The sequence below is a fragment of the Gossypium arboreum genome, chromosome 5 (genome assembly GCF_025698485.1).
Source record: "Gossypium arboreum isolate Shixiya-1 chromosome 5, ASM2569848v2, whole genome shotgun sequence".
NCBI lineage: Eukaryota > Viridiplantae > Streptophyta > Magnoliopsida > Malvales > Malvaceae > Gossypium > Gossypium arboreum.
The window spans coordinates 8881533-8953621 of NC_069074.1; the positions used below are offsets into that span (position 1 = coordinate 8881533).

At 32.8% G+C, this 72089-nt stretch overlaps 5 protein-coding genes and 1 pseudogene across 6 annotated transcripts in view; 3 read left to right on the forward strand and 3 right to left on the reverse strand.

The window, feature by feature from the left end:
- The first annotated feature begins 14284 nt into the window (after window positions 1-14284).
- LOC108451506 (berberine bridge enzyme-like 4) lies at window positions 14285-15812 on the forward strand (annotated as a pseudogene).
- A 196-nt stretch (window positions 15813-16008) lies between these two features.
- On the reverse strand, window positions 16009-20948 carry LOC108453333 (probable pre-mRNA-splicing factor ATP-dependent RNA helicase DEAH5). The gene is made up of 2 exons (XM_017751370.2): window positions 17259-20948; window positions 16009-16652 (listed from the first exon to the last, which is right to left on the reverse strand). Exons 1-2 carry the CDS (start codon window positions 20432-20434, stop codon window positions 16259-16261), a joined length of 3570 nt encoding a protein of 1189 aa, XP_017606859.1. The 5' UTR covers window positions 20435-20948; the 3' UTR covers window positions 16009-16258.
- Window positions 20949-21517: 569 nt separating this feature from the next.
- Window positions 21518-29512, reverse strand: LOC108453440 (uncharacterized). Of its 2 annotated transcripts, none has more exons than XM_017751540.2 (9): window positions 29264-29512; window positions 29084-29172; window positions 28862-28976; window positions 26725-28562; window positions 24449-25977; window positions 24191-24315; window positions 23259-24079; window positions 22856-22968; window positions 21518-21991 (listed from the first exon to the last, which is right to left on the reverse strand). In XM_017751540.2, exons 2-9 carry the CDS (start codon window positions 29168-29170, stop codon window positions 21691-21693), a joined length of 4929 nt encoding a protein of 1642 aa, XP_017607029.1. In that variant the 5' UTR covers window positions 29171-29172; window positions 29264-29512; the 3' UTR covers window positions 21518-21690. The 2 variants fall into 2 exon arrangements, with proteins under 2 accessions (XP_017607029.1, XP_017607030.1); XM_017751541.2 differs by having other exon boundaries at window positions 29328-29506.
- Window positions 29513-30822: 1310 nt separating this feature from the next.
- LOC108452209 (uncharacterized) lies at window positions 30823-42832 on the forward strand. Its single transcript, XM_017749976.2, has 13 exons — window positions 30823-31185; window positions 31942-32557; window positions 33045-33229; window positions 33625-33705; window positions 33776-33817; window positions 33909-33953; window positions 35298-35384; window positions 36956-37082; window positions 37232-37312; window positions 41686-41811; window positions 41888-41952; window positions 42290-42395; window positions 42533-42832. The coding sequence occupies exons 1-13, from the start codon at window positions 31159-31161 to the stop codon at window positions 42640-42642; spliced, it is 1698 nt and encodes a 565-aa protein (XP_017605465.1). The 5' UTR covers window positions 30823-31158; the 3' UTR covers window positions 42643-42832.
- Window positions 42833-43976: 1144 nt separating this feature from the next.
- LOC108450751 (patatin-like protein 7) lies at window positions 43977-46009 on the reverse strand. Its single transcript, XM_017748508.2, has 2 exons — window positions 44841-46009; window positions 43977-44730 (listed from the first exon to the last, which is right to left on the reverse strand). The coding sequence occupies exons 1-2, from the start codon at window positions 45768-45770 to the stop codon at window positions 44356-44358; spliced, it is 1305 nt and encodes a 434-aa protein (XP_017603997.1). The 5' UTR covers window positions 45771-46009; the 3' UTR covers window positions 43977-44355.
- An 18190-nt stretch (window positions 46010-64199) lies between these two features.
- Window positions 64200-72089, forward strand: part of LOC108452809 (protein MOR1) — a 23579-nt gene continuing 15689 nt past the window's right edge. The window contains exons 1-13 of the mRNA XM_017750599.2: window positions 64200-64758; window positions 64880-64985; window positions 65066-65189; window positions 66803-66882; window positions 66970-67147; window positions 67235-67299; window positions 68137-68219; window positions 68316-68401; window positions 68526-68639; window positions 69262-69381; window positions 71163-71265; window positions 71494-71630; window positions 71972-72037. Coding sequence (XP_017606088.1) covers window positions 64599-64758; window positions 64880-64985; window positions 65066-65189; window positions 66803-66882; window positions 66970-67147; window positions 67235-67299; window positions 68137-68219; window positions 68316-68401; window positions 68526-68639; window positions 69262-69381; window positions 71163-71265; window positions 71494-71630; window positions 71972-72037 — 1422 coding nt within the window. The 5' untranslated portion in view covers window positions 64200-64598. The remainder of the gene's footprint in view (window positions 64759-64879; window positions 64986-65065; window positions 65190-66802; window positions 66883-66969; window positions 67148-67234; window positions 67300-68136; window positions 68220-68315; window positions 68402-68525; window positions 68640-69261; window positions 69382-71162; window positions 71266-71493; window positions 71631-71971; window positions 72038-72089) is intronic.

The window sequence follows — 72089 nt, forward strand, 5'->3', positions numbered from 1 at the left end:
AATTTTCATCGCCAAATGATACATTTGTAGCTTCAACATTTACTACTGGTCGAGAGGAATACACAACCCCTACCCGACACTCCGTTAGTGGGTAGAAAAACACAGAAGCACTAGTGTTTAGTAGCAGTATGGAATACCCAACCCCTGCACGACACTCCGTTAGTGGATTGGACATGCACCTCAGTGGGTCGATGTTTGATGCTGGAAATACATACTAGGGAATGACATCAACTTCTAGTGGTTGACAATCCACATCTGATTGGAGACATTGTGAAACGTCTATAAGGAGGGATGATGTACTCCCTACAAAGTCCACCAGCGAGGGGACCTTGTACGTGTAACACCCCCTACTCGTATCCATTGCCGGAATAGGGTACGAGGCATTACCGGAGTTTACAGAACATTTTCAGATAATTCTGAGTCATTTATTATTCATATTTTAGAAATAATCATAACGTCTCTCTATTGGGCCCTCGAAGCCCCAAACATACATTAGAAACCAACCAGAATTAAATCGGGATTATAAAAAAAATTTCGCAAAATCTTAAATTTTATTTTCATCTAAGTACTTACTATTTCAATGCTCCTTATAATTAAACATGTTACCGTTCAATCAATAGTTTGGCACTTGTCTAAGCGTTAAACAGCATCATTGTTAGTATACTTGCACACATTTCATCTAAATTCAACATTGATATACTTATTTTCTCTACATATCGCACTTGAGTTTAATAATAGTCTCAACTTACATAATTTCCTTATATCAACATATCAAAGATAATCATATATGTACATGTCATGAAACATATCATGCTCTTACCGTTTCTTCATAAGCATATATCATTCATTTCATTACATCAATATTTCATGCTCCATCATTTCCATATATTTTATGTATATTTATTCGGTAATAGTTTATATCAAACTTGACATAAATTATATTCCATGTACTTATACTTATTTCATTTATTTATCTTTATAACTATTTCATACAACTATTTTGTACATATATTTCCATATGACCAGTTCTTGTAAACATTTCACACAACCATTTCATATAACCATTCGTCATCTGATAAGTATTACCTGAATATCAATTATTCAATAGATGTCATAGCGTCTCCCATCCACGGTCTTATTTATCTTTGACATGATGCCATAATATCTTTCAACTATGGTCTTACTTATTCATTTTGTCATGTTGCCATTGTATCTTTCAACCATGGTTTTATTCTTTTCATGTCACGTTGCCATGGTATCTTTCAACCATGGTCTTATTCATTTCATATCAGGTTGCCATGGTATCTTTCAGCCATGGTCTTACACATTTCATATCAAAAAGCACACTCCCGCGAACCTCATCCTTACAAAGGATTACCATTCAAAGCTAAATCCTCAGAATATAAACTCATAGAGTATTGTCGGGATTACCACCAAAGCTAAATCTCCTGCAATGACAATTACTCTAATGAGCTTGAATCAATTACCAGTCAAAGGCTAAATTGACCCTAATTGGATTACCCGTCCGGCTAAATCCATTTTACACGTATTCTTCGAGAGGGCTGTATCAGAATAGGATCACTCGTCTGGGCTAGATCCTTTTTACCGTCAATTCCTTTTCAAAGATCCATCGAATTTTCCTTTCATTCAACCGGGCTTTATTGTAACGACCCAAAATCCGTGGGCACCAGAAAAGTGTGTTATCGGGCCTCCGTCTTAGTGAAATAAGTTCGAAAATAATTATTAAAAATATTTACGAGTCTAGTAATGTGTTTAATTAGGTTTTAATTAAGTAAATTTAGCTTAATTTAGAGTAATTAGTAAAAGGATTAAATTGAATAAGGGTAAAAGTTTAATTATAGATTAAAGAAAAATTAGAAGGACTTAAGAGGAAATTAAACCGTTTCCTATAGTGAGGTGGTTTAACGTGGAAAATATCAAAGATTTTATTGATTAAAAAATATATATATTTATTTAATAATTAAGTATATTATATTATATTATATTATATTATTATTATATATAAAAGAAACAAATAAGTTAAAAGAAACAGAATGAAAGCAAACGAAACAGAGAAGAACAGGGGAGAAAGAAAGGAAAGAAGAAAGAAAAGGGGAAATAAGGTTTATGAAGCTTGGAGTTAATTGGTAAGCTCAATCAAGTCCTTTTCTCATAATTTTGATATTTTAGAAGTCTTAAAACAAGTTTTGATGAAATTTGAATAGGAATAAGGTGTGAATTGGTGTTATAAATTTGGTTATTAACATTTTACATCAAAACAGTTTTAGGAAGTAGCAATGGTCTGACTTTGAAAATTCACTAAAAATTTTATAAATAGAACTAGAGGATGAACAAAATATGGAATTAAAGCTTATTGAGTCTAGTTTCTTATAGTAGAAACAGTGTAAGCAATTAATTGATGAATTAAGAGATATTTGAAATTTTGTAATACTGGTTCGGGGTGATTTCGAGATGCCCTGTTTTAACTTTGGAAAATCATTAAAAATTGTACAAAAATTATTATGGAGTGTGATTTATATATGTGAACTCCTTAATGAATCTAGTTTCAAAATAAATAAACAAGAACCTTATTCGAGTTCTGTACAATGAGATAATTTATTATTAGTAGAGAGAGGTCAGAACTGTCAAATGAAATAACAGGGGAGTATTTAACCAATAAAATGTACTAAATGGCTAGACCAAAAATTCTGAAAATTTTATGGTTAGAAGATATATGAGTCTAGTTTTAAGGAAAATTTACGGATATTAATTTGGAGTTTCGTAGCTCAAGATATAAATAATTTAGTAACAATGACTCAAGTAGACAGCTTAATGGTGAAATTATATATATATATATATATATATACATTAAAAATGGTTAAATTTGCATGTTTAGGCTCATGAATTAAATTGAATCATGTTGTATTGATGATTATAAATTATTATTTTGTAGCCAACAAAGAACCTGAAGCATCAGATCGAAAGGAAAGGAGAAAGTCATCGAGGACTAAAACGGAGAATTACGGTGTGTATTACTATAATTCAATTTTAATTATTATTGATTGCTGAATTTTTATTGTTATGTATGGTAAGTAAGACTTGAGGTAAGTATGTGAAATTGATATGAATATTGAGTGAAAATGAAAGTGATGCAAATTGAATCAAATTGAATTGAATAAGTGAATTATGGAATATGTAATTATTTGAAAAGCGTATTGATTGAAAAATGATTGGTGATTTGAATTGTGAATTGAAAGTGATATAGGATTGAGAAAGTGAATTGAATACCCTATTAACTAGTCGGGCTGAGTCGGATATAGTTGGCATGCCATAGGATTGGAAGTGTTCAGGATACTTGACCTCGAGTCGATGAGACACCGGGTGTCACTATATTTCTTCGGATAGATTCGATGAGGTACTGGGTACCAACTTTACTTGGCTAGGCCGATGAGACACTGGTGTCAACTATTACTGAACTATCCGATGAGGCACTGGGTGCCATATTGGTGTGTTTGGTTGGATCCGTATCCGCCAAAGTCCGAAAGTTACGTTAATAGGGTGAAAAATTGAAATGTGAATTTGAGGCATTGAAATGAGAAGAATTACGAATTGAAATTGGAATTGTGATAATAAGAGAAAAGTATGAAATGTATATTCACAAGTGATATAAATTTAAGTTTGAGAAAATACATTGATTTATGAATTAGTACATATGACATTAATTGTTAGGTATTTTAATATTTATGTTTTTACTATTGTTGATATAATTTGATTTATAGTAATACCACTGAGTATATCCATACTCAATGCACAGTTGTTTCCGTGCGCAGGTTAGTAGAAGTCAAGTGTCCCGGTTCAGCATCCAGAACATTCCCGACTCCAACACAAATTTGGTGATGTATATTTTTCTTTTGGGTAAAGGTGGCATGTACATAGGTGTTATATAGTCACTTGAATATGCATATTACTTTGGGTAGTGAAGGTTGAATTATAAGATTTAGATGGTTAAATGAAATGGTAAGAAAAGTATATGATATTTTGATACATGAACATTAAGTTGTTAAATGAATGAAGTTTTTAATCAATTTTGAATGATGCTATGATAGTTATTAAGTTGAAATTATGTAAATGATATAAATATTAGTTATATGAATATGAAAAATTGGTGCTGGTTGTTTTAATTTGAATTTGTAGGAGGTTTTAGGTAAAAATAAGCAGAAATGCTGCCGAAATTTTTATTAAAAAAAAAATTCAAAATATTCGAACAAGTCCCGTTCTACTTTTAATACGTGTTTGAACTTCGAGAGTTCAAGATAGGGACTTAATTATTATATTATACTATGAAAATTTTTAATAATTGTAAATTATTAGTAAGTTGTCTGATATGTCCGGTAATGCCTCATAACCTCGTTCCGGTAACGGTTTGGGGTTAGGAGGTGTTACATTTATTTTCAATTTATATCGAGTATTAGCAATATTTCATCAATTATCATGAATTAAACATTTAAATCATATTTTCATCACATAACCACATATTTCAAGTATTTAAAATACAATTCAAGTTACACAAACTTACCTCATTGCTTGTTTGTGTTTATAATTTCATTACTCCGATATCTTTTATTTTCCACGATCAAGTCTTATTTTTGAGTCGTCTGGATCTTTATAAATAGATTTGATCATCATTTTCATTCATTTCATATTCTAATGCATTTAATTAATGCTCTAGGAAAAATTACCATTTTGCACCTAAACTTTTAATTAATGACGATTTCATCCTTAGGGTCAGGAAAATAAAATTCTTGCAATTTAATCCTTATTTCTAGATATTATTCTCATACATATTGATAACAATCCATGAATTCTATAAAATATCAGAATAAACTATAATTTCAACACTTTCAATTTAATCCCTAAAACATGTTTTCCCCCGATCTTGAACTAAATTAATAATTTCATTCAATTTTGTAATTTAAATAATAAAATAATCCATTTCATGCAATTTGGTCATTTCTAACATTTTTACAAAATTACCCATAAAGTTTTACTTTTATTCAATTTAGTCCCTGAGCCTAAAACATGCAAATTAGCCATGCTAGATGAATATTCATACATATTTTTCCTCCTCCTCCTCTCCATTCCACATCCTTAGTGTATATAACATACTTGTAAGTAACATTATCTATAATTTTTATTATTTACTTTTATGAATATTCAAGCTGTCCATCTGTGTCATACTCACTAAATCATTTATAACTCGAGCTACGGAACTCAAAATTAATATCCGTTAATTTTACCTGAAACTAGACTCATATATATTCTTACCATAAAATTTTCAGAATTTTTAGTTTAGCCATTGGGTACAGTTTATTCTTTAAATTCACCCCTATTCTGCTGTCTAACAGTTCCGACCCTTCTTCACTAAAAATTAATTATCTCATAGTACAGAACTCGGATAATATTCCCGTTGATTTCTCCTGAAAATAGACTCATTATGAATTCTAAAAATATAACTTTAAGCCTCTAATTATTTTTCTTCAATTTTTTGTGATTTTTCAAAGTCAGAACAGGGTAACCCGAATTCATTCTGACCTTGTCCCACAAAATTCATTATATCTCATAATTTACAATTCAATTGCTTACAAAATTCCTTCTATAAGAAACTAGACTCAATAAGCTTTAATTAAATATTTTATTAATCCTCTAATTAAATTTATACAATTTTTGGTGATTTTTCATACTTAGACTACTGCTGCTGTCCAAAATAGTCTTAGTGCAAAATGTTGATTTTCTACTTTTAATTTCAATTTAATCCTAACTAAATTCACTTACTTTTCTATCTTAATTCATACTTTATTTCTACTCAATTTTTAACTAAACTCATACTTAACTATTAAATTTCCAGCATATTTTCCTAATTTTTAAATTTCATCAATTTAGTCCCTACAACATAAAACTTTTGAATTAATTTACAATTCAATCCTTATTTCATTTCTAACTTTAATTCCTATCAATCTAACCCCTAATTCATCTTTTTATTCAACATGAACAATATTTAAAAATCTAATAACTTTCAAAATATTCACTTGATTTCATCAAAACCTTGTCCCAAAGCTTCCAAAATATCAAAATTAAGTAAAAAGGGCTAAATTGACTTACCTATTTAACTTTCAAGCCTTGAAATCTCAATTTTTTCCTTTTTCCTTCTTTCTTTTTTTCCTTCCTTCTTTCTTTCCCCTGCTCTCTGTTTCGTTTCATCCTTTTTTTCTTTTTCTATTCTTTTTCTTTTTTATTCCTTTTATCTAATTATCCTTTATTTAAGCTAATTTGCTTCATTAAACTTTAATTAATCACTCTCTTAACTTCGTAAATATTTTTAATAATATTTACAAATCTATTTTTTTAGAAACGGAGACCCGAAAATGTACTTTTTTTATAACTGTAAAAATTTGGGTCATTACAGTACGTTGCACATGATGATGGGTCAGATGATGAGTTCGATGCGGATCCATCTCGAGAGGTCAGCCGCGATGGTGCAGAAGTTGCATTATTTTTTGAACCAGAGCCTGTTCCAACCATACCTAAAGATGTTAAAGGGGGTTCAGCTGATGAAAAAGAAGATCCGTGATTTAGGGCGTAGTCGCCTCCAGCCCACATGCATAATGTCGATCTATCTCAATATGATGCGTTGGAGTTTCCAGATCTACCATACAGAAGACGTGACCGTACAAGTTCCTTATTGGATTCGGGTGGATTGGAAGTTGGTAAGAAGTTTTCCAATAAAGATAGTTTTCTTAGTGCATTAAAACAATATAACATCATGAACGGGGTTAACTACAAAGTAGTTAAATCTAAATCCGATAAGTTTGAGGCCAAATGTACAGTGCAAGACGGTACATGTTAATGGAAAATTATGGCCTCGTTTAGGAAAAAATAGGCTTGTGGAAGATAAAAAAGTACAAATGTCCACATACATGTGTTGTTGGTACAGTATCACTAACTGTTTAGAGTTTTTAATAGAACTGTTATTACGTACTGTTGTATTTTTTAACGTACTTCGTTGACAGGTGTTTCGGAAGGTCATCCCAAAATGGATTCAGATATGTTAGCTACCTTAATACTGCCGACTGTGAAGACAGATCCCAGAACTTCAGTGCAGGTCTTAATTGCCAATATTCGTAACCAGTTGAGGTACACGCCCTCTTACCGCAAGGCTTGGATAGCTAAGCAGAAGGCGTTGGAAAAGATGCATGATGGGTGGGACGCTTCATATAATGAAGTGTTGCAGTGGTGTCAGGTACTGGAGAGATAAGTCTCAGGTTGCGTAATAGACCTTGAAACGAAACCTACGTACTACAACGACCGATTGCTCCGTGGATGCCAAGTATTTAAGTGTCTGTTCTGGAGCTTTAAGTAATGCCGAAACGTATTTCTATATTGCAAGCCATTAGTACAAATTGACGGTACCTTTATGTATGGTAAATATACCAATTGGCTATTGCTAGCTGTGACACAGGATGGAAGTAGGAGAATCCTTCCAATTACGTTTGCAATAACAGTAAGAGAGTCAGCTGATAACTGGGATTTCTTTCTTTCTAGGTTAAGGAGGCATGTCTGCCCCTAACCTAATATCTGCGTTATATCGGATTGAGGCACCAGAATACTATCCGCAATTGAGCGACAAGGAAGCCTGTGGCATCGCACACGCTATCGGTATTGCCTAAGACATGTTGCGTCCAACTACTACGGGTAATTTCGATTTACAATTGAAAAATTAAAAGTGACCAACATGGGTATTTAATATCTATTAATATAATTTCGTTTGTAATATTGAATTTATTTTAAATGGAAAAGTGGTATATAATTTTCGCTATCAACTTATATTGGCAAGGTATGAGACAAGCATACGATGGCGATCTACGATATGGTCATATGACCTCAAACCTAGCTGAATGCATAAATTCTGTTCTAAAAGGAACACATCATTTGACGATCACATCGGTTGTTCAAGAGAGATATTTTCATTTAACGATACTATTTTCAAAGCGAGCAGCGAGTTATAAAGGCCAAATGCAAGGAGGCCATGTATGGTGTGCAAAGGTATTGCAAGAAATTAATAAGGCGAAGGCGTGGGCGAACACCATGCACACAGTCTGTCACGATCGAAGCAACCTATGGTTTCGTGTGACGGAGTTTAACAGACCGCACGAATGTATTATTGGTAGGTAATAACATGTACACTTGAGGAATATGACTTGTGATTGTGGGAGGTTTGATGCACTTTGTTACCCATGCGCTCATGTAATTTGTAATGAACCGAAAGTTACGGTATCGGAAATTGAGTCTTGAGTACTATTTCCGTGAAATTTATTCATGAATATTTATTAGAAATATTTATGAATTATAGTTGAATGGTTATTTAATGTTTGATTAAGTTAAGTAGCTTGAATTTAGAATAATGACTAAATTGCATACGGTATAAAAGTTTAATTATAGATTAAAGATTAGTAAAGGGACTAATCTAGCAATTAGACCCTAAGTGCCATGTGTGTGAATGTATGATATAACATGTGTAATAGTTATATATGTGTAATAGCTATAAGATATTTTATGTTATAGCTATTACACATGTTAATTTTATATTTATTATAGGTTAATAATAATATAATATAGTATAATGAATAAAGAATAATGAGTAAAGAAACATAGAAAGAGTTACAGAGAGCAAACGTGAGAAAGAAAGAAAGAAAGAAAGAAAAAAGGGAAATTTCAGGATTAAGGCCCTAAAGCTTTATTGGTAAGTTGTTTTAGCTCATTTTCTTATGATTTTTATGTTTATGGATGCCTAATTCAAAGTTCTACATGTATGAGGTTAAAATGAAGAAAAATAGAAAATTTTTAGATATTGATTTAGTTGAATAAATTGATGTTTTATGGGTTAAATTGATAGGAATTGAAGTTAGAAGTGAAAATTGAGTGATTTATTAAAAGAATTCTAAGTTAGGTTTAAATAGGGATTAAGTTGAATAGAGCTCAAAATTTATGTTTTATAATGAATTTTATGAGTTAGAAATTGTTAATGAGTTGATTAAAAGAGAATATGAAGCTTAAGTTAAAGAAAAAAGATTAGTAATGGAAAAAGGACGAAATTGAAATTTTTGTAAAAGTTTGATAGAAAGTGAAAATGTGTTTTATGAATTAGTATATTGATGATTTTTAATTGTATGATTGTTAGTAGCAAACGTAGCAATCGGATACGTCATCAAAGAAGGAAAAGAGAAAGTGAACGAAGATATCGATTAAATTCGATAAATAGTGGTTTGTATTTCTATAAACCGAGTTTAATCGTTATTGCTATATTTGATATTTATATTGTATGAAAATGTGAATGAGGTAAGTATTTTTACCATATTGAAATGAATGTGATTTTGAATACCCTATTAACGATGGTCGGGCTAGTCGGATATAGTTGACATGTCATAGGAATTGGAAGTATTGGGATATTCCGACATTGAGTCGATGAGACACTATGTGTCGACTACTGTTAAAGTTCCGGATTTGTTCCGATGAAGTACTTTGTGTACTATAATGTTAAAGTTCCGGATTTGTTCCGATGAAGCACTATTTTTATAAAGTGAATTAGATGATGAATAAAATATGTAATTGAAGCTTAATGAATCTATTTTTATATGGAAGAAACAAAATAGGTAAAAGAGTTGTATTTTATGAGATATTTATGTTTTGGTGAAACAGGGTTAGAACAATTTCTGGATTCCCTGTTCTGACTTTAGAAATTCACCATAAATTGTGTATCCGTCAGTGTCCGAGTTATGTTAATAAGGGTAAATAATGTAAAGGTTATTAAAGTACTGATTGATATTGAATAATAGCAATAATGTGTTTGAATTACCATGTTTTAAAGTTGATTAAGCTATTGTTTATGGAAATACCATCGAGAGTATTCTCAGCGTGACGGTTTGTTTCGTCATGCAGGCTAGGTACTGAAAGTATAAGGACTCAAATATAAGCCGATCCCCAAACTCAAATTGGTGAAGTTTCTATCTTTTAGAAAATGGCATTGTACCTAGGATGTCTTTTGGTCATTTTGAAAGTATCTAAGTTGTTAAGTGATATTTTGGTATGTTTTGTAAATGTTACCAAAACCTTAAGTATGGTATGTTTTGATATGTTAGTGAAGAGTAATAAGAGAAATTGTTGGTAAATGTTGTAGAGAGAAGAAATGATGATGTTATAAACTTAGTTATCAACATTTTATACTAAAACAGATTTGGACAGTAACAGTAGTCCAACTTTGAAAATATACCAAAAATATTATAAAGTGAATTAGATGATGAATAAAATATGTAATTGAAGCTTAATGAATCTATTTTTATATGGAAGAAACAAAATAGGTAAAAGAGTTGTATTTTATGAGATATTTATGTTTTGGTGAAACAGGGTTAGAACAATTTCTGGATTCCCTGTTCTGACTTTAGAAATTCACCATAAATTGTGTATTAAGAATTAGAACTCAAACTTTATATGTATGGATTCATTATTGAGTCTATTTTTAATTGAAACAAATGGCATAGTCATTGGATTTCTGTACAGAAATAAATTTGATTCGTAGTGCACAAGGGTCAGAGTAGCTGAACCCTGAAACAGGGGAGACTTTTTATAATAAACTGTACTAATTGGCCTGACCAAAAATTCTATAAAAAAATTAGTAAGTAGATATATGAGTCTAGTTTCATATAAAATTTACGGAATTGGATTTCGAGTTTCGTAACTCGAGATATGATTTTTTTAGCGACCGTGACGCAGATGGATAGTTTACTACGAAAACTGTTTAAGTGCTAAGATAAGTTTTGTAATGTCTCCTGCTTGACTCCGGCAACGGTCTCGGGTAGGGGGACGTTACATAATTACAGCTTGTCAGAATCTCCGTCTAGATCCCATGAGCTATGTCGACGAAGTGTACAAACTAGAAACCATATATAACGTGTGGAGACACGTATTCCCACCTGTTCTAGATGAACGTAAGTGGCCGCCTGTATCGTTTGCTCCGTTTAAACTGTTACCAGATAGAGAATTACGTCGCTAACCAAATGGTCCACCTTGCTCGACTAGAATACGTACCAATATGGGTATCCAAGAAACAACCAATCAACAGAAGTTGCACGGATGGTGTAGGAACCCAAGCCATACAAGTAGATCATGTCCAAATCGAAATAGTTGATAGTTGTCGAAAAAAACTATGTTGTATTATTTATATTTTATTAAATGAAACTATGTTGTATTACAATTGTCTTATTCAAAAGAACTTTTATTTTATTAAGTGAAACAATATAAAAAAATTTGTACAAATATATTAAAAAAATCAATGTCCGTGGCGGTCGAAATCAGTGCCACATGGGCGTCGTCGACGGGTCTGTGCTGGATTCCTCCTTGGATCAGCTTCTAATGGGGGTTGTGGTTCCTCTGGCAGGGGATCTGGTTATGGGTGTTGGGAGAGTGACCCACCTTGATAGAATAATGACTGTGGCGGTGTTTGCATCACCCATGGCGGAGGTGTTTGAATCCCGTAAGGTGATGAGGATTGGTAGAAAAAAAGAGCTCCCTGATGGTGCATCGTGCGATCCCTCATACGATGACGACCTATAGATCGGTAGTTGACTGGGAGTAATCGAGAACGGAGATAAACCGGGCCATTGATTCCAACATGCCATAGGACTAGGAAAAGGAAACATATAAGGGTTAGGATACATATAAGGGCTAGGATACGCACCTAGCATAATCTGAAAAGGCTATGATGTGGGTGTCGTCGATTGAACTGTTGGGCCTGGTGATTGTTTGGGCGCTGTTGATAGGCCTGTGTCGTCGTCCCTTCTTCTTGGATTTAAAGGGCCTCATCGTTTCCTTTGGGCAAGAATTTTTCGTCGCCTCTCCTCTTCCGACAATAAATATGGCTCGCCATGGATCCTAAACCATGGCATGTATTTCAGTACGCATGCTAACTCTGGAACAATGACCGATTCCCGAGTAGGTATATTACCGATTTTTCCACATTTTGATATAGTGTGACCAGAATCTCGGCCAATCCATATGCAGTTGTTGTAAGTCAACTTTGTGCTAATCATCAAACACCTCGGGTGCCATGGGAATCGATTGTCAGAATCCAACTTGTCACAATACTCTATCTGACTGGTGCATCTCCACAGTAGCATAGTTCACCAATGGGACCTTTACATGCCAAACGTTTGGATTTGAAGGAATTCATCCGGAATTACTGCCCGAATTGTCGAATCCTCGTATGGTGTCCATTGAAACTATATGAACATAATAAAAATACTACTTATATATATAGTACATAATACTAAATACTAAATACTAAATACCAAATACGAAACGACTATTTTATTATGTATATATATTTTATTTAATATTTACTTGTGCTTCCGATCGTTGGTCTAGTAGAAGCCGTATATCTTTGAGAGAGGTAAGTATTCCGACATAACTCGCCGAATGGTTCCACCTAATTAAATAAATTTTTAGCATACAATTATATTCTAAATCTACGATATAATTGTAAAATCTAATATAAAATTTACCTCGTTATGAGTGGAAATATATATGAGTGGTCCACGCGACGTAAAAATGGAAAGCAAAACCGTGCCCATGATTGCAGTAGTAATAGGAAACCTCATATTTTGGCTTTGTTCGGTCGCGTCGCCCTTCACTTTTCCTTGTACAATGTTGCCCCGCACATTTCCTTTTACAATATGTTGCCAACACGGTAGACCCCCAACTCAATTCGCCAGTTGCTCTAAAATCTACGAGTTTCAACAACCATCTTAGATGTACGAGATTTCGTGACAAGTCCGGCATTAGATAACCTCCAATCATCTCAAGAATGTATGCCCGAGCATATCATATTCTTTCGAGTTCAGTCGAATCATTATCCGGCTCCGGGAATGTGTCTCGTAACCCGCTCATCTCGATCTGACCTCCGTTAATATTATCCGATATAGCACCCAAAAGCTCGTAGCATACGGCTCCCCAATCAGTAGATGATGCGGACCCGGTGTTTGCGTACCCATCCACCGGCAATCCCAATTGCAAATGCACGTCTTCTAGAGTGATAATACACTCTCCGCATGGAAGACAAAAAATGTGCGTCTCGAGTCTCCACCTCTCTATCAACGCACTGATTAGTTTCGGGTCCAACTTGCACCATCGGCCTATCGTGGCCACGTGCCAAAATCCCGCTTCCCGCAAGTAATTCTCGATCAATGGCGATGGAGGACCAAACATATTACAGATGTAGCATTGCAACACCCGATCTACAAACTATTATAAAAATTTATAAAACAAAAACTAATTAAAATTGCATAAATTAATTAATGCAAACATCATAAATGAAAAAAAAAATCAAGCAGTATTGAAATTTTAATTATAATTGCATAAATGAATAAAATATCAAATAGTATTGCAAATTTAATTAAATTTGCATAAATTAAAAAAAATATCGAATAGTATTGAAAATTTAAAATTATCACTTACCATTGTCATTTGATCAAGGGAGATGTGCTTATTATCGAGACGGATTAATTCTCCGGCCATTGTTAACATGATCGAATTTTTTTAATTTAAAAAAATTAAATTCAAAAAAAAATTAAACAAAGAATTTTGATAGAATTTTGAGAAAATTTCAATTAAATTTGATAGATTTTTGAAGGGAATATTGAAAGAATGTTGAGAATTATGAGAGAATTGTGTGAAAAATAAATGAAGGGAAATGAATTTTGAGAAAATTATAGTAATTGTGAGAGATTTGTGTGAAAAAATTATTTGGGGGGCCTTTTTATAGTTTTTTTTTTGGGACTGTTGAAAGCCAACTGTCAAATTTTTGACCGTTACACGGGCAAAACGCTTCCCTGAACGAGCATTTTGTTGACGTGGACACTAAAGCACGCTGACATCAGAGAATTTTCGGGAAAAATAGCCTCATCCGGTAAATAACCCAATAAACCGCCCAATTCTGTTATTAATGTTTAAAAACAGGCTTTTTCACTAAAATGCAGAAATTAAAACAGCCAATATTAACAGAACCGGAAATAAGTGGTGAGCTTCTGTTATCATAGCCCAAATCGTGTTAAGGTTTATACGAGGCAGTGGAAGAAAAATATCCTAGTATACTATGAACATAACTTCAACATTTCTAATGCTTAATATTATTGCGTATTTCGTTTGTTTTAGTTTTAGTTTCTTGTGACTCAATTCAACACAGCCTTCAAACCCAGTTTGGGGTGCCATTTATACGCCCTCAAATGCATCATTTCCAACTGTTCTGCAAGCATATGCTAAAAACCTTAGGTTTTCAACACCAAAGCCTCTAGCTATACCATGCAGGAATCGCACGTCCAAGCCACTGTTATTTGTGCCAAAAGCCAGGGCCTGCAGATTAGAATCGGAAGTGGTGGCCATGATTATGAGGGCCTCTCTTTCGTTTCTGAGGTCCCTTTCGTTGTGCTTGACATGTTCAATCTCCGTTCAGTTACTATAGATGTTTGATGTTTCCAACAAGACTGCATGGGTTGAAGCTGGAGCATCCATTGGCGAACTTTATTATAGGATCGCCTAGAAAACCGGTTCCTATTGCTTTCCGGCCGGGGTCTATCCGACTCTTGGAGTTGGGGAACACTTTTCTGGAGGTGGGTACGGAAACTTGATAAAATACGGTCTCGCTGTGGATAACAGATTCGATGCGCGATTGGTTGACGTGAATGGGACGATCCTGAACAGAGAATCCATGGGGGAGGATTTGTTTTGGGCCATTAGAGGTGGAGGTGGAGGTAGTTTTGGAGTAATCCTTTCATGGAAGATCAAACTGGGTACCGGTTCCTACAAATGTTACAGTCTTCAATGTACCAAGAACCTTAAACCGGGCCGCAACAGATACTGTTTATCAATGGCAACAAGTTGCCCAGAAGTTGCGCGAAGATCTATTCATAAGGGTGATGATACAAGTTGTTCATTGAAGTCATGAGGGAGTGGAAAAGACAATTCGAGTTTCATTCATAGGCTTCTTCGTGGGACCAACAAGCAGACTTATTGAAATAGTGAGCGACAACTTCCCCAGATTGGGGTTGCAGGCTTGCAGCCCAAAGATTGCAGAGGATGAGTTGGATGGAATCCACCGTCTTATATCCAGGCTTTCCTAGAGGAACTTCCATAGATGTTTTGCTACGCAGGCCACAGAATGGGTAAACGTTTTCCAAATGCGAATCTGATTATGTGAAACAACCCATTACTAGAGAGGGCTTAGAATCCATATGGAAGATGATGGTTGAATCAGAGAGGATTTTTATGTTGTGGAATCCTTATGGAGGAAAAATGGATGGGATTTGGGAATCTGAAACTCCCTTCCCACATTTTTAAGATATGGTATGATGATGGAACCCAGCATTTGATGAGAAATTTTTACAAGGGAATGACACAATTTGTGTCAAAGTCTTCAAGGGAAGCATATGTCAACTACATGGATCTTGACATTGGTAGCAATCCTAGTATAGTACAGACAGACTTTGCAGCAAAGGGTTTGGTTTATGGGAGGAAAAATTACAAGGCTAGTGCAAGTCAAAACCATGGTTGGTCCTCGTAACTTCTTCAAACATGAACAGAGTATTCCGGTATTGCTTCATGATCTTTCTGCTACGGATAAGAAACGCCATGCAGAATATGATAAAAAAGTTGATGGGGACCGGTTGACAAAGGTTATGCAAAAATACATAACCCATTTCTTATTATGATATGTATGCTGATATATCGGTTAGTATTGAGAGACCAGTAAACTAGAGAAAAATGGAGGTGAAAACTAAAATGGCTTCCATAAATTTACATATGGAAGTGGAACTGAAATACTAAAAAATTATTATAATTCTTTTAAAGAAATGAAATACAGTCAATGTTGTTATTAACCATGTAGAAACTTGCCATGAACAGACGTTTTTATCAAAAATTTCAATTCAAATCAAGCTGCTCGCTTTCTTTTCACTTCAAACATCAAGGTTCCTAGCCTTTGAGCTCATCTAAAATCAGTCAGTGTTATAACCTTTTAAAAAACCAGTCAGTGTACAACTTTTAAGTGAGAAGTAAGAAAATAGAATCAAAAGATTGCATAAATCAACAAAATTTATCTTATACGAAGAAAAAAAAATTACAGAGAAAGTAGAAAAGTGAAGCAAAGTGAAGCAGATCAAGCTCGTCGTTTACTGAGACGCCAAGAATTAGGTTCATGATATCTATCATAAAGAGGCTCAATACGTTCTTGACGCTTGCGCTTGCTCATCTTGCTGGGATCTGCCTGTTTGAAGAATCTAGGCGCAAGTTCAACCAGCCATTTGGGATCTATCACTGTCACCTCTCGCATGTACTCCTTTGTAGTCATTACCAGCTCATGGTAGATCACCCAGTCCGGTTGTCTCTGGAAAAGGGCGCTACTTGGGTGAATATAAACAGGCTGGTTCTCCACCACTGTTCTATATCCTTCCTGTGGGTCCTTCCTTGCAGCATGGAAGAAGAACCCTGCTGTGATAGCTTTCCTGATCTTCATAAAGTTCTTTCCTGCACTCACTACGTCCAGTTTGTACCTGAAAAAGCATCCACTTTCAGGTCAGAACCTCAAAGACCAAGTATAAACTTTTAGCATGTTAGGAGGGCTATTAAGCCTCGTACTAGTAGTGAACACAACAGATTTAAAACTAATGAACTGAGAGAGAAAGAAAGACTGGCTGGTTGATGCTAAATGTAGAACATGTGAAGCTTACTACTAAAAAGACTACCAGAATGATGCAAAAGCAATAAAAGGCATATACAAAGAACAGAGACATTCACAATTAGCTTTGCATTCTCCTAAAGACCCATTGACAATCCTTACTACAGCGCCAAAAAGTAAAAACTAGAAAAGCAGGTTGTTGAGAAATTTGCTAGCTGAATAAGTTCAACCAACATTCAGTATTTATCAACTTGTAAAGCACCCGAGCTAGTGCTCATCACCGTTTTAATAATCATATAGAAAATTAGTGAGGATATATTCTACTAGAGATAATCATAAAGCGTAAGCTCAAATACATACTAAAATTAACAGTGTAGGACACAATTAAAATCTTAAAACCATAAAAGCTCAGACATGAAAAATACGAAAGATCAGATAAAATTTGCAAAAGATTAGTATAAAACTAAAAGCTAGAACTTACTTATCCATGATGCTTAGAAGCTGTTTTCTAACATCCTGTGCCCTCCGTAAAGATCGAGACTGAACAAAATTTTCAAAACACCAAGGCCCAGAAAAGTTCTTAGCTTTCCAAGCCTCATATACAGCAAGTAGAGTCAAATGGTCTCCCTCAGGCTGGAAAAACTTGGCCCTCTTCTGATCAGCTTGAGCTTGCTTTTCCCTTGGCCTGTAGAAGATGTTACCAGTTTGGATCATTGCAATAATTGTCAATATCTCATCACTACACCCGAGGTCCACACTAGCCAGTAACATCTTCGATAGTGGTGGATCAAGAGGAAATTCTGCCATTTTTCTACCCAATTTAGTCAAAAGCCCCTCCTCATCTAAAGCTCCTAAACTGTATAATTGCTCCATGGCAGAAAGGAGAGCTTGTGGTGCAGGTGGATCCATAAAATCAAAAGAAAGGAGATCATTTATGCCCATTGCTTTCATTGTTAGTGTTGTCATGCCAAGGTTAATCCTTTGGATCTCTGGAATCGATGTAGGGGACATCTCATTTCGATATGCACTCTCAGTATACAAGCGGTAGCATTTTCCAGGTCCAGTACGCCCAGCCCGCCCAGCACGTTGTTTGGCCGATGCTTGTGAAATTGGTGTTATGACCAGGGAATCAAGCCCTTGCTTCGGATTGTAGACATTTTGTTTTGCAAAACCAGGATCAACCACATAGAATATTCCATCTATAGTTAAAGAAGCCTCAGCAATATTGGTTGCCACTACCACCTTCCTTTTCCCAGGAGGGGCAGGATCAAAAATCCTAGACTGCATCTCACTAGGAAGGGCACTATAAACCGGTAAAATAATCAATTCAGGAACATTTTTACCAAGTCCTTTCATCCTCTCATAAAGAGACTGGCATGCAAAATCAATTTCCTCCTGACCAGTCAAGAAGAGAAGAATGTCACCTTCAGGTTCAGTCAAGTGTATCTGTAGGACTGTTATAAGAGCGGCATCTAAGTAGTCACTTTCAGGCTGTTTTGTATAGAGTATCTCTACAGGAAATGTTCTACCGGGAATGCTGAAAATACTGCAGTCAAAGAAATACCCTGAAAACTTCTCTGCATCCAGTGTAGCAGACGTAACAATCAGACGAAGATCGGCTCTCCGTCTCAGAAGTTGCTTCAGTAACCCAAAAAGGACATCAGTGTGAATCGTTCGCTCATGAGCTTCATCAAGCATAATGACAGAGTACTGAGAGAGATCCTCGTCAATCAAAATCTCCCTAAGAAGCATACCATCAGTCATGTATTTTATGACAGTCTCCGGTCCAGTGCAATCTTCAAAACGAATAGCATAGCCAACTTCCTCCCCTAGCCGACAACCAAATTCCTCAGCTACCCTCTTCGCCACAGACATTGCAGCCACCCTTCGAGGTTGAGTGCATCCAATCTTACCCTTTGTAGTGTACCCAGCCTCAGCAAGATACTGGGTTACCTGGGTAGTCTTACCTGAACCAGTCTCACCAATGACCACGAGTACCTGATTATCATGCACAGCCTGAACAAGCTCTTTTTTCAATTTATAAATGGGCAAGCTCTGCCTCTGCTCTTGGATGGAAAGTTTAGACCTCTGCCCAAAAGTCAAAGCTTTACCATAAGCATCCTTCTTCCATTCAGGCATATCATATGCTGACAATCCAACACCTCTAAGCTCCTGCGCAAGATGCCTCTCACCTGTCTCTGGCATTGGGTCTTCCCAAGGACGATTAAGATCCTTGGGAATTGAATCAAGCATTGTCCTCTGCTGCTGCTCCCGAACTTCTCGCCGTTCCTTAATAAGTGCAGACTGGAGAGCAGCAGCGCGACTCAAGGACCCTTCTGGATTCTTAAATATTTTTACTGGTGAGAGATCCACAGAGTACCTAGTCTGCCCTTGCAAAAAGGCAGGTTCATCCTCATTCATTTCGATCTCAAGTTCTTCCTCAGCACCTTCCTCTTCATAAAGCATTCCATCTCCATCTTCATCATACATGGGATATTCATCTAGTCTCAGAACACCAGAAGCAATCAATTGTTTGGCTTCCCACCTCTCTGGCGAACTCATTCTCTTCAATGGCCTACGTGAAGGGGCAGTATCCTCATCCTCAACAATCCTAATCCCTGAAAGGCCAGTTCTCATCACGGGCCACTCTTTCCCCCCTGAAGGATTAATCCTAAGAGCATCATCATCTGAAGTTTTCTTCAACGGAAGCAAGTCCTTACCAGTATTCTGATCAACATCCCTCATAGACAAACTCAACTTCTGACCTGAAACTGAAATTACCTTCACATAAACGTCCTGATCCCGTTTCACAACATCTTTTGCATTGGCAATCCTCCTACTAGCCATCTGGGAAACATGAACCAAACCCTCCTTTCCCCTTAACTCATTCAACTGCACAAAACAACCTGAATCCATCACTCTTGAAACTCTCCCCTTGTATACCTTATACAACTCAGGCTCATTATCCTTGTACCTTCCATTACTCCTCTTATCCCCACCTTCATCACCTTCCACATTACCCCGGTCCCTGATCCTGCCCCTATTCCTATAATCCCTATTATCCTCATCACCATCTCTATTATGTCGGGTTCGATCCCTATTTCTTCCCCGACTGCCATAATCCATCCTATCATCATCAGCATCCTCCGTATATCTATCTCTATGCCTACTCCTATCTTTATCTCTATCTCTCTCTCTGACCCTATCGCTATCCCTCCTATATCTGTCTCTGCCTCTGTCCCTATCCCTACCCTCTACTTTTTTTAGGTCTCGTGTCTCCATTTCAATTTCCTTCTCAAGTTCTTTTGCTCTATCTTTATCATCTGCAATCGCTAAAGCTTTAAATTTAGATTTCTTACCGTCACCGGCGATTGCCTTCTTGTATTCCTTCTCAGCCTTGGGTTTTGGAGGCAGAATAGCGTGGATGATAGTAAGAAGTGTACGGACGAAGTAATCAGGTAACTCGGCACCGTTTTCTTTCAGCTTGACATCGAATTCGTCAACGGTCTCGGAGTGGCGGCCCATGTCGGTGATGAATTCGGCCAAAACCTTATCGGAAAACCCTACATGGCTCTCGAGTTCGGAGCTGACCTTGGAGACGAGGGAGAGGTATTCAAGTTTCTTCAGCGCATCGTCTTGGGCAGGAGATGAAGCCATTGGTGTTCGGAGAGAGACAAATAACAGCGGTTTCTAAAGGATTAGGATGGGCTAGATATATAAAAAGGGGCAGAGAGGGGTTTTTAGGGGTTTTGGAGTGAGGATTTAACGAATGAATTGGAGTTATAATAGGATGCTTGACGGCGGCAGGAGTATTTAAAGGCGGTGGCTGGGATTCACTTCGTGGAACAAACGGTGGCCGAAGTGAAAATAGGCTCGTGTTAGATGCAGGAGGGAGCGTCACTCCAGAGGGAAATGCGTCGAAGAAAGACAAATAAGGAAATAATATGGACTTACAAATCTTTCTAGGAAAATAACTATTTCGATTCTTACATTTTGAACGTGTATTTTAATTTAATCGTTTTCTTTTCTGAATTTATTTTATTTTTCATATTTTTATTTAGTGTTATTTGTAATTGTATATGCTAAACATGCTCATGATATACACTACGGTTATAATAATGATCGAGTTTTACTTTCAATATTAAGCCTTAATTATAACATATTATTTACTTTATATCATATAAAATTTCATGTAAATACTAAAATATTTAAATTTTTAATGTTTAACATTTTAAACAAAATTATGTAAGATTAATTTAATATACTTTAAAGAACATAAGTTCTAAAAAGGAACAACTTAAATCATTCATATACAAAAATAAACATATTTAACTTTAGAATAAATTAGTTAGAAATTTTATTCATATTTTAAATTTAATGAAATTAAGATAGTATATATAATTTTAAATTGTCGATATCATAAACCCAATAAAATTTCTACAATACAATAGTAATTCATAATATCTTTTTCGACCTTTAATAAAAATTTATTTTAACTATTTATTTATTTTCTTTTAAACAAAATTAACAATATGACATATCAACATTTAAGTAAATTTTTAAAATTTTAAAATTCAAAATATTATAAAAATTTGTTTAAAAATTAAACATTATTAAAAATTATTAAAATATTCATGTCAAATAATATACCGTATCAACAAATATTAATTTGAATATTTTTTCATTTACTTTTAGGTGAATTGACAAAATAAAAATTTAGCAGCAAAACCCAGACTCAAGTTCCACAATCCCCCAATTCCCATATTTTATTTCAACCATATCAAAATCAAATCTGTAGGATGCACTTGCGCAGCAGAGTCCCACAACTACTTTGATTTCTCAAATACTATAGTTTTACCAAAATTTCTTACATGTATCCTAATTTGAAACTTTCCCCTGCAACCACAACAATCTCAGTCAACGGCCTGGAAAAAAAGCCTAATTGACATTGATCGCTGCTCTTCAGTCAACTGAAGAAACCAGTTTCTTAAAAGATCTGCAGGCACACATTGACCTGACATGCCTGGAAGATTACCATTCTCCAGACTAGCTTTCTTAAAATCAAGGGATACAAGTCCAAGCAAAGCAGAAACGGATGCAAGCTGGATGGGGAGACCTGCTCTAACAGTAGTCTCCTGCCACAAGAAAGCAGATAACTTGGTTCTCAAGTTTTCAACCTCTTTATCTTCATATCCAACAGCATCAACTCCAAGCCTGAAAAAACAGACATCATTAATGGGATGAACTTCCTCAGTTTTACACAGCATCTACAGCTTAATGAGATATCATGGCACATCAAGTTATCAGCCTGGGTACAACAAAAAATTTTCTCCCCATATTAGCATATTCTTGCCTCTCTTTTTTTACAAGAGATTTTTAAGCTTTACAATGGGAGGTAGCACTGTCTCCCATCCCATTAAGCCCACCCCATATGTCCCAGGATTTGAAGCCCGTATCTCCAAGATGATCTATGAAGTTTATACAACTGCAGTAACTTAAAATCACTAGAAAAAAACCTTCTACCATCAGATTCAGAATGCAAACGAACTTAGTACTTCCAATATCAAGTTCCAGTTCAGTCAGGTTGTTTCTCTGATTAATGCATTTTCCAGTTTGATTAAATTTTAAGTCATCTCATAATAAGTTTTCACCAATATTTAGCAATAGACTCAACCCTTTCTTAAATCTGCTATATCCAGCTTCTGATGCCGACGAATGTAGATTCCAAATTAAATCAAAGTTATCATTGAATTAATCCGGGTTCAATAATTAATTGCAGTAAACGTAAGTCTTTTCTTTTAGCTCAAGTTTCAAGCACTCTCCCATGTCAGTTGGTCTTCATCTGCAACCGTCTTTCTCTCAACTTTTAAAGTCTAATTCTATCTAGCTAAAAGCTAAATCCAAGTAATTTGTTTTTCCTGCATTGGGTTCCTACCAACATCATTATAGGAAAAATGGTGCTCCTGCCCACAGTTAGAACACTAATGTTTCCTCAAGGCAGAAATAATAATGACTATAAACCAAAGAAAGGAAAAGTTTAAAATATATGAGAAAAGGAAAAATTAAACGCAAGCATACCTCCCAAGTTGACCGAGAAGAATAACAATAGCAACACTAAGGTTTCCAATGAAAGATGACTCCAACATGCTCCACAGCTGAGAAATGATTTTCCTGCATGTCCAGTCCCAGCCCTGTTTACAAGAAAACATAAAGAGAAGTAGGTAACTCAATACAAAAGAGCATGAAATTTCACTATTATAAAGCACAACCCAAAACCAAATATTAGACGTCTCTTCAGGCTTTTATTTATCAAAGAATTCAAGGCTGAAAGCTCTAAAAGTTTTGCTTCAGCCATTGGAAAGTAATAGCCAAACACTACTTTTGCAGTCCTTGTCTTTCCAAAGCAAAAGGTAAAAAAATACTAGTTGCATCAAAAGCAGCTAAAAGAGTATCACTTGCTAAAAACATATGAAACACATACCATATTGCATGCAAGCAGCTCCATTAACGATAAGACATCACTGATGTCACACAAAGTCCCAGTGCCAACTGATCCTGAGTTTTTACAAGTTGAACTGTACATGTTTAAACAACAGGGAACCTCACAATTAATATCAAGGACACAGGTCAAATTCTGTTCAGCTTTATCCTCAGTGGATCTGGAACTTGAATTTGATGAATTGGATGTTAGATCTTGACACAAAAAGCCTGACCGGGCAAAATTTTGAAGCTTTGCAAAGAGTAATGAAACAACAGTATCCACAGAAAGGGCATCCTTAGAAAATGGGCAGCCAACACATGCAGGGAACTGAGGTTGAACATCATCCACCAACGGAAGAGTTGACGTAGCTACTGATGCACGTTCACTTTCAAGGAACGTGACTACAGATTTTAATACAGTCATTGTCAAACTGTAGTTTCTTAATGTGAAAAGTTTATCACCACCCACATAAGCAAAGACATGAAGAATAATCAGAACCACCGAGGTATCATATCTATGCATCCGGAAGATGTTGTACACAGCCTCACACAAAAAGCTAACAGAGTCAGCAGCTGTACATATTGAACCCAATATAATGCTACCTCCCACCAACAGGTCAGCTGAAGCAGCTTCATATGAAAATATTACATCCAAACCATCAACAGTAACATGTATTCCCGACTCATATTCAACAGAAGTCTCAGAAGATAGATTAGTACATGAAATAACTCTTCCCTCTATAAGAAAACCCTCAATTACACTAAGCAGATCTCCAAAACATAATTCAGACAATACACTTCTAGGCTCAGCATCAGATACCACTGCACCAAAAACAGCAGTTAAATAAAGCGAAAATGGAAATGAAAAATTATAAGAGCTAGTACAGATACAACAAATCCAGTGATAACCTAGAATAAAAGTTTTGAAGGTACCTTCAATTATATGTTTGGCAAACAGAGTTAAGCAGGGAATGAAATCCCTAATAAGAGAGCACTTCCCCGAAGTAGCTTTACAGAAGTTGAGAAGTACCAGTGAGAAAAATGCACACGCCTTCTCCCTGAAATAAGAAACCATTAAATTCTAGAAAGAAATTCTCAGCATAACCAAATAAAATGACAAGAGAAATAAAGTACTCATGGAGTCCTCAAATCAGACAATTTGGCATATCTCGATAACACTAACACACTCACTTGGATGAAAGCCGTTCTTCCTGTTTAAGAGCTTGTAAAATTCTATGCACAACAAACTCTGTCTGAGCAGGTAAAGAGCAACGAGCCATACAAGTTTTAGTTGCACAAACAATCCTAGATACACTGCTATCATCCTTGATGTTAGAGAACACAATACAATATTTCGGGATACTTCCAATTGTTGATCTAGTTTCACTTTCAAATGGAATGCTTGCCAGTCTATCACTTGAACTAGGAATAACTGACATCTCCACTCCTACTCCAGAGTTTCGGGAGTGGCTTAAAAGGGCTCTTTCAGCTGGCATTGTACTGCATAAACCATTCTCATTACTCCTTGGAATGTCAAAAGAACAATAAGAACACTCGTTCTCATGATGTAATAATTTAGGTGAAGTGCCCACCCTATTACACTGCAAATTGTTGGAAACATTCTCCGCATTCTTAACACCACCACTGTCAGAAGATGCAAAATTTTCATTTTCATGAGAGAATCTTTCACAAACCTCATCCTGTAAACGTCTAAACTGGTTTGCCTCAAATGTTTCAATGCCTGGAAATTCCATCTCAGGAAGTGTAGGTGATATGGGCATTTCTACTGCAATCCTATAATATTCCTCCTCAGCAGCATTGTCCAAATCCAGCAATTTCATATAGTTTTTGTTCATTACCTCCTCAAAACCAACCATAATTTTGGGGTCAATTACATCAGGGTTGAACAATTGTTCAGGGCAACTTTGTATCTGCTTCATCTGCAGACCATCACAAGATTGCTCCATAGCTACCGTCTCTTCATGATATGTTTTTCTCTTCTTATGAAACCTATCATGCACAGGATAAGCAAAATCTTGCAGGTCAGGTCTAACATGTTTTGTATCCTCTCTGGGTTTGTCCATTGTTCCTACCATACGATGCAAAACAGATAGCTTCTCCTCAAGCTGTAGATGCAATTGCTTACTCTCAGAGCAAAATTGATCAATAGATTCAACAGCATCAAGTATCATTTTCCTTTTTCTAATATCGCGATGAACTCCTCCGAGAAGACCAACAGGAAGAGAACTTCTCATATTATTTTCATCAACCACAGCAAGATTTTCATTGCCCCTAGTTTTTGCAACTCCTCCAGACATACTTGAAATAGTTGGTTGTAAATTTAAGTTTTCTTCACTCAGTTTTGCTGATGTAGTAACAGAAAAAGCACCCCTTTCCTGTGAGCCCACCAACTGTCTATCAGAAAAAGATGCTGTACTGGAACTTATTGCAGAACCCTGTAACATTTTTCGATTAGAGCCTCCAAGCAGAGACTCCAATTTAGAAGTAATACCTGTTAAGGTTTCAGTACAGTCCCCTCCTTGCATATGGTGCAAATGTGTATCATGTTGAACTGTTTCCAGAAGAGGATTGAATGGAGGTGTATCCATGCACCTAGATTTCAGCAGTTGGTGTTCAGTTTGAAGACATTTTTGACGTAAGTTTAGGCTGCATAAAGTCTTTTTCAACTTTGACAGTTGCATACTGCCAAAATCTCCACCCTGAAAAGCATATCAAACAATCCCACGTACAAACATGATCAGAATCTCAGTCAGAAATAATAACAAATAAAAGAAGACTGAAAGTTGTACATGTTAAGTGAACAACCTTATGCATTGCAGATTGAAACCCTAAAAAAAACATAACTAAAGCCAAGAGAAAATTTTGTTCTTTGTAGGTAAGTATTAAAAGGTAGAATTAGATTCATAAAATATAAGTGACCAAGTGAGATAAAATATACAATGAACACTTAGAAGGACTAAAGCTCTTTCTCTGTTCCCTCCCACAAAAGCCCCTCTTCTCTCTCCCCCCCCCCCCCCAATTACTTCTTCAGCTCTCTTTCCCACCCTTCATTTGAGAATGTTCTATTTTGCCTTCTCTTCAGTTTATCCCAGACTGGGGAAATTAAATTACCAAGCACTTATGGGAGTTACAGAGAATCACAAATCGTATCAGTGATGTGCAAATGCATTCAAACAGCCCAGAAATTAAAGTAGCACTGAAAGCGAACTTATTCTCTACCCACCAGTTCAATAACACTAAAGAGCCATCAGGTAACCATCTGTCTGAGAAAAATCAACCAGTAGCAAAGTATAGTATCAAACGCCAAAACCTGTATGCTACTTTTCAAAAGCGAATTACATCACTATGATAATCAATCAGGAAAACAATGAAATTTCAAGGCAAGAAAATATAGAAACTGCAACAGAAAAAGAAGACAGATATATGCATATGAATGAGAAACTAACCTTTCCCATCTCATCTATACCTTCAGAAGGGGTTGAGAAACATTTATCTAGCGCATCCAAGCGGTTCAAAAATTGAATTAACTCAAGCTTCATGCAACCTAGTTCTTGCTGCAAGAGATTGCTACGGCCTTTTTTCAACCTAGCCACATCTATTGCATGCTTTACTCTTTTCTTTTGAAATTTTAGTTGTTTTTTCAAAAGCTTTACTTCTACTTCAGCACTAATACCTTTGGCAGAAGAAACAACCAACTTGTCGACCATATTTCTAGCAGATGAGAGTTCATGCATTTGCTTCTGCAGTTCATTAATCTTAAGCCTAGCATCTTCTAACTGCTTCAACATATGATCGGCGCAATGTTTTCCTCCCTTAGCCTTCTTAGTGTTCACTTCTACAAGCTTTCTTTTATTTTGCGCTTTCCTCATCTTTGAATCTGCTGGCTTTTTCTCACTAATAGCCTTCTCTTTCTCAGCCTCCTCAAATTGCAAAGATTCAGAAACTGCCCTAAACTTATCGTCTTCTACATTCAACACCCCCATTTCTGCAGTCTTCTGTATTTTTGCAGCTGCAGCACCAATATTTCTATCTGCTTGGTCAAAACGCTCCTCCCCCAAACCTCTTGAGCCACGTAACTTCTTCGCTAGGTCTTCATTCCTTCTTCTAGCCTCTTCCAGCTGTTTGGTCATATTGTCAGCAAGCAACTTTTCTTCTACAGCTTTCTTCTTAGTCGCTTCCGCTTTAGCGATCTCAAAATCGGCCCATTTTCTTGCTTCAACAGCCTTCTTCTTGGTTTCTTCTGCAATCTTTCTTTGCGCCTCTGCTTCAGCCATCTGTAAATCAGCATGTTTTCGTTCTTCAACTGCCTTCTTCTTAATCTCTTCTGCAATCTTCTTCTGCTCCTGTGCTTTAGCCATCTCCAAAGCCACATGTTTTCTTTCTTCAACAGCCTTCTTCTTCGACTCTTCTGCAATCTTCCTCTCCTCCTGTGCTTTAGCCATCTCCAAAGCAGCATGTTTTCTTTCTTCAGAAGCCTTCTTCTTCAATTCTTCTGCAGTCTTCCTCTTCTCCTGTGCTTTAGCAATCTCCAAATCAGCACATTTTCTTTCTTCAACAGCCTTCTTCTTCAATTCTTCTGCAGTCTTCCTTCGCTCCTGTGCTTTAGCAATCTCCAAATCAGCACATTTTCTTTCTTCAACAGCCTTCTTCTTCATCTCTTCTGCAACCTTCCTCTCCTCCTGTGCTTTAGCCATCTCCAGATCAGCACATTTTCTATCTTCAAAAGCTTTCTTAGATTTTTCGACAAACTTCCTCTGCTCCTTTGCTTTAGCCATCTCCAAATCAGCACATTTTCTTTCTTCAACCGCCTTCCTTGTTTCTTCCTGTAGCTGCTTAGTTGCTTCATCAAACTTTGACTTCTCAAAAACCAATTTGCACTTTGCTTCACTAACTTCTTCTCTTAATGCCTCCAATTGTGTTCTATAATCCTCAGCCTTCTTTCGTTCCATATCAGCAAGCCTTCGTTCTTCACCAGCCTTACTCTTCACAATGTCTGCATGTTTTTCAGATTCAGCAGCTTTCTTCTTTTCCAGATCTGCCCTCTTCTTCTCTTTCTCAACAAGCTCCTTGAGCCAGCTTATTTCTTTCTCCCTGTCTGAAAGACTAGCTTCAAGAAGCTTTATTTCTTCAAATTTATGCTCAACATCTGAATCACCTTTTTGCTGTAAGTTGGATATCTCAGACTTCAGACCAGATAACTCATTCTCTAATAAGCCTCTTAAAGCCAGTTCCTTTTTTTTGCCCTCTTTCTCCACCTCAGCTCGTGCCTGCTCATCTTCATATGCTACAAAGGGCAAAGTTACCAATTAGGGGAACAAACCAAATAGGGGAACAAATATTGAAGGACAATTGAAATTGAATTTCTAATCCTTTCATATAAAGATCAACACAAATAAATTCACAATAGATGGAAGAAGACTCGCCTAAATGTATGAAGCACACCCTTTTACTGCAGGCAATAATGTTTCAGCTAAATCCTCAAACTTCTACTATAATTAAGCATTAAATATAAAATCAAACCCTAAACAAACACAAAGAATGAAACAAGGGATGTTACATTACATAGAGTGGCATTATACTTACCTTTCTTGAGTTTCAAATTCTGGGCTTGAATATTATCACATTCTTTTTCGAGTAGGCGCACTGCTTGCTTAAGACATATTCGCCCCTTTTCTATCTTCAAATATTTATTTTTCCACTAGAAAAGAAAATAAATAAGAAAAAAGAAAATCGAGAAAAAGGAAAGAAGAATTATGGAAATAAATACTGTAAAACGTGCTTCTCTAAAATGAAAGCGTAACTTACCACTTGACAGCAAGGAGAGACTTGGACGTCCTCCCATGGCGCGCCCGTAATACTCGTCTCAGGCGTGTTAGGAACGTCCGCCGCCATTACTGCAAAAGCTTAAAGGATTCGAGATTAGGAAATCATCAACAAAAAAAAAAAAACTTTTGTTAAATTTAATACTCAGGGATGGCGCCTTACATGTTCAAATCAACTGCCGCAAAAATAAATAAATAAATAAGGAAACGAAAGAAAAACCCTAAACCTTTGATCCGAGATTTCCTTGCACCGGCGAGAAAAAAGAGTTTAATGACCCGACCAAAGAGGATATGCGCATGGGTCGAACCGACTCTGAATCGTTTTGGTAATTATTTAATTTTTTGTTAATTTCTGATAATAATCCCTGTAGTATTCATTTTATGTGAATTTAGTCCCTGTAGTATTCGAATTACTCCAATTTAGTGCAAATGGTAGTGATTTTGACGTGGCTTTGAGTAAGCTAGAGGTGGAATATGCTGGTGAGGTGGCTGATATAGATAGGTGAGTAGATTTACACATGGAAAATGTCGAGAAAATAAGAGATAAAATTATCAAATCCGAATGAAATACTAATGTGTGTCATTATTATTTTTTATTCAAAATCCCATGTCACCTATTTTAACTGCGTGAAAAGAGAAATAAAACTAAGAAATATTTAAAACATGAAAATTAAAAAACAGTTTTTATTTTTTGATAAAATTATATATTTTAAAAATCATAAAATTTCAAAATTTTTTCTAAAATACGAAAATGTAAAATATTTTTAAAAATATTTTTTCAAAAAAAAGATTGAAACTTTCAAAAATCATAAAATAAACTTTTTAATAAAATATAATTTTAAAGTAGTAGAAAAATTGAAAAAGTGATTTTCATTTTTCAAACTTTTAAAATTTTTACTTTAAATATTTTATGATTTTTAAATATTTATTTTTATGATTTTTTAAATACAATTATATGATTTTTACTTTTCTATTGTTTTAGGAAACATCATGTAAAATAATATAAAAATTATTCAATTATCTAACCAAGACTTATCAAAACAGTCTATAAAATAATACTCCTCAAAATCTTAACTTTTACCAACACAAAAGCTTATTAAAATATCACATCAATTAAATTAGCTATAATAAATTTATCCTTCAACGTTTATATATTTTATTAATTTGATCTTTATTTTTTTTTAGTTAAATTTAATTATTAATATTTTAAAACAATCAAATAAATTTTTAATGAAAATGTTGATTAAAATATTAATTTTTAACGATTTATTGTGGCAACTTAAGTGACAAATCACGATACTTAATGTTGATATGACGTTATTTATCTTTTATATCACGTCAATAAATAATTTAAAAATTATTAAAATATTTTAAATATATGGGATGAAGTACATGTTTAAAAATAAAAGTTTGTCAATATCTCCTTGAAAAACAATAAATTGACACTTTTTAAAATGTTAATAGTTAAATTCAATTCTTTTAAAAATTGAGAACGAGTAAAATTTAATTTTAAAAGTAAAAGTTAAATTAACAAGTAATATAAACTTTATTAATAAATTTATTGTTATGCTGTCAAATTAAAAACACCATTGTTATTTTCTTTCTTTCTTTAAAGCATCATTACTTAATTGGATTTTGAAAAAATTGAAAACCCCATATCTAAATTGGGTTGGATTATGAAAAGGTAAAAGGCCCAAATTTGAAGTGGATTTAAACGGAAGCTGACCAACCCAGCCCTTCTCTTCCCTGCCCTCCCAGGTGAAGCGTAACGGCAAACAACCAAACGTACTTATTTTGGAAGTAGAAGCGTTGATTTTGAATTGTTTGGCGCGTGCATTGCAGAGGATTGAATAGGAACCGCCATCGATGGTTTTTAGAAAAGGTTTTAGCTTGAATTGGTCTTAATCGGCATGGCGGAGTCCACAATGAATCTCAAGATGTCGTCTTCTCCTCCTCTCTTTGTCTCCTCGAATCTGCCGCCCTTTCACTCGTTGCTCATAACCCATCACTCCTTTCACTTTGCCACGCCCCTTCTTCTTCTTCTTCTTCTTCTCCACCATGACCTCCTCCCAACCACTTTCTCAGGTTTGTCTACTTTCCCTCTGCCCATTGCCTTTTTCTTTTACTTTTGTTAGCAATGATCTCAATACGAACAGTATAAACAACGGTAGTTTACAGAACACACTATGTTTTTTTTTTTTTCTGTATATATTCTTGCTTCTGTTACAACACTCTATGTTGTGTTGAAGAAAACCTAAACCATAGATTTTGAATTTGAGTGAATCAGTCAAGACATACAGAGGATTATCTACCTTTTTCGTTATATTCACCTTTTATACAGTCCTTTTTCAAAATTTCCTTCACACGCAAATTAGTAAAATTACTATTAGCTGTGGCATTGGTGTATAGAGCATTTACCTGTAAAAATGGAATTCCAATAACGAGGATAAGTGTAAATAGTCTTTTGCTTTTTATACAATCTTGAGTAGTTACTACTTCTTCCTTCTCTTCTACTTGGAAATGGTTAGTCAATGAGGTGATTATGTTGCACAAAACTTTCCAATTTATTTTTAGATAAACTGATATGGCCCTGAGCTAGAAGCTGCTATTGATTCTCATATTTGTTTACAATCTCTAGTAACACATTAAAACTGTACATTTAATGTAAATTAAATCGGAGTAAGAGCATAGACTAGTTCTTAGCTTTCATGTCACTAGTCTCATGGCTTCAATGGTTATGACCTTAAATATTCAATTATCATAACCGTGTTTTTTCCCTCTTTTTGCAGTGTAGATTTCCTCCATGTTTCAAATCCTTTTTCTTTTGTTCTTATATGACAGGGACCATATATTCGTACCCGAGAGAATCCTTACTTTGAAGGTCTATTAGTAAAGGGTGGCTCTTTAACAGAAGAATCTTCTAACTCTAACTTTGGAGGCATTTATGATGTCCAGAAGGTTTCCAGGTCTAGATCAGATATTGGTGACTCAGGGCGCAAAAACCTTGATTTGGATATATCTGAAAAGCGTATGGAACCAGCTTTTGGTGATTCAATATCAGATGCTATTCTTCAACCATTTATCCGAGTATCAAATGATAGTTGGTCAAATGCTGTGAGGCCACCTGCATCTGTCCTATCAGACATTCAGTCAGAGTCAAACTTTCATTTGGATAACCCAAGTGATTCAATGAAAGACTCACTTGATCATTATGTAACTTCTCTGTTGGGAACTGAAAAATCATATAAGGTTATGAAAAAAAGAACCAGCTTGCCAAAAATTCCTCTTCCTCAGTCTGCAGCTTCATTTTATAATGGATATTCACCACGAATGGAAATTGTAGAATCCTGTGAAAGCGTTAACAGACTTAACTTTTTTCTCAAATCGAGAAGGGAAGAGGTTGATGCTGGTGTTCCAGGAAGGTTCCTTCATGCTGTTATTGGGCAAGACGTCCCTGGTAATTATATGTTGTCTTCTCTTACCATAATAATTAAAGAAGTCCTGAAGTCTTATCTTTTGTTTTTGCTATGCTTATAACTCTTTCCACTTCATTTGCTTCTAACCAAGAACTAGATGAAGCTACTTTATTTCTTGTTTGATTTGTGAGAAGCATACACCTAATCCTTGTGTGCATGAGGCGGTAGGTGATTATGTAACTTAAGCTTAGTCCTCAAACATGCTTTTGCATCTTTCTTCTTGCGAGTGCATTGAAGTTGTTTCCATTCTTTACCTGTACTTTTAAGTCTCAAGTTTCTTCAATTAATGAATTAATTTTATTTATTTGGCAACAAAAAATTTGGAAGACTGGTGAGGAGGTATTGTGTTTTCAGTATTGAGAAATTCAAAATCTTTGGGATGAAGAAAAGGAATGCTCTACCACAATTTTATTCTTCCGCTTCTTGCCATGAATTTTATATTCTGATATCAGAATTTTCAATTTTCAGATGTTGGCTCTGTTGCTTCAGCAATCATGTATGCCTTCTACTTGAATGAAACACTTGAAAATGATCAGTTCTTTACTGTTCCTGTCATCAACATAAAGAGGACAGAGCTGAACTCACATGCTGAATTAAAATGGTTGCTGGATTCTTGTCAAATTGATCAGTCATCCTTAATCTTTATTGATGAGGTATGTTCAGCTCAGCTGATGTAATACCTATATTAACATTGTTCTGCCTGCTTTGAATCTTTTAAGAGCTACTTTTCTATGCATTCAATTTTATGGCTTTTAGAAGACCTTATTAAACTTTTTCAATTCTTAACATCTGACCTGCTCAGTTGGATAAAATATTCATAACTAACATTTTGTTTATGTAACTCCTATAAGTGGCCCAAAAGGGAGTATATATTTCTCAAGTGCTAACAGCTATTAAATGCTTAGGTTCAGATATTTGAGTATATGGTGCTATTCTTTTATCTGCAGATCATTTCACAGATACCTTGTCTGATAAATTTCAAAATATGATTTAAGTTTAATTCCCAACTTTAATTGACCATTTCTTCTTGATGTTGAATGATGGGCAGATTGATCTATCATATTATGACTTGTTTGGGAGTCTTAAGTTAGTTCTATTAAATGGTTACAAGCTTCCGAGTAAACAAGAGGTAATATTCTACAAGAACTGACTTTACCTTTTGACCATCAGAAATGATTTATATAGCTTCCTATGTACAGGCACTAAAAGAATCAGTCATTGAAATCTTTAACTGCAAAGAGGTATATATACAACTGAATATGGCTAATTTCATGCCTTCTTTTTTATTTGAATCTGAAAATATTAATAACAGATATTCACCTTTATCTACAGGGCGAATTTGCGTACCCTTGGGTTGAGAAAGCCACCGTGGGACAGGTCTGACATGAGAGTTTAAGTTGTGTTATTCTATATTATTTGACTATTATCCATTCTTATTGTCATATTAATTATTTAATTGTCTTGCTTTTTCTTGATTTGTTATGCCGATATCATTATATTTTGATGATGTGGTTTTCCCCAAGGAGAAGAACTTATGTTTCTGGGATGTGGCTCCCAATAAGGAGAATTACTAGCAAGCTGATAGTGTTTAGCATACCAAGTTATGTTCTAGTTATTGAATATCTAGTATAGTTACTTTTGTCTTACTGAGATAGTCACAAGAGGCCTTAAAGCCAATGTTAAAGCATAAAGCTATCTTTTGCAAGTATATCCCATCCCATATATTGTTAATATTACCTTGTTATTTGTCATGATCTTTTTTTTTTTTTTTTATGTTTCATCATGTTATCAATATTCATGAAACCTGCTCTTGGTGTTCATAGTGTTACTCAATTGAGTGGGTTCTGTTTAAAGAGACAGAGGGATCTGTTTCCTTTCTATCTGGAAAATAATTCTAGGATGGATTCTCCTACACTTGAATGCTATTCCAGGGCAATTGGAGCTCTTTTATCCAATCAGTTCACAGAAATTTCCAGTAATTTGCTTGGTTAACTCTCTTCATAAAGTATTTTGTCGATAACTAGTGCAGTTTATAGTCCAGTTAAAATATTGTCATCCAAATGATTATCAAGTGCGCCTTCTATTTTCAATCTTGATTATTCAATATGCATCATCAGACATAGTATCACACTAAAAATGTATTAGGCATGAATGAAGACAAAGAAGGGATCTTTAATAGCGTTACCAGTTTTCTAAGCTCAAATTTTACTATTCCTTTTTGCTTTGTTTATTGTTGGTAAAGAACAAAATTGTTATGGACATGTGTCATAATTTTTAAAGTAGCGAAGTTAGGCTCCTTCTGGTTGATGCTTTTTCTATTTACTGTGTTCTATATAAAGTTAAAAGCAAAAGATTGTATATTTTATTTTACTTTAGAGTTTATTTTTATACAAGAAAAGTAATGACATGAACAACACTGTTCATACTTAATCGTTCTTTTATCTCAATTTGTTTAAGAGTGGGAATTTCATTTTCGAAACAGTAGCATGTCTTGTTTTCAGTGCTATTTTTCCTTTTAAAGCAAAACAAACGATGACATGCATATTGTTGCAGTTACCGAAATGGTTAGCAACAGCAACTAAGAACATTAGTTGGCTTTTGTTATTTGTCATGTGTGTTTCTTGTGAAGCTCCCCCCTCTCTCCTTTTAATATATGCTTTTAAATCTACTCTGTTATAAAATAGTATGGGGGGTCTTGTTTAACAGCATTCATGTATGCAGGAGTGCTCATCTTGTACACTTATTGCTGAAAACTTTGCAATGACATCGCCTCAGATTTTGGCAGGACAAGGATTCTGCCGACTTTTGGTACTTATTGCAGTTTCTTTTGAATATTCAACTGTTTGCTTCCTTTCAATCTTTATGATTTTATATATTCTAGCATTAACTATTATTTTCCTATTTATTTTTCAAATTAATCAAGAGTGATACTTACGGAAGCAACTAGCTCATAACAATTAAAGCATTCACTTGCACTTTGCAAGTGGTTATCATATTTAGCAGTAAGTATTTAATTTCGGAGTTACTTTTTCATAAAACCAAAACTTGAAGGTTAAAATAGTAAGTCAAAAATTAAGAGCTAAATTGCTGGAACTGAATTTTTTCGTTGAATTCTAACATTTCGAGCTGAAATGGAATTAAATTCTTTGATCGCTATAACAGCTTAGGTCTGCTTGACAGTATAAGAAAATCACATTAAGTTGAAATTCTTGTATAAGAACTTAAAGAAAAATGATCGACAATACAATCTTTGCAATGTTTGTATTCACAATAATTGCATTGCAATGCTGGAGGCGAAATGCTTACTTTATAATTGTGCTTCTGCGGTGTGATGGTTATAACAGTGAAGAATAGTATCTGTGTTAATATTATAGAGATATGATTTTATTCCAAAATTTTTGGAGTGGTGGTTTGATTGCTGATGGTACTCGTATACTAAATGATCTAGCATAGATGTTATTGGATAAATTAAGGCGCCTGGTCAAAATTTCTTATGCTACTTTGTTGTTGTTTTTTCTTCTTCCGCAAAAGTTGCCAAAAATAAATGCAACTAAGAAAAGCAAAACCATTTCACTCATGATCTGACCTTGTTGACTAAGGGTGAGTTTGGATGGGCGGTGCGTTTACTTGCGGTTAGTGTAAAAACAGCGGTGGCGGTGAGATTAGATACTGTAGCGATACTGTAGCGTGAGATAAAAAGTAAGCTAAACGTACTACACCGCCGCCCCATACCCACCCTAAGGCTAGTATAGTTGAGTTTTTACATCAGCAAGTTCTTTCAACGATATTTAGATCTGGGGTATGCTGAACTGCGATAAAGTTGGCTCTAAGGCCTGTGTCTGGGAGGAAATATGACCTTAAAGGCAGAAGGGTTTGGCCCAAGCAAGTCCGATTCTGTTAGGTTTGTTGCTCTTCTTCCTAGCTTCTACTAAGGAAAGAGAGAACAGCTAGTCAAAGTAATATTATGCTGAATAACCCTAAAAGTAGATATGGCATTAAGCCTAACACTTGACCCTTTTCCGGGATTGACTACTGCTTATCAACAAATGTAAGCAGTTCTCAGTCAAAAGAGAAAGCTATTCCTCTTAGCTGTCAAACAAGTGAATGGATGTTCCTTCCGAGGGAGGGGAAAACTGTGTTATCCATGAATATGGAATTTTTACTTTTTGATACTCTGAAAATGTTGTTTGCTTCTGTGTCCAAAGTAGAAGCATGATTTTACTTTTTGCTTCCAAAAGCAAGTAGCAAAAATGATAGAACCCAACTTATTTCCTGAATTTCGTGTCTGGGTGATTCAGTGAAATAATATTAGGAGCTGTAAATGAAATTGTGATCAAAGTCAACCAAATGAGACAAGCTGAAATTTTACTTATGTGCAGTTAGCTGGTATTCTGTTAGACACTGGAAATCTGTCAAGTCCTGATTCTACGACCAAGGATAAATACATGGCTACATTGTTGCTCAATGGAGCTGGTCGTTTTGGATGCAATGGCCTGTACCAGATATGTAAGCTCTTTTTGACCTAATTCCTCCCTTTATTCTCTCTTCACTCTCTCTCTCCTCCAAACAAGAATATGGAAATAATCCAATCTCACTCCATATTCACGTGTTTTTTACTTAGGCTAATGTTTGGATCTAAAACTCATGATTTGCAGTGCGATATAAACTATATGATGTGTCTGAGCTGAGAGTAGCTGATATTTTGGGAAAAGATTTCAAGAAGTGGACAAGAGTAGGTTTGTACTTGCACTTTGACTATATTTGATTGAATTTCCATTAAGTGAATGATAGTAGCTGACATTCAACATTACTTTCAAGTGTTAACATCACATAGTGAGGAAATCTAATGGTTTATTATTTTGGGTTGTATGGATTAGGTTTTTAGGATTTAGGGGTTTATGGTTTATGGCTATAGAGTTTGAGTTTAGGGGTTTATGGCTTAGGGGTTTTAGTGTTGATATTTTAGTGTTTTTAAGGTTTAGGACTTTGTATTATTAGTGTTTAGGGTTTATGGTTTCATGGCTTAGCGTTTTGTGTTTTTGGGTTTTATGGTTTTTAGTTTTTAGGGTTTAGGGTTCATGATTTTTAGGGCTTATGATTTATGGTTTTTAGGGTTTATGATTTATGATTTTTAGGGTTTATGATTTTATGTTTGTGGGTTAGGGTTTAGAGTTTTTATGATATATAGTTTTTTTGGGGGGTGTTTAGGGTTTAGGGTTTTATTTATTTTAAGGTTTATGGTTTAGTGTTTTATTGTTTGGGATTTAGGATTTTTATGGTTTTATGATTTAAGGTTTTAATGTTTATTAATTTTAGGGTTTAGTGGTTTAGGTTTAGGGTTTTAAGGTTTATGATTTATGGCTTAAGGTTTTGGTGGTGTTGGTGTTTTAGGGTTTATTGTTTTATTGTTATTAAGGTTTAGTGTTTTTGGGGTTAAGTTTTAGGGTTTTATGTTTTATGTTTTAGCGTTATTGTTTAGTGCTTAAGGTTTTTTGTTTAGGATTTATAATTTAAGGTTTTAGTGTTCTTAGGGTTTATTATTTTTAGGGTTTAGGATTTTATTATCATGGTTTTTAGGTTTAGGGCTTTATTACTTATGGTTTATGATTTATTGTTTATAGTTTATGGTTTATGGTTTTAGGATTTAGGGTTTAGTAGTATTTTGTGTTTATTGTTCTTAGGGTTTTAAGGGGGTTTTATGTTTTTATTTTTAGGGCTTATGGTTTTATTGCTAATGATTTAGGGTTTAGAATGCATGGTTCTATTATTTTTAGGGTTTTAGAGTTTGGGTTTAGGATTTATGGTTTTAGTATTTGTAGAGTTTATTGTTTTTAGTATTTAGGGTTTTTATTTTTAGGGTGTTTAGGATTTTATGTTTAGGGTTTATTGTAACGCCCCCTTTACCCGAGACCGTCGCCGGAGTCGAGCACGGGGCATTACTAAACTTATTTGAGCACTTAAATAAATTCAAACAATTTATATCACACTTTCTGCATAAGCTGTCCAACTGTGTCATAGTTGCTAAATAATTCATATCTCGAGTTATAAAATTCAAATCCAAATCCGTAAATTTTCTCTGAATTTATACTCATATATCTACTTACCAATTTTTTCTAGAATTTTGGTCAAGCCAATTAGTACAGTTTATTATTTAAAATCTCCCTGTTTCGTGGTTTGACTACTCTGACCTTTGTGTATTACTGAATCAAATATCTCTCTGTACAGAGCTTCAATGACTATGCCGTTTGTCTCTAATAAAACTAGACTCAATAAGGAATCTGTACATATAAAGTATGACTTCTAATTATCTTTGTAAAATTTATGGTGAATTTCAAAGTCGAACAGGGATCCAGAAATTGCTCGCCCTGTTTCACAAAAATTTAAACATCTCATAAAATATAGCTCATATACCTGTTTTGCTTCTTCCATATGAAAATAGACTCATCGAGATTCGATTCCATAATTTATTCATTATTTAATTCCATTTCTACTATTTTTAGTGATTTTTCAAAGTCAAACTACTGCTACTTACCGAAAACTATTTTAGTACAAATATTGTTAACTAGTTTATAACATCTTTACTTCAATTCATTCAAACTCTATACATGCCATATAAATCTTCAAACATAAAACAAAAGCTACCGAATTGATCTGGATAGTGTGCTTTGTTGTGTTGATCCGATCTACCCACTTCACTTCAAGTCAATCTACATAAAAATATTAAACACACACAAGTAAGCTTATTGAAGCTTAGTAAGTTCATAGGTTAAAAGTAATGCTTACCAAACATAATATTTCCAAACAATACCAAAACATTTACTAAAGTTTCCTGCGATTCACAACCATTGTTATAATAATTCACATAGTTGAGCTCAACAAGAATAACTACTCAATCTCTTTCATTTGGATCACTTCTCTTTTATTTCTTATAATCAAATTAGGAAACGGCTTACGAAATTGAGTACGTCGTTGCTCAATGCCACGATTCACAACTCAGTATGGTTTTCCTCATTGAAATACCATACCTACATTTTTTTAACTCGGTATGGGAAATGCCATATCTACATTTCTTAACTCAAGATGGATTTGATAATACCATACCTACATTTCACATTTCAAGATGGATAATACTATACCTACATTTCACAACTCAGATGGATGATACCATACCTACATTTCACACTTTGCCATGGAACAACCATGGTCTTATCCATCAATTCATCACACGTCACGATACTGAACGTACTCAATCCTGCGTTTTCCTAATTTGCATTTCCACATTTATTCTTTCATTAACAAAATCTACACAATCCCACAACAAATTCGTATATAATAACACATTATATACTTCAATCATTCACAAATAAACATCTAATTTCAACCATATGAACTTACCCGCTAATTTGTAGAAGATATTGAAATTTTGGGACTATTCCGCAACTTTTTCTTTTCCTCGTTCTTCTTTGGATTCTTGATCTATAATATAAAATATTTCTACTCATTAGCATTTATTTGATTTCTATTTCACTTCACAATTTATGCTGTTCAAATTTCGAAATTGCACTTTTACCCCAAAATTTACAGTTTTCACAATTTAGTCCCTACTCAATTCACCCATCAATTGAACTAATTTTTCTCAATTAACACTTTATTTTATCATTATAAACTATTTCAAAACCTTTTATATTCTGAATTTCAACAGCAACCTTCAATTCACAACTTTTTCACAATTAGGTCCTAAATATCATTTCCTATCAAAATCACTTAATAAAACCACCTTAATATGAAATTAGAACTTAAATTTCATAATAATTCATCATAAAATTCCCTTATCCATCCAGGGTAACTTCCAATTTCACCCATAAAATCAAAAACTAATGAATTCTACAAGTGGACCTAATTGTAAAAGTCATAAAACATAAAAATTATCAAGAAAAAGCAAGAATTAGACTCACATGATGTAAAAATATGAAAACCAGCTTTCTCCAGACTTTCTATGGCGTTTTGGCTGAGAAATTATGAAGAAAATGTCTAGATTTTTCAATTACATCATTATTTAACTATTAACTTTTATCTATTTCCAATTTTGCCCTTGTTCACATTGTTTTCTTGCTTATTTCATACCCAAACCGTCCAGCCATTAACCTTTGGGTCTAATTGCTCTTTAAATCCATCTTTTAAATACTTAAGCTATTTACTCACAATTTAACAAATTTTGTGCTATTTTCAATTTAATCCTTTTCAATTAATTAGCCATCCAACGTTAAAATTTTCTAACGAAACTTTAATACTAACTCAATGACACTCCATAAATATTTATAAAAATATTTATAGCTCGATTTTCAACTTTGAGGTCTCGATACCTCATTTTTGACCCGCTTGACCTAATAAATTCTTTTAATTCACTAATTTCACCATTTCACAAATTCTTCTAAATTCTTACTTGACTCATAAATATTAAATTACTATCTTGTTCAATCTTATTTGTCGAATTTAGTGATCTCAAATCACCATTTCCGACACCACTGAAAATTAGGCCGTTACATTTATTGCTTATAGTTTAGGGTTTATAGTTTATATTTTAAGGTTTAGTGTTTATGGTTTTATTATTTTTAGGGTTTAGGAATTATGGTTTATTGTTTTTGTTTTTAGGGTTTAGTGTTTTTATTTTTAAGGTATTATGTTTTTATGTTTAGGGTTTCTTGTTGTAGTGCCTATGGTTTTTAGGTTTAGGGTTTTTTAAGGCCTATGATTTTTAGGATTTATATTTAGGGTTTTGAATTTAGGAGTTAGGGGTTATAGTTTTAGATTTGAGTTTCAGGGTTTTTAGATCTATGAGTTTAGGATTTTTAGTTTATTGTTTGTTGTTTAGGGTTTAAGATTGTATGGTCTAGAATTTTAGATTTAGGGTTTTGCAATTTTTTGAATTTAGTGTTTGTGATTTTATGTTTATGGTTTTTGTGTTTATTGTTTTTTATTTATGGTTTAGCATATAGTGTTTAGTGTTGTAGGGTTTAGGGTTTTTTGGACTTTTGTTGTGTGATTCATGATTCTCTGTTTGTGTAATTGCCATTCAATTGCATTCGGTTAACTTGGATTGTTAAACCAGGCAAGGCAGACAACTCTTGTTCAAGGTTAACGGTTGCACATGTTGGTATGAGTTCTGTTGGCATTTCAGTGGAGCAGCTTCTTTCACATGGCGAGGCCTCAACTAGGGAAATAAAACATTTTCTTCGTGAGTTGTTAAAAATATGAATTAAATCACTTGAGAGTCTGTTTTTCTATCCCTGACTTTTTGCCCTGCATATCAGAAACGGAGAAACTTCGTCTGCTCATGATTGTTTCAGGATATTATGATCAACAGAAGAATTTCAAGGTCTGGATTCTCGTAAAATCCGTTTATTTATTCATTTTTTCTTCTAGAGTGTAGACTTGCTGTCATTATACGATTTGAAATTGGAAAATTTTAACCTATGGTTAATTGTTGGAGAGCTTGTTTTGTTTCTGAGTATGGTAAAAGTTAAAGTTCTAGGAAGACTGAACAGGCAGTATGTTATTAATAAATTTAGTGTTGATCATGCACTTGATAGAGACATCCTGGTAGTTGGGGATTCTTTTCGTTTCAGATTACAGGGTACACAATTAGTCAAATTTGCATACAGAGAAAAGTAAAAGCAATATTGCTTTCTTGTGAATGTCTGAATGTTATGTAGAGAGAGATCCTAGTCTCAACTGAATCTGTGGAGGTGATGAAGAATCTACTCTTCTTCTTCAATTCCAATGCTTCTCAACTGCCTCTCAAAGCTGTTCATCAACCAGGTCTGCTTTATCTCAACCCATCTGTTGATGAATAGATAAAATTTGCAGATGTTTTGAAATATTGGATATATGTCTCTTCTTAAGTATAATTGCATGCACCGACTGAACGAGTTTGATTTGTTTCTCCTTTATTTTAGGTATAGGGGAGGAGATGAAGGCGTTCGAGATTGATAAGGTTACATCAAGAAAGACAATCGAGCGGCTTTTGGAACAGTTTGGCGGCCCCTTCAACCAACACCGACCTTAATAATTATCATCATTATGTGCCTAAACAACATCATCAACATGAAAGTAAATGAAGATTTTGATGTATGATAGCTGCAAACATAATCATAATCATGTTCAAGAGTGCACGCCTACCTTTAGATTTGAATTTTGGTTTCGTATGTAATTCTATGTTGAAATATATATGTTTGAATAGTGCACATTTTCTCCCATTCAAAGGCATTACTCGATAAAATTTCAAAATTTTGTTTTAACCAAGAATATTTCAAACCGGAAGCTTAGCACTACCATCACCTAACAAACGTCCAACCAACTGGTAGCAAAGTGACGCAAGTTTAATCATTTTACTTGAATCCGTAATTGCAGCAACATCAACTAGGAACTCGAAGTCTAATGCAGCATTTTCTAAGGTGATATTGCACTCATCATGATATTGCACTCATCACATGGCAAATGAAATGTGTGAGTCTCCAGATCAAACATACTAATCAATGTTCCTGTTACAAATTCTTTAGCATCCACCCAACCTCTTTTCGTTTAGCTTTTTTTTTCCTCTCTTTTTCAGGTTTTTTTTTCTTTTTGTCAACTTATTTAAAAAAATTTAACACAGGTGTTGCCAATGTGTCGAGCAACATCAAAAAAAATATTTTGTTATCCCATATCCTATCTTTTAGTGTATTAAGTAGAAAAAATTGGTATTTTTGAAAATTTTATATAAAGTGTTGTTAATATGTCAAGCAATACTACTTAAAAAATTGTTATTTTTCCCATAACATTATTAAATATAATTTGTAACAAAATGTAAGTGATACCGCTTAACGATGAGATGGCACCCATATTCACTATAAATTTCAACTTATTCTCTTAAATAATCTTTACTTCATATCATTTTTATTATTTTTTATAAAATAACCCACATGTAACACTATTTAAGTCTTCTAAGAACCACACCACCTAAGTTTACTAGTTTTTTGGCCTACAAAAATTAAAAAATAAATAAATAAGATAAGATTTGAAATTACCGCTTATCTTTACCTTGTTGACTTCCAGCACTGAACTTAGTTAATGGAAAAAGATTTGAAACCTTTACTATACATATTTTGAAATGTGAGGCTTTACTATACATATTTGAAACCCGAGTTTAGGAAGCAAATTGTATTATTATATATAATTATAATATGTAAGTTTCTTGTTTCATTTTCGATGAGTATATTTTATCTAAATTAATTAATAGTGAAATTAAAGAAAAAAAAACAATGTCGCAGTATCAATGTAGGTAGTCCAGGTATATGAGTTATCTATGATTCTAATTGCAAATTATGGTCGTCCCCAATTATAATATGTAGAACCCTACAATTAAATCAAGCATATTGTATATTTATAATGAACGTGCCATCCATATCATAGAGAGACAGGTGGAGAGAAAAATAAATGTAGTCCATTCCATCACCAATGAACTATATCATGTCTGACTATACAATAATAACAATAATAATAATAGAGCAGAAGCCTCTTCAGTCTTCTCTATTGTCTCAACTCTCAACCACCCCCACCCCAACCCATATAAGAACAAAACAATAGAAATAGTTAAGTACAGTTTACACTTTACAGCTCAGCTCGGCTCGGACACCGCTTAATATTATATTACTAGTATTAATTAATTATATCCCGAGCGGCAGCATTAGCCTGAAACAAATTAATAATGGCGTTGTAAAAATTGGGATGTGAAAGTGAATTAATTTTGATGGTCTAACGAACATGAAGACGGAGTTGAAGAAATTGTGGTGGCGGAGGCCGATGAGGTTCTGGGCGTTGCCGCCGACTGCTTCTGCTTCAACACCACCGTGGGGAGGATGCTGGTTTTCCTCCTTTCTTGCTCTTTGATTAAGTCACCTCCCATCATCTCCAGTTTCTCCAAATTCGTCACCTCACTCCTCTTTTTCCCTTTGAAAAGATGCGACTCCACGTTTCTTTGACCTAGCATCTCCTTTGTAATGCTCATCACTGCCTCGCTTTTACTATTTGGCTTAACGTTAGGGGTCCCCTGAATTCTCACGTACTTGCTTCCATTTCCGCTTCCTCCGAATGCCATTGAAACTGCTTGATCAACCTGTACATATGGTTCGTTAATCTCAGCCATGGGATGTACATTTTAGCTAGCTTTGATTAATAATATGTTTCATTTTTCATATATGTATTAAGATTCATTTTTGTACTTACCATATCGGAAGCTCCCTCGCCGGCTATTCTAAGAAACCTTGTCGGCGCGGGAGTAAGAGTAAGGTCGCCGGAGCCGGAGCCGGAACCGAAACCGGACTCTCCATTCCCCAAAGATAGGACCAAAAGATCCTCCACCCCATTACAAAACGGGAACTCCTGCTTATTATTCAGCACGTGTGTTATCGCCGCCGCAGCTGGATTGTTCATGGCCACCCCACCTTCTACCGCCAGGATTTTCGTCCTCTCATCCACTGACTTCATTCCTACTGCTCCCACAACCGTCGGATCAGCCGACGTTGCGTAACACACGTCTTTCATCTTGAAATCATAGCCGTCCATTTCCAATGCATCAGCGCGGGAAAACAAGAATGGCGCGTTGGAACAGAGATCGTAGCAGGGTATCAAAATCGGCTTCAAGGTATCTTTCAAAGTCAGCTCCCCGAAAGTTTTGCTCAACAGTTTTTTCACCTTCGATGGACGGAAAAGTCGACGGAATATTCCCTGAGGCGAGGAGGGAAAGAGTTTCCGACGGTTTTTCAGAAGGAACTGAAGAGCTTGGTCTGCAGTAAAAATGGGAGCGCCGTTTTCAGCGCGAGTAAACAACAATGCGGCGAGAATCGCACCAGCACCAGAGCCTGCAACAACGTCGAAATACTGGGCAATGACAGCATTGGGATTCCCCGACTTTTGACGGAGAAAAGTCTGGAGGGTAAGGAGGGATTGGGCGGCCAATATACCATCGGAAAAGCTCCCACTGTCAATGGATAGGATTCTTACTTTCCCGGAAAGCTGATTTCCAGATTTCAAGTGATCTTCTTCATGGGTTTTTGCAGCAGCATTATTCTCGTGATCACCGAAAAGAAATTTGTTTTCAAGGATGGAGAAGATCTGGTTAGTAAGGGAGTCGACTTCGTTAATTAGAAGAGCCATCTGGTCAAACAATTAAAGATATGAGAATGAAAGAGGTGTTTTACTTTTAATTTGTTTGGATTCAAGATGGGGAGAGAGAGTGGGAATTGGAATTGAAAGAAGTAGACAAGTTGATTGGACTTTGGAGACCTTACATATATATACTACATACACGGTGATGGAATTGGAAGAAGAATGAATAATAGATAAATTTAAAAGGAATATAACAAAAAAGAGTAAAATTGTCGACTGTTGAGGAATTCGTGCGTTTACTTTTATTATATTTTATTATAAAGGAAATTGAGAGAGAGAGGAAGAACCCAGGAACATTCTTTTCACTGAAGATTAATCGGCGAGTTTTTGTTTGTAAGGAATTTTGACTCGCTATGCAGTTAGAATTTAAATTAGAATAGTATTTTTATTTAGCGTAAATTATACAAAATAGTCACCCATTATTAAAACTTTTCTTTTCATTTTAAGTACTCAAAATAAAATTTATAATTTAAATATTCATGTTATATAGTTCGATCATTTTAATTACTCCAGTTAAAATCATAAGCTGACATGAAAGTTAAAAATATATAATAATAAATTTAATTCTCAATTTTTACATATTATATTAATTTAGTTATAATTTTAAAAATCAATCCTCAAAATTTACAAGTATTTTTAATTTAATAAATATATAAAATACATAAATATTTTCAAAAAATATAATAAAAATTTAAATTTTATATTAATATTAAATAAATATAATTATATTAATCTTAAATAAAATAAATTCCCCTACCCTGTCTCTCTCCCTCTCCTCGCCCCCCCGCTCCCGTCTCCCTCTCTCTCTGCTGCTAATCCTTAATTTGCAGCAGCAGTCGTAACTAAATACATATGATCTCTTCAGCTTACCTCTAAGGCTCTAACTAAATGTAGCTTCAATGAATGTTAGTTTCCTCTAATTTTTTCTTGTAATTCCCGGACCACTTTATACCATTTATGTTGAAGAGATTTAGGACTTGATATATATATCATTTTGTAGCTTAGCGTTGATATATATATATATATATATATATTTCTTTAATTTTTTAGAAGTAGGATCAAATTAAAAATATTTATAAATTTTGAAGATTAATTTTTAAAATTATGACTAAATAAATATAATATATAAAAGTTGAAGCCTAAATTTATTATTATGCTAATTTTAAAATTGTCATGCTTTTGTAATTTTAACCAAAGTAATTAAACTGATCAAATTATGTGACGTAGGTATTTAAATTATAATTTTTTATTTTAAATATCTAAAATAAAAATATTTAATAATTAAATGACTATCTATATAAATTATCCTTTTATTTATAGCATTGTACTTTCAGTACTAAAATATTATGTCCTTTGTTTTTTTTTAAATTAAATTTTTATGCTTTTGCATTTGGACTGTACCTGGTCAAGCTAATAAAAATAAAGTGATCGCTGCATTCATTTTTATTTTTACTTTTTCTTCTCTCTGGTCATGGCCTTCCTTAAGTTTGAAATTTTAAATTCTCCTTTTATTTCCTTCCTTTTTCTTTTACTTTTCTTTTTCCTTCTACTTGCTTTTCTTCTCCTTCCCTCATTTATTTTTTAAATTGCAGGCAAAAAGAAAATTCCATATTTTAAATTAAAAACGTTCCTTTATGTACTCTCCATTTTCCTCCCAAAAAAATAGTGTTTTCTACTTTTTATCTCTGTTTATAATTTATATTTAGAGTTTGTAGTTGTCCTTCTAGTAACACTTGTTGGTGATAAATATGATTTTTATTTATATTTATTTGATAAATTAGAAATTTTATTATAAACTGTTTTTATTTGGATGAAATAGTGATTAAATTTCTTCTTAGATACCTATTTAGTACAAGTTCAGATTGTATTACTCTCATCTCCTATTTTTAATGTTGTATAAAAATATTATAAACAAAATAAAATGTACCAAAAATTATTATTATTTAAGAAGCAACATAGAGAAATAATTATGAATTATAAGGACCTGCAATTGCAATTTGAACCCTATGGCGAACCCTTATTTTGCCAAGTAGCCCGCCACCTAGTTCGCACTCTGCCTGATATGTGTTATTCGAACATCCCAATCGTGACCACACAGATCTTTTATATGACTAACCAAGGCCAGATTATTTGAAGCAAACTAGCCATCATTCAATAGTTGAACAGCCTGGGAATTATCACATTCCACCCCTATCTTCTTGAAGCCCTCCTCCCAAGCAATAGAGAGGCCATGAAAAATCCTCCACAATTTCGCCTCTAACACTGAACTAATTCTGACATGTTTAGAGAAACCAACTAGTTAGTTCCCAAACTCGTCCCTGATCACGTCACCTACAGTTAAGCTACACCCTTCCAAAGTCATTGCCCGTCAGAATTCAGCTTAATCCAATCCTTAATTAATTTATATAATATATATTAATGTATCCTCTATTTTTATTTGAAGATTCATGGATTCGAAATTGCATCTCCTAATAATGCCGTATTTAATTCTTGAATTTAACTTCACAATACATATACAATCAATCATTTTTATAACAACTCCAATTGTTTAGATTTTGTTTGTTATAGAAAGGTGTATGTTATACACCTATAACAACATATTATTATAAAGAGATAATCATTGTAAGCTCATCATAAATTTATATCGTGAATTTTTATCAAATAAAAAAAGAGAAAATTACGTTAAAAATGAAAGAAAGTGGGAATCAAATCAACAAAATTAAAAGAGGTATAATATGCAACTTAAATCTAATAAGTTCAATTAACCGATAGTCATCGAAACAAATTAATTAATTTACTATGAGTTACTAAATTCTAGTAATTAATTTATAAATTTATGATGTTTCAAATTTATAGTAAAATATTTAATTAAGGAACTTAATAGTTTATCAATTAATATATTTAGTTCTACTCATCATTTTCATTTAATTAAATATAATTAATAGCTTTCTTGAAGTTAAATTTAATCATTTTATTGAAAAAATATTTTAATTAAGATCATTTTATTTAATAAATGATAATTAATAGTTTTTTTATATAAAATATTTATAATTTTACTTAAAAATTTAGACAATGTATTGTTATAGAGAACTAGTTTAATAAAAACGTATTATATAACTAAAGATATTATTGTAAGTAAAAGTCATTATAAATAATTAAAATAAAACATAAAAATCGATGATTATAAAAGCTTAACTATTATAATAAAATGTTATTATAACATGTAATTATTATAGATAATGGTAGATTGTATCGGACTACCATACATCAAATGAAACTATTTGCGGGATATGAACTTTAGTAATTACCGAGATGCTAATAAATATTGAACCAGATTATATTCCTACGATATATGTTTCTTTGATAGGAAATCTATAATTTATGTACAATATTGGAAAAGGAGAGAGGGTGTCACAAATTTCTATACATAAAACTCCACACACTCGTAGTCCGTACACAAGCATTTCAAATATCTAATGAATCAAGCAGTAGAATCTCCATATTTCTTTCTTTTTAACCATTAAAATAGCCGTGCTATTTAATGGATGGTACCCTACAAAGTAAAGGCCGTGGTGGTGGTGAGAGAAAAAATCCCAGTAGGCCCATGGAAGATCATGTGCTATTGCTCTCTCTCTCTATTTTATGGTGGACCCAACATAAGAATTATTTGATAAATGCACATCTGGATTGTTGTACCGACAGTTTTATTACTAACTACTGCCATCAATAATATATATTTATAATCTCTATCCTCTTTTCCTTAATAATTTTGGTTTTTGACTTGTAAAAATATTAGTAATGCTACTCATGAATAAATATTGTGGATTTTATTAGTCTATGGGTCCGTACGACAGCGTAGGACTAGGGATATATGTCTTCTTTTTCATCCATTCTATCTATTTCTATGCCCATAGTTTTGAGTCTCTCTTGGAAGTTTCAATTCGACACATTAGTCTTTTCCGTCAGATTTTTAGTGTCCACATTCATCATCATATCTTACAACTTGCCACTGCAAATCTTTTCTTCTTTTCTATTTTACTCCTCTTTTTTTAACCAATTAACACTAGTAATGAGATATTTTGAAAATATGTATTTTATTTTTTGTCAAATTGAATTCATTCGTCACCCATGCTTTTTAAATAAAGGTAAAATAATGATTATAAAATATGTTTATTTTATGAATAAATATTAAATACTCAAACACATGATTAAAAATAAAATAAACAATCACCAATGTTTTATAATTAAAATATATAAATGTTGTACATTATCCTATCAATAATAAATTTTATGATTTATAATATTATAATTATTATAACTTTTAAGCTTCTTTATTTTGTAATAATGTATAGTAAACATTCATTCTTTTAATAGATATGAATCGAATCTATTTTGAAATAGTTGCTCGTAACATGTGCCTATAGCATGATAGAATTAATGTTATGTTATACCGAATGTGAAAGTTAACAATAATGATTAAAAAAGTAAATTTTATATTATGTACGAGATATCAGAATTGAAGTTTATTCTTTTCCTCATTACCTTACGAGTTTGTCACTTGCCAATCTCGCATATGCATGAAGCTACCTTATTATCCCATATAGTCAATCCTAAGAATGATCACATGGTTGAATTTCATAAGTATATTTGTTCCAACCAATCAACCTGCCCATACTTTGATCAGTAAACATTTTTCTATTTCGAGTTGGTTTAGTTCCGTCCAATTTTTAAATTAATTGTAAAGTAATTTATTAATTTTAATATATTTAAGTAAGTAGGCAGGGCAGGGCCTTAACCCCGCCAATATAGAAAATTTGTCCCTTTAGCTATTTTAAAATTTATAAAATTATTAATAAATATAATAATAAAATTATAAATTGATCTCTAAAATTTTATTATTCAAATTTTCTCCTTAAACCCTTTAACAATACAATCATCATATTAATTATATTGAACCAAAATTTAAAAATTGAACTCTTTCCAAATCTTGATGTCTAGATAAATATCCCATTAAACATCCTTTGAAGTTAAGTGATATATATTGATGCATGTAATGAAATTTCTTTTAACAAAGTATTCACCTATTAGCTCTTAGTGCAAGTAATTATAAGTTAAATTGCTTACCATACAATTAAGTAATCTCATGAGATTAATTACAATCTACCATGATCTTGGAATGCTACTTGAATGTAATGTTAACCTGATCATAATAATAAGTTTTAAATTTCATTTACAAATATATTTATCGAATGGATAGATACATGCAATAACAAAAAAAAAGTTTCCAAGTTTTTTTTTTAATAAATAATTTCGTTCATATGTTGGGAGAATCCTATATTCCATTATATCCAAAACAAACATTCAGAAGAAGAAGATCTTTTGTAGGGGTAAATGTTATGAAAATTAAAGTGATCATTTTTCTGGACAGCTAATGAAAAATATATCAACTATTAATTAATATCTTAGATTGTGTTAAGCAACTCAAACAATTATTAATTTGAATTTATTTTTTTATAAATAATGAATTTATAATGTAATTGTATACGATGTAGATTGTAATGAACGTGTTTAAAAGTAATTGATTTTCATTTAAGCCAATTCCACTACATATATAGAAATTTATTTTAATCAAATGAGAAGTTAGACGTGAAAGGGAAGAATTAAGGAAGCATCATTTTCTTTTCCATTTTTGGTTTTTGGTTTACATTCTTTTTATTTTATTTTATTCTATTATGATGTTGATTAGGAATGATTGTATTTGGGCCTTTGCTCGACAAAAAAGAAAAGAAAAGGAAAATTTTAGTTTAAGAAATCATATTAATGTTAATAAAATATTAGAGTTTATCATTATCCAAATAATTAATAAAAAATAGAATATTTAAATAATAATATGACAAAATATCATTAAATAAAATAAAAATAGTGAAGAATTTATAAATAAATATTAATAATTTTATTCAACATAATTAATTATAAATAAATATTAAAACCTTAAATCTAATATCCTAAATAATTAATGTTTAATTATATTTAATATATTTATTTATATGTCTTTTATATATTTTTAATTTATTGATGATGTGTCATGTTACATGAAATTTATGTATCAATGATACATTAAATATTATTTCTAAAATAAAATTTAATTTTCTTAAATTAAAAGAAAATTAAGGTGACTGAAGAAATTTGGATAAACTTTTGATTATATTAAAAAGACATTTATATTTATCACATAATTTATTGTGTTTAAATATCAAAATAACATATTAATAAGTAATGATTAGACTCTTGGAGGGTTTGACTTGAGTCGAAGCAATGCAACAATTAATGAATTTATATATTGAGACTGTTAAAATTATAAATTGCAATAAATGAATGTAAAAGGGGAATAGGGACAGTGGTCCTACTCTTCCCCTTACCTCACAGCATTTATTGCTGTTATTATCTTATTATATTATTTTCACACGCACTTCCCACCAAAAAAACTCAAGCTCAAACTCGGCGATCTAAACTTTATAACACACTTTCTTGGCTGTTTCTTGGCAGATCCACCGACGCTTAGCTTCATGCATCTCTCCCTCTCCCAACAACAAAACAATCAGTCACATTTTCTATATGCAAAAACTCGGTTGCAATTTTTTTTCTTCATCCCTTATCTTTAGTCTGAAGTATAATTTCAACCATTATCTACATTCTTCCTTCTATTATCCCATTTCTATTCTCTCTTTAAATAATTTATATGGGATAAAAAAACAATAAAGATAATCCTCATCAAAATTCCAACTTTGTTTTTTTATTATTAATATTAAACAAATTGAACTCATATTTATCAGTTTAATTTGCTCGTATTAGAGGTCTCAAATTTAAGCTGGCAACTGAAAATCAATGTTATTAGTTAAGTTGATGAAAGGATTTATTTGACATGAATTAAAAGTTTGAGGGTTATATTACGAACATTTTAAAGAATAGAAGGGAGATATGATGATTAAATGAAAGTTGGAGGCGTAATTGAAGGAAAAGTAGGGGGAATCAAGGGGGGGATATTTGTGTAGGGGCGAGTGGGGACACCGCCAAACGAGGCGGTTGGTGAGTGAGATAGAAATAAAGAATACAATACAGAGTTATTTGTTGCCCACCAACCGTTGTCGGAATCGGACCACCCTCTTGTACCATTTCCATCTTCTCAACACATAACACAAACAGTTAGTTTAACAAAATAATAATAAATCATTGTTATTTTCATATCTGTTAATTATATTGCATCTTTAATTTTTAATTTAACTTATCCAATAAAAATATAATTATAATTAAATAATTTATAAATTAATTCAATCGTTAATTTTTATTCTAATTTCTAAAGTCCAATTTTTCACGATTTTATGATTATTTAATTTATATTCAATTCTAATCACCCACGTTCAATTGGCCGGTCTAATTCTATTCTAACATCACTACTGATTAGCGTTGGTATATTTATTATGTTTTATACATCTGAAAAAGATGGTGCTTTTTCTTTTCTTTTTTTTTTTATGAAATCATGTCTTTAGGTATATGGTCATTTAGGTTATTTATTGTCGAATAATAATAAATAATATTAGTGATTGTACTAAACATGGGATTTATTGTTTTAAATACTATAATATATAATGTTGCTTAATTTATTAGTCAGTTGTTAAAGTGAGTAATTTTTTTATGGGAGTTTGGACATAAAAGTGACAGTAAGCTTAACACCTAAATATTTGTATTAATAATTTTAATATATATTATTCCTTTGATTGGGATAGGATGAGATGAGTTGTCCAATTTAGAGATTGTGAGTAGCACTGTATACATACATGTTGATAAGTCTTACTTTTTAATATTATTTAATTAAATTGATTAATTAATATATATGTTACGATTTGGCTGAACAAGTGAGTTGATTGCATGAAGGTTCATGTTTAAGAGAATATGGATTTTTTTAATAGAGATTAATTAAAATAATGGAAAAAGACAAATGCTAATTAATCAGTGATACATAAAAACGACAAGACATCAAACAAACTTACTTTCTGAAAGTTCATTCAAAGATAAAAACACAAATAGTGTACTACATATCTAATTTAAAGACAGATAGGTATTTATCAGTACACAGATTTGATTCTGGAAATAAAACTAATTAAAGTTATTTCTCCACCACAAACTAAAATATCAATCCCCAAATGGAATGCATTATGCTACAAATTTTATTTTCTAATATTTTCTAAATCTTCTGATACATTGAACATGCTTAGACAAGAAGTGAATCCATCTACATGAATCAAAATTATTTAAATTTAATTATAAATAATTATTATTATTTTATATAGTAAATGATTCAATACGTCGGATTGATTTGAGTTTTGACATAAAATTTTAATAATCAATTTATGGTTCCTTTTAACATCAATACTACTACAAAACTATTAATGAAACATTTTATAAATTATTTACTAATAATATTACAAAATATCTCATTTTTATTTTCGTATATAATATATTCATGGGAAAAAGAGTTGATAGAGAACAAAAACACAATCACTGTATTAGAGCTAGTAACTGTAGGACAGACCAAACTGTATACAAGTTGGTGACATAACGTGGGATCAACAATTAATCGAGGTACCATCAATCGGAGAAAATTTAACATTAATTAAGTTTCGAAAGAGTAAAGATAGATTTACTATTGGTCTGTTAATAGCAAATAAATTAGATGCATACTTAGTCTTAGAGAATGGGATAGCCATTGAAATACTTCAAATCCAAAGATATGAGTGAAAAAAGTAAGATGTTTCATTTATGAAAGAAACATTCAATTCAACGATGCATGCAAGCAACGATCATTAGCAAAGCTGAACAAATGATGGTGAATGGTGAAGGCTACATTGAAGCCTACAAGTAACATTTGCAATGAGAAAATATATGTGCGACTGGCATCACGTAATTGACCTAATATGCGTTATATGCTTTTTTTTCTTTTTTTTGATAAATTTAAAGGTGTAAGAGTTAAGAGCCATATACTAACGTGAAAAATAAAATAGGCAAGAGAAATTATTTGAGGTGATAAATAGAATTGTTGAAAGTTTAGGGTTAAACCAATTTTATGTTAAAGCATTTAAGACTTTTGTTATCAAATCCGACCTATGTTACTAAGGCAATATCTAGACTCAACCATTTAGAGAAATTTATCAAATAATAACGAGAGTAATTGAGTGATTAACGCACAGTTGCCAAATGGGCCGTAGGGTGAGTTTTGACCTAGAAGCTTTTTTGATACCGAATGAAGGTGGTAGTTTCAAAGTTGAGCAGCAGGTTTTAGTCAAAATCCTGGCTACAATTCTATTTTTGAGTTTAAAAATATATAAAACTAAAGGCCTAAACTGCCAAGTGGCACTGAAATAAAGAGAAATGTCGTCTAAGGGCTCTTTATTCAATTATATCTTGTCTCCCTCTAATCACAATAACTTACTTCATCTTTTCAACTTCGATTAAAAGTTCTCTCAACACGTACAGCTTTAACCCTATTAAAGTATTCTTTCCTCCAAATAAAATTTTCTTTGTAGAATGTTCCCTGCTCTTTAAAACTACTCCTAACCTCTTGGTTTAAGAGGGTTTTCCCGTAACTGTTTTGTCTATGTTAAAGCTTGCACTTCATGCTAGTATGAGTTCTGTCGCCTGATTATAGCTCCTATCAGATTAACTTTACTACCCTCTACACACATTTTATCACCCTTGTTTGTAACATCTTCAGACAATGTAGTGTAATTGGTTCCTCACATCCATGCTCAATTAAATTTGTCAGCCCATGTTAACGCAAAACCATACTACCTGAAAAATAAATATTCAAGAGTCTCGAGTATTTTAACACATGAAGTGAATAATATCAATTGATGGTAGAGTGATAATTAAAATGTTTATTGAACAATTGTTCCAAAGTCAAATATCATTTATCTTTGGTTTCGTATCCATGAAATTTTACTTTTCACAATGCTTCTTTTCCAAAGTGTGTTCAAGGATCCATCTTTTCTTTTTAATAATGCATCATGCTTGCTTTGCTAGTAACACCTAATTGAAATGCCTAACCTTCTTGATATTCAAGCCCCCTTTTTTTCTTTAGCGTAGAAACAAAAAAAAAATTGAGTGTCGAATTGAACTTTCTAATCTTTTTAGAACGATTTCACTAAAAGCCTTTTAACATTTCTATTAATCTTGTCACAAATTTTAGACCAAAATTTAAGACAAAATATCTTATAAATTGGGAGGTCAAAGAGACTAGATTTGATTAATTTAAGTCTCCCATCGATAGATAAAAGATTTGACTCTCACTTATATAATTTGCAATCTATTTTAGAGAAGATAGACTTAAAAGAACGTATTTTAGATTAACAAATATTGTCGGTTTGATTCTAGATAATTCTCCAGTTTAAAATATATGAAATTTGTAAACTTCTTTAATTTATTTCAAATTTCTTTTGATACAATAATAACTCAAATCTAAACTATTTTTAATTAAATGAATATACAATCAATAAGTCACAACTTAAGTTTTATTTTTTAACGTTTTAACCATAACAACCACTCAATACTAACCATAAATTTAGATTTTTCCCATATTTAATTGTTGCCTTGCATGGAGGCAATTCTTATCTACCACTTCTTTCACCACCCCTCGTTCCTCTTTATTGATATGGAAAAAAAATGTAATTGTCATCCCGAAAGAAAATGTAAAGGTAGGAATGTTTGCCTAATTATTTTAGTAGTGTGAATCCTCTTTCCTTCTTCCACTCCCAATTACTTCAAGAACAACACATTGTGGCATAAGATGAACATGTATGAAGATAAAATATCTCCTTGTCACAAACCCCTCCTCACTTAATGATGTTAATACATCTTTCATCAAATCCCAAAAAAGATAATACATATTTGACAAAGTTCTAATTAATCTTTTTGTGTCAAATTTTAAAGCTCTTAGAATATCACCTCTTTAATTTTCATGATTGTTTGTAATATGTCTGCAGTTTGCACCAACAAAAATATCATCACATATTTTTCTATTATGAAAAAGTATTTTGAATTGATAAATAACTTTATATTTACAAGTGAATGTGACTTTTTTTTTCTTAAATGGCAATTTTATTAATAAAAATGCAGAGCATTTAAAAAGTAATTATTTTGTTTGTGGAGTAAAAAACTTCACAAGTAAGTTTAAAATGATGTTAAGTGTCTTTATTAATTATTAAAATTTGATTTTATTATACTCTAAAAGTAAATGGCAACAACCCACATCCGCTTATGAAATTTTGTACTATATTAACATCTTATAAGATAATTATCCTTTTTTCTTCACAGACTATCTATTAGATATACTATCTAAATGGAATGTAAAATCCTTAAATGTATCTCTTTTTCTCAAAATTACTTTCTAGTGAGCTTCTGATTATTTTCTCGTACACCCATATTTTTCTATTTATTTCTTTTATAAGATTGAAGTTTAGGTTTAGATTCATGGGCCATAATGTTTCTTTTGATGGTGCGAAGCCCAAACCTTCATCACAAGGCTTAAGTTTTCGCAACTCCCAAATCTTCTTTGGTATTTTTCATAATTTTCTTTTATCTAAAGATTTTAGAAATAATAAAAATTTATTTATAGCTATATAATATTTTAAATTTGTGTATTATTTTTTTAATTTTTTTCAAATGTTCAGCTGATTTATATATATTGTAATTTGTTAAATAAGAAAGTTTAAACCAAACTAAATATATGATGTTTTATACTATCTAATTTTACATGATGTTTTATACCATACTAATTTTTAAAATAAAATAAATGTATGCTATAAAATCTTATATAATCTATAATTTATAATTAATTATATAACTAAAAATGTTATGTGAATAAGTATATGGAAAGGATGAGATGAATTTGACTTAAATCCACCTGACCCAACCCATCTCAAAGCCCATCCATATATGGTTGGAACATGGAACAACTCGGTGCATGATTTATTAACTTTAAAAAGAAAAAAAAAATCTGCCTCATTTATTCGAATATATTAATTAACTCTATACGCAAGGTTTATATCACTTAAGATGCAATTGATTGATATTCCTTGGATGAAGTTCAGCATACAAAGACCTTTCAAAAAAAAAAAAAATAGTTTAGCATACAAGACACATAAATGATAAAAGTTTTGGTCCACTACTTTTGTCAATAACAATGTCTTTCTCATTTATTGGCTACTTTTCTGAACTCTTTCGTCTTTAATTCCGTAAGAGACAACATTCCAACCCATTTTTTCCTTCCTTAAAATCATTAATATTCCATATATTTAATTGTATACGTGGATAATGGAAGAAATAAGGAATAAAAAGTGGCGAGGTTAAGGTTGTTGGTTCATCAAGTGTAGAGTTAAAAAAGTAAGAGAGTGAAGTCGAGGAAATTGTAAAAACAAATAACGTAGTTGCTGATGTGGTAAAAAAATCCCTTCTTTACCGTTCTTTTGGATATCTGCAGGGGAAAGATCTCCCGCCTATAATGCCACATCACTGATAATTTCAAAAACATTATGTATGGGATATCGTCAAGCATGATATTATTTAGACATTCTTTTTACTAAGATAATACAAGATTATTACACTCCAGTGGTTCCTTGGTGATTCGATTTGGAAATAGAAGTGTTCCAGCTAAAATCGAGTGGCCTGATAAAATTTGAGATGCCTCGATGATTGGTCTTATAATGACTAGCCGGACAATTTGAGGTAGAACTTCATCTTTAAGTTCTTCTTTAAGGAACCTTTCACGGTGCCACGTGTCCAAGTCAAATAGACAACTATATATAATTCAAAGTATCATCACTTAATTAGATAATGACACATCATTAGATTAAAATTAAGTGTATTTAATTTTATTTTTTTAATGATATGTTATCATTTAATTTATTGATAATGTACTTCAAATATAAATCAAACTCGAATTAGAAACTCATTTGCATTTTGCTAACTTGATTATACTATATATTTATTAGTAGGTGTTTTGCGAGTTGATGTCAACTCAATGATAATGGCAATATAGAATGATCACAAAACAATAAAAATTCACTAATATTAAAAAGTGAATGATACAAGAGGAATTTCGACTATTTTAATTTGAAAAATTTGAAAATATAATATCATCTACGTGTAAAATTTTAAACTCATATCGATAAATAATTTTTATTAGATAAATTTATGAGATTTAAAATATAAATATTTATTATAAATATTGGAATATTTAAATAATTAAATATTTATTACAAATCGTTTTAAAATTGGTTAAATCGATTTTGCATAATTCTTCTTGCTAGTCAACAACAACCTTGGACTGCTGAGCATTCAATTGCCTGACTCCACCTCATTGAAACTTTGGAAGAAAGCTGGTGGTCGCCCTACGACACCCGAATCTCGGTGTGACGTTTATGCAAATTCATTAACAATGTGATTCCAATTTATACTAATCCTTGCGCATGGTGTTATGTATCCTCTTCTCCGTCGGATGATAATGGAAAAAACCACGTTTGCCCGGTCCCATTCATTTATTTGTATTTAATTATATAATATATGAATATCAAGATATGTTTTTTTTCAATAAATTAACACTGTGACTCTAAAATAGAGTTTGTCATATTTTAATCATTTTGTTTATTTTTAATTCAATTATTCTATTTGAAATAATTGTTCGAATTAGTTATTGTTATTAAAATTTTGTTAATTCACTAACAAAATATTGAAGTAATAGACGACATTCTTTTTTTACTTTTAACTAAAATTTAGAAAATTTTCTATAATCAATTTAAAATATTTTTTTCTTTGTACTGCAAAAATGAAAAAACTAGAATCCCAAGTCCATCTTAGAGCTTCTTCCATTGAGCCATATTTGTGGTACTCATCAATCAAAATAATTATAGCAAAGATATTGGATTGAAATTTTGATACTTTAAGCAAAAGGCGTGCAATGTTTTGTGCTTTGATAATATCATACAATATTTAAGAAGTTCAAATTAATGCATAAAAGTGTTATTGAGATTTTTGTATTATGAATTAAATTTTATTCTATTCTTTTATTAAAAGTTAAGTAATTTAGCTTTTTTACATTAGATTAAAAAGTAAATTGATCATTTTGTTAAAAAATTTCTATTTCTACTATAAAAATTGGTCCATGTATGTCAGCATGAGATACATGTGATATACCACATGCCATTGTCTGGTTATTTCGTCAATCAGGCCAATTTTTAACAGTACAAATAAATGAAATTTTTAACAAAAATGACCAATTCACTCATTGACCTAATATATAGAAAATCAATTTACCCATTTTATAAGTTAAAGAGGTAAAATACAATTTAACTCTAATTCAAGAACTCTGTTATATTTTTTTGAATGAAATTAATATTTCAATTTTATATCACCATTACCCATAAGAAATTGCATTTGTGTCACAAATACAAATAGAATAAGCAATAGATAGTTAGATTAAAATGAGTTATGAATTGAACAGGTTTTTCTTTCACACCAACACAATTTTTGACCTTGATATCCCTTCGTTCTTCATTGAGCTTTTGATAGTATTAGACTAAAATGGGTTTTTTTCTTTCTTCGCGTTGAAATGATTAAATTATTACGTATTTTTTCTCGTTTTGATATTGATGTCGGTAATGTAAAGAAAATAATGTATATTTAATTGTTGAGGATTTAGTGAGGGCTGTTGAATATGTAGTGGGAGCTGTTACTAGTATAAATAGATGATTGATTTCTTTACTTTTCACATTGAATAGAAACACAATATTTTGAGAAAAGCATTCTTCTCCTCTACTTTTTGTACACGATTTCTTTATAAACTTAGTTGTTTTTTATTCCTTAATCACTTTAGAGAAATTTATGTAAGATAGTTTAAGTTTTAAGTGGGACCGACTATGATTCTTTCAAACTTTTCTAGGAATTATTCATATTGTGATTTCCCGATAAGAATAACACCAATCGAATTTCATCTTTCTATATTCGAGTGTATGAATATTAAATGACTGTTTTAACTTTGGGGGACGACGTCCACTGTAAGGTTACATCGATTAGGACAAATTCATTTCTAATACAGTAGATTTATCACGGCATAGTAATTTCTAATTTTATATTTCATTTTTTTTCCAATCAGTACTAATATATTTATTTTGTAGTATCTTATAGTTCAATCAACCGGTAATAAAATGAACTTATGTTATTTTACCCAAAAAATCCACTATGAATCTCTCTCTTGAGCAATTGACTCTTGAACAGTTGAACTACAGTTAGAAAGCTTCATTTTACAGTGATAGTGAGATAATGCGTAACCTAAAATTAATTTTATATTTAAAAGAAGGAAGGGAAGAAGAAGGATCAAACTTTGAATTTATAGTTGTTGGTTTTTTTCCTTAAGTGTAAATTAGGGATTAAAATTTAAATTACATGAATCAGTAGGAATTCAACACGTGAACTCATTATTAATAATATATTTATCTTTTGTTTTTTTTTTCTTCTGTACAACACAAGACAATTTGATGTAGTTATTAATTGTTTTAGTTATTATTTTTGAATTCAGTATAGACTATTTTATTTCACTCTTTTAGAAGACTAATCCACTCAATACCAAAATTGAAAGAAATTAAAGAAGCTTTTAGTTTTTTTTATAAATCTTTTATTTTACTTTTCAATTCCATTTGTAATGACTCTTGTTAGGTTAGTTTAATATTACGAGTTTATTGATATCAATTCATCAAACTATATATATAGTCATATTTTTAAACCACTCGTATCTATTTGAAGAAATTTACAATTATAAATACAATACAAATCATAAACATAACATGTCCAATCAATTAAAAATAGAATAAACTCAATATAAATCATAGTGGACTGAAAATCAAAATATAGCCCGACTTAGACTAAAAAAAATTGGATCGGGTCCACGAATGATATCCCTTAAACCCATAATAACATAGGAAATAACCAACGCATAAAATTTGCTCATGGTATAACTTGAATTTAGGTATAAGGTCCTAGGACATCAACCTTGCCAACTCAATGATTAATGGCAATCACAATTCACATATACTTTTAATCATCAATTTTATGTTATTATTAAGGGCACATTTGGTTCAAAATATGTGAGATTACTTTGATAATAGGATTACCAAAATGTAATATTACTTAACACATTATTGATCATATTAAATTATTATGTTTGGTTCATTTAATTAAAATATAAATTTTTATTGTTTAAGTGACTAAATATAAGATTACTTAGAAATATATTTTAAATTATCCATTTGTTATAAAAATTGTTTTTATTAACAAGTTTTGTTGGTCAACATTAGGAAGATATTAATATGAGAACTCATCCATTAAACTTTAAAACTTGGTATTCCCTTTTATTACAAAACCTAAATCTTAAACTTAATAGTAGTATCATAATTAATATATTATTTTTTCCTCTCAGGTACTAACCTCGTCCCATTTTTTAATACACTAAATCTTCATTTATTTTGTTTTTATAAAAGTGTTTTATACAAATTTTAAATTTGATATTTACATTAAATAGGATAATCAAGGGAGTTTATAACCACGGAGATAGATTTGTTTTAGCATGGTTATTTTATATTTCAAAATTGGTTAATTCCAATGCAATAAATTTACATTTTAATTTTGGTTAATTTTAATATTGTCTAAGTTCGTTAAATAAATCAGAACAAGAGAGTTTATGACCATAGAAATAAATGAATAGATTCTCTTAAATTTTAAATCCTTCGCGTATTTTGTTAAAGAGAAGGAGATTTGATCATTGGTTTTATATGTTGACACTTATGGATAAAGAGAAATAATAATATTTTTTGCGTTAAATATGTGAAAACAAAAGGAACGTAGATTGATCAAGTGAGAAAAGCGTAGAAGGTAAATACGGATGGAGAGATTAAAAATAGGAGGGGCTAACATAATATTGTGGAATCAATTGAGACTCTTATGGACAATGGTTGCTGGGATTTACCATAAGCTCTAGGCTACGTCTGGTATTGGAAGCGGAGCTTCGGGGAGCTACGACGGCCTCTATCAAACATGGGAGTTGGGGGGTGAGTAAGGTGATATTAAGGACATATAGTGTCTCAAATTGGCTGCGTCATTGCGGTCAATGCTGGTATTACTCAAGTGGGATAGCGAGGTTCGAGTGGTGCATGTTTATCGTGGAAGCAATTGTGTAGTAAATGGGATGGGTGTTCTGACTACTGTTTAGGATGCAATTTTTTCGAAACCTGCTTTTGAAGGTGTTGTAACTGCAGATGAATATGTGCAAGGACTAGCATGGTCGACAACAATAGCAACTTAACTGCATGGTTAGTCTATTTTCTTACAAAAATATGATACCCAATAATTTTTTAATATTTCATAATTTTAATGATTTTGGGAATGTGAAATTACCCCATCCCCAAAGTAAGGGATATTATGCACCCAAATTCATTTGAATTAATGTATTCTAATTTATTGCAACAACAACAATACAAATCAAGTTAATCTCAATCCACGAATATATAATTATTATTTAAATAATAAGTAAAATAATTATATGCAAAAGGATATGCAAAAGGATTTTATAAGATGTAATTTTATTTTCGAAAAGGTAAAATAAAAATATGATTTGTTGTATATGTATTTTAGTTAAGATAATGTCACTTGACATTGAACTTAATTAGATTGAATTGGGTAAATAAAATATTTTATATTAAAAGTATATTAATAAATGATTATTAATGAAGTAGTAAATTTTTTATATAAATTTGTTGATATTGTGTCCAATTTTTAAATAATGTTTTTAGGTTGTTTTATTAAATTATATAAGAGTAAAAAATAAAAATATTCTTAGAAATGATATTAATTACTCTTCACAATAAAAGATTTATTATAATATACATAACTAACATTATAAAAACAAATTATCAAAAAATATTAAGAGTATGATAAATTTTACTATTTTATAAATTTCTTGTCAAATCTACTTATTTATTTGGGTGTTAAAACATAATATACCTTTAAAGAATATAATATATATAAATTTATTTTTCTGCATCTCGTGAGTCCAAAATTCTGCACCTCCAGTATTAAAACTTAAAAGTTATTCGATCGTTATTCTTAAGCTCACAATAGTCGTGTTTAAACTTTTAAAAACTGATTCAAATACAATTTGAATATAAAAAATTCAAAAAAAAGAAAAACCGTGACCGAAAGAGTAATTTTACAGAGTCTCGTGTCCGCTCCTTGCACAACCTGGGCCCCACAAATTACACTGCTCAACCAACGGCGATTATAGTATGTTAGCTCACGCTTTAAAATGGAGCGTACTATAAACGATCCAATAATTACGTGGAAGCTGTTGAAGTGAACCGCAAAAGTAACGACGAGGGCACGGAGTTGAGCGTGGGAAAGAAGAGGTTTTTAAACGTACAATTCAAAGAACCTCTCTATCGCTTTTCTGTTTTGGGAGGGGATTGATAATGATATACCCTACGCACAGCATTTAGTCCCGTAATTAAAATTCAAAACACCATTTTATCATTTGGTTTGGTCTCTCGCCGGCACTCGGCAGAGAAACAAAAAGCAAAAAAAAAAAAAAAAAAAAGAAAGAAGAAGAAAGAAAAGAAAAATAAGAAGAAAATATAAAATATCTCTTCTTGTTTTGGAGCTCTGCATTTGGATAGATCAAATCGTTGATAGAAAAAAAATTTAAAGAAAAGTAGAAATAAAATGTCTGAAGAAGAGAAATTGTTAAAGGAGGCAAAGAAATTGCCATGGGAAGATCGGTTGTTTCACAAGAATTGGAAGGTAAGGAACGAGGCTAACATCGATTTAGCTGCTCTATGCGATTCCATCACGGATCCGAAGGACTCGAGGCTCCGCGAATTAGGTCAGTCTTTTATGTTTTTGTTTGTTTTTTTTTTTAAATTTTCTTAGGTTTTCTTTTTTTAACGACTCGGATCTGATTTACTCAATTGATTGGTGGATCTTTGTGATTTTCAAATGTACAGCTCCATTTTTCAAAAAGACAGTGGCGGATTCGAATGCTCCGGTGCAGGAGAAGGCGTTGGATGCTCTGATTGCGTTCTTAAAAGCGGCCGACGCTGATGCCGGAAGGTGATGCCGTTTTCCCTTTTAAACTTCTGGATTTGTAGGGTTGCTTCCGATTTTTAATTTGGAGTTTGTTCCGATGTTAGGTATGGGAAGGAAGTATGCGATGCCATCGTGGCGAAATGTCTCACAGGCAGGCCTAAGACTGTCGAGAAGGCTCAGGCAGCGTTCATGCTCTGGGTGGAATTGGAGGCTGTAGAGGCTTTTCTGGTATGTTTGATAATTTATTAACACTATTATTCTTCTAAAGCTATGTGTGATCCAGATTCTAGTTTGATTAATGTTGATGGAGTGGTAGTAGGGCAACAGAGGAATAAGTGTTGAAGAAAGAAGAACAGTGCCTGATCTGTTAGTCTCATTGCAATGCATTGCGATTGTTCATTTATTTTTGGTATATTAATTGAAATGTGCTTAGCTTTCTCACCTTACAAAAGGTGACTTGAATAACTCAAAACAGAAGTATACAATCATGAAAAACCTGCCCTAAGGATGACTCAAAATGTTGTTGGATTTAGGTTTGATTCTCATGCTACTTTCTCTTAAACGTGCTAGAATTCTCAGCTGTATAGATATTTATTGAAAATGAAATTAAAACTCTGGGTGAAATTGCTCTTGCACTTTACCTTTTTTTTTTCCACTTGACTTGCTGCAAACTTCATAAATGCGGTTTAGGAGAAGGTCTAAACCTGACAAAATTTAAGTAACTCCAATGATTGAAATGTATAATTTATGAGATTGAGTGCTGAGTGAAATGGTTCATAAAGTACTAGGATACGAGGGGAAGATGAGTGATGAATATGATAGAGAGACTACTGCTATCTATTCTAAGTTGTTTAAGTTATCTATTTCTAAGTTGTTTGAATCATGTAATGTTTTCTGAACATTGTACAGATAAGATTGCTACTTTTATTTAGTAAAAGTGAACTTACTGTTTGCATGCATTTATATGTGCCCTGGCCCATCTTTCTTCTTTATTTAGTTTGTTATATATTTAAATAGAATATTATAAATCTATAGATATATTGATTGTTAGTTTTATTTTATAGATATAGGCCGACTCATTATATATAATATTAGATATATAAAAGGTTTCTGTATATACATAGAGCCTTTATCAGTTAATCCTTTTCATATTGATTCTATATAAGTCTTTTAAATTCTATGGACAAATTAAAAAGACAAGATCTCTAAAGAAATATCTGAAATAAAATTAGATAGAATATTTCTTTAATTTCATTTATGTGACGGGCTTCTACCAACATTTTGCTTTATCTCTATTTCTCTCATTTTTCTTTAGGTTATATAAGGGCATTGATACTGTCTGGTTTCTTTTGTCATAAGAGGCGGATATAAGCTTATTGTACAGGGATTCTAAAATAAAGAAATATCTGAAATAAAAATTAGATAGAATATTGCTTTAATTTCATTTATGTGAAGGTTTTTTACCAACATTTTGCTTTATCTCTATTTCTCTCATTTTTCTTAAGGTTATATAAGGGCATTGATACTGTCTGGTTTCTTTTGTCATAAGAGCGTATCTAAGCTTATTGTACAGGGATTCTGAGATGACTCTTTAATTATGCAGCTGTGCCCAATTCTTACCTTTCTCCTGTATTTTTTTTTTTTGGGGGGGGGGGTTAAATATTCTTACATACCCTTGTCTTGATGGAGAAAGCATTTCAGATCTCTTTATTTGGGGACCTATAAACTGCATTTTGACCTTTCCGGGTCTTCATGCGCCTCATTTTTATTGTAATTAGTTTGTGTTTATATATAGTAGAAATGTTTTTTTGTGATCTCTTTACATGTTCTGTGGTAACTAGGATTCAATGGAGAAGGCCATTAAGAATAAAGTTGCCAAAGCAGTGGTGCCTGCAATTGATGTCATGTTTCAAGCGCTAAGGTTTGTATACAAGAGCCCCTGCGCACGTGCCATGAATTGATTCTACTATATGCTCCCTACAGCTACTTATTTTCTGTTTGTGTGTAGTGAATTTGGAGCCAAAGTTGTTCCACCTAAAAGAATTCTAAAGATGCTTCCTGAACTCTTTGACCATCAAGATCAAAATGTCCGTGCATCCTCCAAAGGGCTGACTCTTGAGCTTTGTCGTTGGATTGGAAAGGATCCTGTCAAGTCAATATTGTTTGAGAAGATGCGTGACACTATGGTAAATAGTATTAAGATTAGTCTGTTCTAGACATGCACTTTTCCAGTTATATTGAAATAATTTTTTTTTTTGTTCTGCTGCTCAAAGAAAAAAGAGCTTGAAGCTGAGCTTGTGAATGTGACTGGGGCAGCCAAGCCATCTCGGAAGATAAGGTAAATCCCTTCAGTTTTACCAGTCTAATTTTGCACTATGCTGTGTATGGATGTGTTCCAATCGACGCCTTGTTGTATGTATGTTTTTATCTAGAGAAGCTTTGTGCTTTCATTTCATTGAGATTTGAGGCTAGGTGGTGGTGCTTTAAATGTAGGGTAAGTGAATAAAGTACTTTGTAAGAGTCATATGCATTTCTTTTGAAATCTCGAGGTTGACTGAGCAATATAACTCTGGTTATACACCAAGAAAAAGAGACAAAAAGAAAAAGAAAAAGAAAAAGAAACAGAATCTTAATAGTCATATGCAGTTCTTTTAAAATCTCGAAGTTGACAGAGCAATATAACTCTGGTTATACACAGAGAAAAAGAGAAAAAAAGAAAAAGAAAAAGAATCTTATGCCAAGCTCCAGAAATATAACATTTAAATAGTAAGGATCATTTTGAGCTGTCAATTTTCAATCATTAAAATTGTGCCAAAAAGAGCTTGCATTTTTTGACAACTTAGGTACAGGTTCAAAATTTTAGATATTACGGTCAGGGATTAGTAAAACTGTTATCTTTTAGATATTCAAATAATTGATTGAATTCTTTTCACAGTCATGAATGTTCATGTGTATTAACAAATTCATCGTGAGACTATTAGAATGTATTTGTGAAGTTTTGTTTTCTTCTGTCTTATACAGCTGATGAATGCATAACCCTATTCCCTACAACAGTTGTATTTGCATTTTTTCCTTGTGACTATTTGTCTTAACATTTTATAAGTTTATAGTTCAGTTTGCTTGCAATGTTTCCTTCAGGTTTATTATATATTTATCTCTAAATTATCTTTTTCAGGTCCGAGCAAGACAGGGAACCAGAGCCTGAAGCTGTGTCTGAAGCTGCTGGTCCTGGCCCCACTGAAGAATCTCTAGCTGATAGTATGTATTTTGTTGTGAACTTTTGATTGCACAATTTACTGACATTTAAAAGAAATATCTAATCTTGTACTTTTGGCTTGTATATCATATTGTCAGCTCCTCAGGAAATAGATGAATACGAGCTTGTTGATCCAGTTGATATATTAACTCCTCTGGAGAAGTCTGGATTTTGGGATGGAGTGGTTAGCACCGTCCCTGAACTATTATTTTGACAAACTGTAACACTTCCTTTCCATACTAGTGCTTCTGAAATTGGGAATTAAGCTGCTTACTATCTGTTCTCCTTAAAAATACCATCTCTTGTAGAAAGCTATCAAGTGGTCAGAAAGAAAGGAGGCTGTTGCTGAACTCACAAAGCTTGCATCAACAAAAAAGATAGCTCCGGGTGATTTTACGGAAGTTTGCCGGACGTTGAAGAAGGTTTTTTGATCTGCTCCCATCTCTAAAAAATATTGCACTTGGCCCTTGTAGTGGGACAAGACAATTTTGTTTCAACAAACAGGGATGGGCATTTTCTTAATGTTTCTACTACATGAGTATCATCATATTTACTACTTACAGCCTAATGCTCCTGTTTCTGTTCCTCTTTTAGCATGCAAGTAATTCATTTGTCTTTTTTATCACATTCAACCTGGTCTTTATCATACATCTGTCACTTGTATGAGGTTGACATATCTTGGCATGGGTTATACCACTTTCACTACTTATTTATTTATTTATAAATCCTCCTGTATTCTCTGTTAGCATCTGAGAGGTACTTTAATCTTTTATACCCTATTTGGAATCTGAAACTGAGATTCAATTGCACTTTTCTTGATTTACTTGATGATTAGTATAATGGCTATTTGTGGCTGTTGAGGCATTTTTGAGTACAAGGTTATGTTGACTATAAAGCATTAAGTTTGTGTGTGTTTCTGGGTATTGGCTTACCTAGTTTCTGCTTTGTTGTCGTGGCTTGTCAAACTCTCCTTTAAGTTTTAACCATTATGTTCTGTTGTGCCCTTGCTATCATGATTTACCTAATTTGTCTCTCTGCTTGCAGCTTGTTACAGATGTAAACATTGCTGTTGCAGTTGAAGCCATCCAAGCTATTGGAAATCTTGCTCGGGGTTTGCGGACCCATTTTTCTGGTAGTTCGCGCTTTTTGTTGCCAGTTTTACTTGTAAGTGCAATATAACTTGTGTATTCATGAAAGCATTTAATTGTATATTGTGTTCTTTTCAAATTTTGAAACTATGCCTTCACTTGTCATTTTTTGTTTATCATCAAATCATTTGGTTGTGGAAATTTTGTTCACCAGGTAAAACTGAAGTAAAATGTTTATCTTGTTGAAAAACTTGGAAAGAGCTTTTTATTTTTATTTTGAACCTTTTCCTGGAACAGTTGAAGCACAAAGTAAATGCTAATCTAATACTAACATCTATGTGGCCTGATTCATCATTACCTGAAAGTAAAATTGTTTGTATTCCTTGGATGCTGTTTTTTTTGGCTTGTAGGTGTTGCTTGTTTATTAATGTTTGGATCTTTAGACACCTGATGAGGGCTGTTTTCTTTCTGTTTTAGAAACTCACTCAAAAGTACTTCCATTTGTCTCCATATTATGTTACATGCTATTTGATAAGCTGAAGAATAGAATGCTGAAAATTTTCCATTGAACTGATTCTTATTTATTATTTTGTAGGAAAGATATGATTTTATAGGGATTGTACATTAAGAAAAATTGAGATGGAAAGACTAGATGGAAAAATTGAGATGAATATCCAACTGCATTACGAAAATACAATTCAATTGTTTATCAAATTACTCCTTAGTCCTGTGTCATTTCTAATCACATTGGTCTGGGCGGAGTCTTGTGGTGAACCTTACCTAGCTATTAGTTTGGTATAACTTATTGCATATATTATTTCTGCTATGTAAGAAGAAAATTGCTGCAACTTGTGAATAATGTTGCTTCAGTATAATAGATAAGCTGCTTTTTTTTTTTGCATGTGTTCTCTCTCTTTTCTTTCTCTTTAGTGGTGCTAACCCACATGTGTTATCCGTTTTTCTTTGGTTTTATATTCAAGTTAAGCCCTTCCACCTCTTGTCAACTGGTTCTGTGTTTGATGCTTAATATGATATCAATGCCCAGGTGTGTTGAGGTTGTCCACGTGTAGGATCTCTTGAGCTTCATGTCAGGGTAGTGTTAAGTGGTGTTATTATCCCACAAATATTAAGTCTTAGGTTTCTTGTCATATATTTCAAGTTTGGTCTCTGCATAACGACAACTTGTATTAGGTTGGATGTGTATTATTGTATCAAAGTATGTTTTTCCTGCCAACTTCATGTGAGATTGTCCATGAGTAGGCTTATGTCGAGTTACGTGTGAGGTGTTAAGCAGTTTCATTCCACATCTACCAAGTATTGTTTTTTTTTTTTTTTTTTTTGATCTTATGTTCAAGTTGGGTCTATGCGTAGGCAGACATTGAGCTACATGTAATGTGGAGTGTTAAGTGGTGTTATCTCTCATTTATCGAGTCTTGGGTTTCTTGTGATCCTATATTTAAGTTGGGCATCTACTTCTGTTTCCAAATTTGTTCTAGGTTAGAGACCTAACACCTTTCTTCATTTTTTACATATTAACTTGTGGTCAAAAAGCTTTTCATGTATTTAGGATCGCCCTTCTCTGGACCTAACCTGGTAAAACAAATTCTAATGATTTTTATTTTTATGTCCCCTGGGCTCTGTGCTTTATTTGAGTTTCTTGGTACCCTTTCCTCTGGAACCAAGTTGCTGTTTTTTGTAAAATTTCATGCAGTTAAAGGTCGTGAAAGTTCTCAAATTTACTTTTGTGTATTTGTCGGATATGTAGGGTTTTTATCAATTTCTTTTTATCCTTTATATAAGTGAAATAGGTAATTAACGTAATGTTGTTGCTTGTATGGACAATTTCTTCTTCTATAGGAAAAATTGAAAGAGAAAAAACCTACTTTGACTGAGTCACTCACACAAACTCTTCAAGGAATGCACAAAGCAGGGTGCTTAAATCTGGCAGACATTGTGGAAGGCAAGCTACTTATTTTATTCACTAATTTATCTAGTTTTCCTTATTGGGTGAACTATTTGTAGTCTTTTTTACTTCCGATGAAATCACTTTCTGGTTCTTCTAACTTTTTTTTTTCTTGTATGCTCTCTCATGTAGCAGTTTTCTTATTACTATTGTTTACTGAAGCTAACCCTTGTTATATGCTGGCTGTCAAAGCTATTGTTTTTTTAATACGGTTGTTTATTGCAGATGTTAAAACTGCATCTAAAAACAAAGTTCCTCTTGTGCGTTCTTTAACTTTGAACTGGGTGACATTCTGTATCGAAACAAGTAACAAAGCTGTTGTTCTGAAGGTGCATAAGGATTATGTCCCAATCTGTATGGAGGTAAGTTCACTGTTCCTTTTATGATGCTAATTCTAGGATAGAATATTTTATGCCTGACTATTTTCATCTATCTTTACTTAATATTTGGCTGAGTCTCCGTACTGCATTGCTCTCCTTTCTCACTGATAAGAAAAATGAAAATCTAGAATAAGTACTTCAGGAGAAAGGGGAAATTCTTAGAATATTTTGAGTTAAATCATGAAATGTTGCTGTATACATGTTTAGGATTCTTAAAAATAACTTTTATGGATTCAGCTCTAGTACAAATGAATGCTCTTATAAGTATTCTCAATTTTTGTTTATTGCTCTGACCATTAGACTGCTATTAATTTGGATTGCAGTGTCTTAATGATGGGACCCCCGATGTCCGAGATGCAGCCTTTTCAGCACTGACAGCTGTTGCTAAGGTAATATTTTCACTTATTTTGTTAATATCTCTTTAATTATTCAACATATTTT

What these genes read in the sequence shown, in the direction of transcription:
- LOC108452209 (XM_017749976.2), top strand. Translation starts at nt 31,159, where the DNA reads ATGACCTCCTCCCAACCACTTTCTCAG. An exon ending in AGCTTCCGAGTAAACAAGAG is followed by an intron (nt 33,706 to 33,775) that starts GTAATATTCTAC and finishes TCCTATGTACAG; the next exon opens with GCACTAAAAGAATCAGTCAT. An exon ending in CAAAGCTGTTCATCAACCAG is followed by an intron (nt 42,396 to 42,532) that starts GTCTGCTTTATC and finishes CCTTTATTTTAG; the next exon opens with GTATAGGGGAGGAGATGAAG.
- LOC108453333 (XM_017751370.2), bottom strand. Translation starts at nt 20,434, where the DNA reads ATGGCTTCATCTCCTGCCCAAGACGATGCGCTGAAGAAACTTGAATAC. An exon ending in CTTCTAAGCATCATGGATAA is followed by an intron (nt 16,653 to 17,258) that starts GTAAGTTCTAGC and finishes ATGCTTTTTCAG; the next exon opens with GTACAAACTGGACGTAGTGA.
- LOC108450751 (XM_017748508.2), bottom strand. Translation starts at nt 45,770, where the DNA reads ATGGCTCTTCTAATTAACGAAGTCGACTCCCTTACTAACCAGATCTTC. An exon ending in GCGAGGGAGCTTCCGATATG is followed by an intron (nt 44,731 to 44,840) that starts GTAAGTACAAAA and finishes CCATATGTACAG; the next exon opens with GTTGATCAAGCAGTTTCAAT.
- LOC108453440 (XM_017751540.2), bottom strand. Translation starts at nt 29,170, where the DNA reads ATGGCGGCGGACGTTCCTAACACGCCTGAGACGAGTATTACGGGCGCG. An exon ending in GTATAGATGAGATGGGAAAG is followed by an intron (nt 25,978 to 26,724) that starts GTTAGTTTCTCA and finishes TATGCTTTTCAG; the next exon opens with GGTGGAGATTTTGGCAGTAT. An exon ending in TGCCAAACATATAATTGAAG is followed by an intron (nt 24,080 to 24,190) that starts GTACCTTCAAAA and finishes TTTTTGGTGCAG; the next exon opens with TGGTATCTGATGCTGAGCCT.